The sequence below is a fragment of the Macrotis lagotis genome, chromosome 2 (genome assembly GCF_037893015.1).
Source record: "Macrotis lagotis isolate mMagLag1 chromosome 2, bilby.v1.9.chrom.fasta, whole genome shotgun sequence".
Taxonomy (NCBI): domain Eukaryota; kingdom Metazoa; phylum Chordata; class Mammalia; order Peramelemorphia; family Peramelidae; genus Macrotis; species Macrotis lagotis.
The window spans coordinates 64,199,548-64,271,636 of record NC_133659.1 but is presented as its reverse complement, the minus strand read 5'-3'; the positions used below and the strand labels follow the sequence as shown (position 1 = coordinate 64,271,636).

Below are 72,089 nucleotides of genomic sequence, written 5' to 3'. Positions count from 1 at the left end.
ACTTTGTACACATGAGATATGAACAGGGCAAAGTAGAGAGGTAATCTCAAAGGGAAGAGACTGGGAGTAGGTGTTGAGTGGTGGTGGTGATGGTAGAGTCAGAAAAGGTCTCTTGCTAAAGGTACAATTTGAACTAATCATGATGGAAGCTAGGGAAGCCAGGAGACAGAGAGGAGGTGGGAGAACATGGAAGACAGTGAGAAGACATAAAATTTGGAAATGAAGTATGAGAAAAGCAGCAAGGAAGTCAAGGCTGGATTATAAAACATGTGGAGGAAGATACAGTCTAATCCTATGATAGGATCCAACAAATATTTATTAAATATTTATTTTGACAAGTGTATGTTGAGTGGCAAAGAATAAATAAGAGAACTTCTGAGATTCATTTCTGTCTTCCTTCTTTTGATGATGAATTTTCTGACTGATGAGTTTATCTGGTGAGAAACTAAGCAGAGCAGTTGGTGGCAAATGAAGAGTATAAGAAAATGGAAAAGCTTATGAGAATTAGAATATTTGCTTTTATATTTCTATTCCTGAAATTTTCTTCTGGGTCTAATGGAATCAGATTAACTTCATATAACTTTAAAATTTGACTAAATTTACAAGGCAAATTGGGTTAAGTGGCTTGCCCCAGGCCACACAGCTAGGTAATTATTAAGTGTCTTAGGCTGGATTGAACTCAGGTTCTCCTGACTCCAGGGTCGGTGCTCTATCCACTGCGCCACCTAGCCGCCCCAATAAAAAACTATTTGAATAGAATAATTTATTTTAGTGAGTTTCCTCCTTCATATGGTTTATATCCATTGATATATAATACTTTGATAACCTGAGGGATGTAGAATATCATTAAAGCACCTAGGTGGCACAGTGGATAGAGAGCCAGGCCAAAAAATCTGGAAGATTTATCTTCATGAGTTCAAACCTGACCTCATTCACTTAATAGATACTTGATCCTGGGCAAGTCCCTTAGCCCTTTTTGTTTCATTTTCCTCCTATGCAAAATGAACTAGAGAAGGAAATGACAAACCACTCTAACATCTTTGCCAAAAAAAAAAGCCCAAATGGAGGTCATGACTGAACAACTATAATAATGGTTTCATTAATATTTGGCCTTTTGATGATCTTCATGAAATGTTAGGGTTGACAAAGTTCATTAATTAGTGGTTAGCCTTCTGAAGATGAAACTCTGAATTTAGAATTTCAGACCACAGATATATAATGCATTTCTAGGTCTGTGCTCAAAATCTTTTTTGTTTGGAATGGCCTATCAATGCTATTGCTTCTCAATCTTAATATTTTACTTTGCTTTTGTCTTCTCTAGGGAGAATTAATTTTGATTTAGAAGATATCTCATGTGGAGCTGAAACCCAGGTAAAATGCTAGTAAGAGACCCCTCGATTGCCTTTATAAATTCAAGTCAGTGAACTTACTAATGGGAATCTAAAAGAACAGAAGATTCTGTCAATGATCTTGGAAATATTGTAGAGAATGGGAGAAATTACACAGAATTAAAAAAAAGGATGAATATCCCCATTTTAAAAAAAATCAGGGGCAGCTAGGTGGCATAGTGGATAGAGCACTGGCCTTGGGGTCAGGAGTATCTGGGTTCAAATCCGGTCTCAGACACTTAATAATTACCTAGCTGTGTGGCCTTGGGCAAGCCACTTAACCCCGTTTGCCTTGCAAAAACCTAAAAAAAAAAATCAGAGAGAATGGAATCTGCCCATTCTAGACCAGTGAAATTGATTTCAGTTCCAGGCAAAATTCTAATATGCATTATTTAGAGGGATGTTAAGTGAGCATTTAGAATATGAAATAGTGATCACAAAGAGGGAACAAGCTTTTATTAAGTGCCTAATATATTCTAGGAACTGTGCAAAGCATTTAAAAAGTATTAGCTTAAAGATTAACATCATTTTTGGTCAAGGATAGATCACTTTGGATTCACCTCTTTTCTTAAATAAGATAATAATGTATATTGTGAAATATTCACTATAGAATTCTTCTTTCTCCTCCTCTTCCTCTTTCTATTCCTCTTTTTTCTTCCTCTTCCTCCTCCTCTTCTTTTTTCCTTCTTTTACTTCTCCTCTTTCTCCTTTTCCTCCTCCTCCTCCTCCTCCTCCTCCTCCTCCTCCTCCTTCTCCTCCTTTTCTTTTTCTTTTTCTTGTTCCTGCTCTTTTCTTTGAACAGGGTAACTAGAATTGTAGATCAGGGAAAAGTTGGTAGGCATAGTTTCTTCAGATTTCAGCAAAACATATGACAATGTTGTTTATTATCCCTCTGAGGGATAATACAGAGTCCAAGTGATTTGCAGATGACCTTGTGATGTCAGCAGAAAGTGAGAAAGGCTTCTAGTGCATCATTTGGACCCTTTGTAACAAAATTGTGGGAGCAATAAATAAGAGCTGCATGAAATGGGCAACTAGAAAAGAGATGAAATCTGTATCTCAGAAAAGAACATTCAAATTGGTGAGACCACAAATCCATTTGAATATTTGAATGTTCAAGACTAGGGAGGTGACAATCTCTATTTTGGGGAGATCACACTTGGCATATTTTTTTTGTGTCTGGACAGATACTACATTTTAAGAAGGATATTGATAAATGAAAGAGCATCCAGAGCAAAACGTCCAGGAGAGTGGATGATCCTGAAATTATGCCCCTGGAAGATTGGGAGGGATAGTGATACCAAGCAGAACAAATTTCATTTGTCTTCCACATGACTGTCCTTTAAATACTTCTAGACAGATAATATATTCTAGCCTCCTCTCCACTTTCATACCCCAGGTTTCTCTTTTCAGGTTTATCATTTTTAGTTCATTCATGTAATTAAGCAGAAATCTTTCTCATCGCAATTTTCATTTATGGCTTCTATTTTTGCTAAGGGAAAGCCACAAGAACTACCCCAAAGATCTGCCTTTTATATATATTACTTCTTAGAGTCCTACAAACAAAGGTTGTTCAAGCTCTTTTGGAGTAATTGCAGAGGGGATTCTTCCTTAGGTACTCTGGGGGGGGGGTGGTTCAAGCTCAGATTTTGTGAAATCTTCATGCCAGGAGAATATTCATGCCAACTTGAGACATCAAGGAAGACTTTAGTGGAGGAATCATTCCAATTTATTAATATAATGTTTCCTTATTCCTGCACATGACTTTTTATTTCTTTTATGCAAGTTAGAAAATTTTGTCTTACCCTGAAATTGTTATTTGTACCCTTGCCTTATCCTCTCTGCCAGACTGGGCAAGTTTATAAAGAGCAGGACCGGTGCCTTTTTCATCTTTGTATTCTCCTGATGCCTTGCACAATCCAACTATTACCCAATTGAATTGGTGGAAGAGAATATGCCTCATGATTACAGACAAACTTTTCCAGACTAAAGGTTTTATCAGATGGAAATTTATCTGAGTTTAAATTTTCCCATGTATCTTACACTCAAGCCACAATATTACAGTTCTTCTATCAACAGAGCCAACAATTGATAAGTAAATGTGGGACAATTCCAAGGGCTAATTTTAAGGGAACTGTTTTGGTTCTCTTGAAACCATACTTGTCATTACAGAAGATAAAAGAGAGTTGCAGGAAGAAAGAAGACTGAAGCTTCTTTAGGTTCCAAAGGATGCCCATTTAAAGCATTTTGATGTTAGTATAGTTTGCCATTTTTTGTTTAATTTTATTTTTTCCAATCCATGAAAATTTGCTTTCTCTGCTGTGTCTCACTGTAAAAGAAAAATAAAATTCCTTATTATAAACATGTGTAGGGGCGGCTAGGTGGCGCAGTGGATAAAGCACCAGCCCTGGAGTCAGGAGTACTTGGGTTCAAATCTGGTCTCAGACAACATGACTGAAAACATCCATAAACTATGGATGTTTTCAAATTAGATGAGATCTTAAGTGTCTACCATAGTGTCTGGCACAGAATAGGGACTAAATAAATGCCAGCTATTATTATTATTATTATCATTATTATTATTATATTTTCAAGGAATGTAGGAAGGATTATTGCCTATCTCATGCTGTTTCTGAAAAATAATACTGTTAGGGTTTCATTCCTTTAGCATAACTTTGTTCCCCTTTAGAAATGCCTGTCCCTTGTTAAAAATTGTTTTTATATGTAACTATTATACCTTAGCATAAGTCAATTTCAGGTTCTTTCTTGAAAGTATGAGATATACTTGATAGATATTTAGGATGGAGAGGATTTTTTTTTACAATAATAATTGTATTTTAGCATAATTTGTATTTCTCTGGCTTTTATGCATTTAAAAACATGATTCTTAGTTTAGCTTCACCAAACTGTCACAGATCTTTTTAATGAAAAAGGTTATAAAATTTTTGTTTTAAGATCTTTAATGAGGGCAAATCTTTTAGCATTCATTTTTTTATTTTGAGTTCAAATTTTTCTCTCTCCTTCCTTTATAGGCAATTTGATATGCTTGTGCAATCATGCAAATCATATTTCCATATTACTCATGTTGTGAAAGAAGATATAGACTAAAAGGAAAAAACTTAAAAAAGTTAAAGGGTATGTTTCAATCTGCATTCAGACTCATATCTTTTCTGGATGTAGATAGCATTTTTCATCATGAATCTTTTGCAATTGCCATGGATTGCTGGTTATGGAAAGTTGTATAAAATTGATCATTATACAGTATTGCTATTACTGCGTACAATTGCTGTTACTGTGGTTCTGTTCACCTCATTTTGTATAAATTTGGGTAGGTCTTTCCAGGTTATTTTTTAAATCAACCTGCTCATCACTTCTTATAGCACAATAGTATTCCATTAGAATCATATACCATAGCTTGTTTAGTTATTCCCCAACTGATGGGCATTCTTTTGCTTCCAGTTCTTTGCCACCACAAAAAGAACTGCTATAAATATTTTGTATAAACAGATCTTCCCTCCTTCCCTCCCTTCACCCCTCCTTAAAAAATTCACACACGCAAATATATATACATATATATTTGCGTGTGTGAATGTATATGTACACACACACACACATATTTGGAATACAGACAAAGTATTGGCATTGTTAGATCAAAGGGTATGCATAGTTCTATAATTATTTGGCCATAGTATCAAATGGTTGGATCAGTTCACAACTCAACAAATGGTACATTAGTGTTCCAATTTTCCCACATCCCATGGAGCGGATTCTTTATGAGGAAGGGAAAGAAAGGGGAATTTGAGGGTCCATAAAAACCCACTTCAGTGAATTTGCCTGGACTAAGGAACAACATTAAGCTTTCTACAGGTAGGTTATCTGATCTCAAAGCAGTCAGGTTGGAAGTCTGCGTAATCATCAGAAACACAGTACAATTGAACAATACAAGTATGGTACTATGCATTTTCACTTGGGGTATCATGTGAAAACTTAATCCTTGGTAATGTGAGATATGCAATTATATCATCTGATTTAGGTGTTCACCTTAAACCCTTCATTGTCAAGGTATCAGTCATCATTAAAACTGGTGAATGATCTCTTGAAAGGCTTATACATAGAGTAGGGGCAAAGACTTAGAGAGTAAGAATAGAGGATATATGGCAGATATTTTAGCACTTTTGCTATTTGTATATCATTGCCTTATTATAGGAAATGCCATTATCTTTTTGCCACATGACAAATTCTGTCAAACTTTTATCAAGCAGGGAATTAACTGAATTATTAAAAGTAGTGTACAGGGTGGCTAGGTGGTGCAGTGGACAGAGCACTGGCCCTGGAGTCAGGAGTACCTGAGTTCAAATCCGGCCTCAGACACTTAATAATTACCTAGCTGTGTGGCCTTGGGCAAACCACTTAACCCCATTTGCCTTGCAAAATCCTAAAAATAAAATAAAATAAAATAAAAGTAGTATAGTACAGCGGAAAAAGCTAATTAGCTCTTGATTCAAATTCTGTCTTTTGTAACATACACAGTAAATAGAACACCAGACCTCATGTTCTTGAGTTCAGATCCAGTCTCAGACTTACTAGCTTTGTAAGTGACTTTTGGACAAGTCACTTAACCCTGTTTATCTCAGTTTTCTCATCTGTAAAATGAATTAGAGAAGGAAATGACAAAATCAATTACTCCAGTATCTCTGCCAAGAAAACCCCAAATGGGATCACAAATAATCAGACGTAATAGAAATGACTCACCAGTAACAAGAAACTCATGATCTTGGGCAAATTCTTAAGCTTCTTAAGCCTCAGTTTCCTCATCTATAAAATGGGGGGGGTTGAGTTGGGCTAGATGGCCTGAGATCCTTTCCAACTCTATGCCTATCATTTCATGAGCTATAAAAGATGTTATAATATAGGTTCTAACATGTCTTATAACCAGTTATAAGACTAGGGAGAACAATTGGAATTATGGGATCTTGGTTTTACTCTTTTTTAGCCATAAACTTGGTTGTGTAATATTGGGGAAATTATTAAACCTCTTAGGGATTCTGTAAAATAGGGATATAGACTTCCTTAGAAATTTCATGAAGATTTTTCTAAGGATAGAAATGAGATCACAAAAAGAATCACTTTGAAGGAACAAAGTTGCTAATGATTCTTCACTTGTCTGCTAGATGGTAAAGGAATAACTTTCATTGTATACTGAGCTCTCACTATTGTAGTATTAAGTGAAATATGTTCCAGGACACTAATAAAATGATGCTTTCTCTCTAAGGGGGCAGCTTCTTCCCAAAGCGACCACCAACTTCAAGGTTCTGTGTCAACATAAAAGATCACATTATTGAAATAATAAAATAAATTATACTTTTCACAGTTTTAGTTAGGGAGAGAGAATTCTTTAGTAAATCAGTGATCGAGATCACTAGAGATAATGTTTTCAGGAACAAAAGTATGTAACAGAAATAAGATAAATAGTGAATTTGGGGGAAAAGAAAGTTTCATTCCTCCACTGTTAAATGGTCAAAGGATATGAACAAACAGTTATCAAAAATTGTCTTCTTTCAGGCCGGCTAGATGGTATAGTGGATAGAGCATTGGCCCTGGAGTCAGGAGTACCTGAGTTCAACTCTGACCTCAGACGCTTAATAACTGCCTAGCTGTGTGACCTCCGGCAAATCACTTAACCCTATTGCCTTGTAAAAAAAAATTGTCTTCTTTCTCTTAAAAATCTTTTCTACATGGAATGACTTGCTGAGTAGGGGAAGGAGGAAGGATGAATTTCAAAACTGGTGTATTATAAAAAAATACCAGTAAAGATGAAACTTTAAAAAAAATGTCAAAGGTAAAATGGGTTCAGGTTAACAATATAAACTCCAGAGTCTAAATAAGTCTTATTCATCAAAGTATTTTCAAAAATGATTTCTTACCAAATTAATTTTTCTACTAATGCATATATGAGAAAGAATAATTGTGACTTATAATCAATCAAATAAAGTTTACTCCAAGTTGCTAATAATAAGAGAAATCTAAATAAAAAAATTGAGGTATCACCTGATGCTCAGAAAATTGGCAAAGATGACAAAAGATCAACATAGTTAATACTTGAGGAGGTTATAGGAAAGACAAACTAATATACGGTTGGTAGAAATGTGAATTGTTCTAATCATTCTTTATGGCAATTTGGAGTTAAGTGAAGAAAATGACTAAAATGTCATAGATTTTGACCTGGAGATCTCTGCCCCAAGGGTGTCAAAAACAGAAAGAATAATACAATATACACCAAATTATTGATAGCAATACTTTTTGTGATAGCAAGGTACCAGAGACAAAATAAATGCCCATCAATATGGGGATGGAAGAACTAATTATAGTCTTTGACTGTAATGGAATATTGCTGCCCTGAAAAAATAAATAAATATAAAGAATTCAGAGAAGCACAATAAATGTACCTGAATTAAAGTGAACATAGATGGGAAACACAATCTATGCAATAATTTTCTGATTTTGGAATAGATCTATTATTTCATCAGTATGTAGAATGTTATATGTAACTCTCTTTTTTGATGCAGATCAATACTTGGTCAGCAATTTAAAGAATTAATAGTTTAGGGGATTCGTCCAGGATCTTAGAGTCAAGATGTATCATGAGCATCTCTGTTCTAAGCTTTCACTTATCCAATCACTATAGCAATGTAAATAGAAATAATGACAAGATTGGAAGATCATATAATTGTGTTGGTTAAATGTGGAGATATGAGAAAATGGATTCCTCTCTCTTGTTTCTTCATCCCTGATATTGGAGGTAGAAGATTTTTTTTTATGGTAATAGGTAATTGCTTCCAAAATATATTTACCACAATTCAGAAGTTATAGAGGTAAAAACTTAGGATTTTGTTATTTTATGCTTAATTATAGATTTAGGCCTCAGAAGAAACCTGAACCCCCAGTAATATTCGGACAAGGCTTCTTATAGTTGAAATTGTTAGAATGACAGAAATAATTCTTTATATATATATTGCAACCTTGTACATTTCTTTTAGGTCATAAAAGTTAAAGAGAATAAAAATCCGTAGTCCCACACTAAAAGTTGAATAAATTTAAACAAAGTCATAGTCTCATATTCCATAAAGAAACAAATTCCCTCAAACAAACTCTAAAGATAAACTTTATATAATCAGATATGGTTGATGAGTAGGCTAATTTTACTGAATTTCTTTTCTTCCCTCTCTTTATAATCTTTATTACAAGGGATGACTTGCTGGATAGGAGAAGGAAAAAGAATGAATTTATATCACAAATTAATGTGATATAAGTTTATATAAAAATTAATGTAATATAAAATTTTAAAAAACATCAGTAAAGATAAAACTTTTAAAGCTATGTCAAAGATAAGATGGGTCCAGGTTAGCAATAGAAATTCCATGAGGTCTGACTAGGTCTTATTCTTCACTGAATTTTTAAGAATGAATTTTGACAATGTGCCATAAACTTATTTTTACCAATGCATAGTTTGAGAGAGAGACAGAGAGATAGACAGATAGATAAAGTAAATAGAAAAAAGAAATGAAGAAAAAAATTGACTCAGTAGAATCTGTGAGAATATGATCACTCATTCTGAAGAATTTTTATAGCCAGAAGATCAAATCTGGGCCATTGTCCCAGAGGGTTATGTTAAGCCTTCACTTCACTGATTTTGGGAAGTAGTCCAGTTTTACCTCTTTGGATTTGCTACTGTTTGGGTAGCATTCCTCTCATTGCAGAGTTTTTAAAAAATGAGTTTTATCTTGTTTATTTTCAATCTTTTGTTAATTGCTTAGTTTCTTTCTTGGCTCTCTCTACTTTAGGCTGATAAAATTTAGTTTTATACAGTTATGTAATATTTATCTGGCAAGCAAGTTATGTACAGAAGCCAAGATTTAGGGAAGTGTTGATTTGAAAATGCAGTGTGGAAAATAATGAAGATAAAACTCCAATGTCAAGCTCCTTCTTGGTGACTTATCTATTCTTTTTTGTTTTTTTAAAGTCAATTAGGGTTAAAGGATTTGACCAGAGTCACCTAGTTAGAAATTGCCAAATTTGTACTCAGGGCTTCTTGACTTTAGGGCTTGCCTCTATCCACTCTGCTACCTCCCTGCCCCTATTCCACAGAATTCTTAAGCAAGGTACTCTGACTTAAGAGCAATTTTTATTTTTAACTTAAGTCTTTAAGTCTTTTACTTGAATGAGCCATTCTTACCTAATTAAGGTAACAGAACTAAAATTTGGGTGGAGTGCCTTTGATATGCCTTTCTATCATTTTACTTGTCTTCTACAGAGGGTACCTGAGTAAACCCTAACAGAAGAAGCACTAGACTCATTTTAGTCAGAGGACCCTGGTGATGTGAATAAGAGAAATTGATAGCTTTTTTTACCTCTACCTTTCTTATCTACAGGCTCTTCTTTCTGTCTTATACTCTCAATTTTTCAGTGCCTCCAGGAAGAAGGGTGTGTGTGTGTGTATGTGTGTGTGTGTGTGTGTGTGTGTGTGTATGTGTGTGTGTTTGTGTGTGTAAGGGATCCCATTTCTTTTTTTTCTATCCTCTTGTTGCTCAGGTTCCTCCAATATTCACTATACATTATTTAGATTTTCACACCTGGAAACAGAAAATTGCATCTATATAAATAAATAATAATAAATTACAAGTTTATGACACATGATTAAGGATATGTGATTTCATTGATGAGAACTCTAGAGGAAGGCAATAGAATACATAAAATGTTCTGGAAGATCTTGATTCAAATACCACCTCACAAAGTCATTAGCTATAAAAACCTGAGCCAATTATGTAACCATCTCTGGAGATCTCTATTTGCTCATGTATAAAAAATGAGATGTACAAAAAACTCAAACAAAAACATATTTAAAGAAAGCAAAAAAGTAAAAAAATAAGAAAGTTTATTTCAATCAGTATTCAGACAATATCAATTCTTTCTCTGCAGGCAGAGAGAGCATATTTCATCATGAGTCCTTTGAGAGTGTTTTGGATCATTGTATTGCTGAAAATGGCTAGGTCCTTCACAGTTCTTCACTATACAAGAATGTCTTTGGCATTCTCCTGGTTCTGCTCATCAGTTTGTGTTACTCTTTCTAGGTTTTTCTGAAATCATTCTGCTTGTCATTTCTTATAGCATTATATAAAAAATCACATAACACAATTCATTCATGAGTCCAATTCTCAGACACCACAAAGAGCTGCTAGAGTAGTTTTTGAACAAAACATATACAGATATCATCATTATCATTACAATAATAGTAAATAAATAGGTAATATGATTATATTTCCTTTAAGATTTATAAAATGCTTTGCATTACTGGTCACTCTAGAAAAGTTTTAGGTTGATGTCCCTTTCTTGAAAGTTTTGTCTGCAAAATTAATGTTCTGGTAGGTTCTACCAAATATAATTTAAGAAAGATTTTATTATGTTCAACAGATTAAGTACTAGCCTTAGGATAAATAAAAAAAAGCATATTTGATTTAAACCTGTAGAATCCTTGGGCTATATAGGACCTCTTGAAATAATTAAGTTTCCCTTTCCTAAAAGGGAATTAATTAAAGGATCCTATTCAGAAAGGTCTGTCTTAGATTCAAAGATCTCTAGGGAAGGGAACTACAATTTCCCATAGTAACTTATTTCTGCGACTGTAATTAACTTTAATTAATACAATATGTGATACTCTAATAAAATATTGAACAAGGAGGAGCAGTTTTATGTCTAGACTATTGAAGAGATGTATAAAACTGAGGAAAAGAAGTGTACAGAACACTTAATAAATGCATATTGACTCTTTCACTAATAATAAAGTTTACTATTCCTAGCCAGATTTTATTGCTCCTATCTATGGGCTTCCCTTGGCTACATTTCTTTTTCTGCCACCTTCACAGATAGATAGAATGTGGGGCAGGGAATCCAGAAGTCTTGAGTTCAAATCCATCGTCAGATACTTAGTGATATAAAATGAGGATTATAATAGTGCCTACTTCATAGGGCTATTGTGAAGATCAATAATAGAAGCTATATAAATTTCTCTCCCAAGCCCTGTCCCTTTCAGAAACACTGATTTTTCCATCAGTTTTAGCTTTTCTGACTTCTTTACAGAGCTATGGGTGTTCCCTGATCCTCCTTTCCCCTACTGATAACCCTCAACTCTGATGATTACATTTTTTGCTCCTTGTGCCTGAATGACTAGTTGTGGAAGTAAAGAATATTCTTGTGAAAAATATTTGAATTCCATAGAATATACTGAATATATTTTGATTAATAACATGCTTTTATTAGAGTTCTTTATTTTACTAATTTCTAGCCAAGCAGTGTCGCTCTTTGTCCTTCTTAAAGAGAACCATGACATCAGGGAGGTGATGCCATGACCAGTAAATGAACTGGATTTGAGAGAGGGAGTGCTGTGCCAAGTCACCAGCCTCACTTTTCTTTCCAATGGCCAGATATGGATCAGTATCCCTATGTGACAAGAGACTTTGACTGATATAAAATCCTTATTACCCAAATAAGCAAGCATATAAGAATAGTCTGTTAAGGTCCATTGGTTGAGGCAATATCATTTACCAGAGTCTTACAGTGATTACAGTGATTATAATTTCCCACATTTACTAGGATCCTATTGTTACCAGAATTGGTTTTGTGACTATATCAACAAGAGACAAAGAAATACAGTTCAGTATAGTTAAGCTTTATTACTTCAGATGCTTCCCTGTACAATGCTCCATCTTAAAATATTCCTGCACCTTTCAACCGCAATCACCCAAATGATTACTTATAAGAAAGACTATCACACTGTACCATAGTGAAAAGTTCAAACAAAGAAGGAATTCTGAGTACAGGAACAGGTGTGAAAAGGAAAATCTCCTTTTCTGGAGATTATTTAAATTTATAACTCAATTCTCTGGTATGTCTGAGACAGAGTCCTCCTAAGACAGGAGAAGGTCCCCTTGTGACTTTTTATTTGATGATTATTTATTTAAAGGTGTAGAAATGGCTTATTTTATGCTATTTTACCAGGAGAGCTGATTTATAATAATTTGGCACTTTTGTAGAATGCTGAATAAGAAAGAAAAAAATAAGAAATTCTCTTTATTTTTAAAATAGCAATTCTCTAATCCCAGGCATAGTCATGATTCTGAGTTAGACATCCTCCAGACATTTATTATTAGTTCAAAGTGAGAAAAACATCAATGGGTATAATAAGAATTGCAAATAGTGTGAGCCATTCAAAGAGGAGTAAGTTTCTGTGGATGACCAAGGCTGCATGGGTTTCAAGGTCAGTCCCATTGGTTCAGGATGGCATTTCTGACTCCCTATCATTTTCCTGGTCTTGTCCATCAAAACTAGTATAGTGTGGACCAAAGTAAACCTTTGTAATCAGCTTGGGGTCTGTGAGGAACAGTCAAATATGCTGATCTTGGTGCCAAGGAAGGAGGCAATTTCATCTATGTACGTGATATAATCTATCTGTATCATCTATTATCAAACCTTAAAAGAGGAAAAGACATACTGCCATGGATGTCTAGATTCAGCAAAGAAATAAAATGTGAAAGTACCATGTTTTTAAATTACAGGTCACCCATGAATATAGGCCATATTTCTAAAACAGAGTTATGAGCCTCCCTGACAAATGACTGATTTAACATCAATACCTTTTCCCCCCTTAAGGAGAAAAATAAACTCTTGCTATGTGCATATATGTGCTTCGATTTTGATTTTCCTTCTTCCTCCATCTCAATTGTCTATTCCTAATGATGAAATAAACTTTATTATAGATATTATATTGTGAAATCTTTTGAGTATGATTTAAAAATTCTAGGTTTTTCCCAAGAAATCATATTTTCTAACATCACCACAATATAGTTTGGGGAATTTCTGTTGATTTAAATAGCCAAAAATTACTGAGTTTTGTATATAATACAAGCTCTTTTGAAGTTTCCTTTAATTTTCTGAAGATGTCTTCTCCAGACATCAAAATTCGCAATCCTTACATCCCTGATATAATTCCAATTTGATTATAGTCACTATAATTAGTTATGTTTTATATTCTTGTAGTATTTTGGTTAGGATTTTATCTACATATTTTGCATCACTATTTGCCAACAATATTAGTCTGTGGTTTCCTATTTTACTTTATCTTTCCTTGGTATGGGTATTAGGGCTGTTTCATAAAAAGACTTGGAAAAATATCTCTTAATTTTTGTTAATAATTTGTGTAAAATAGGTGAAAATTCCTTACCAAATTCCTGTAAATAAATTCGAACTTGTTTGTTGGTTTTTAATGATGCAATATCTCATTTAATCTCTAAATTGAAGAGAACCTTAGAAGTCATCCAATCTGATAAGTGATCATTCAAGTTCCACTTGAAGTTATCCTGCAATGAGAAACATAATTCCTGGGTACCTCAATGATCACCAGCAATTGTAAGAGATTTTTCCTGATCACTGACTGAAACCTGCCTCTATAACTTATACTCATTGCTACTCCTTCCAATATTTTGGTAAGCCAATATAAACCTTTTTCAACATGATATTCCTTCAAATACTATTACATACTATCACATCTCTTTTAAACATTCTATACTACAAATAAAATGTTCTCAATTCTCTTAATCAGTCCATAGAAGTTATAGTTTTCATTCTTCTTATCACTTTGGTCACCCTTCTTTGACTCTGCTCCATTACAGTCCTAATGAAATGTTTTAATATTAGATAGAAATCAGCATTAATATCTTTTTACTGGAATTGGAAACTAAACAAAATATAACTTTTTTTTAAAAGAGGAATTGACAAAATGTATTACTTTAAATATTGATGTTAACAACAGTATTTATTACTTACTGCCTTTGTAACTGATCTTCAAGAAGCCTGCTTTCCACAAGGGAAGAAGACAAGAAAGAAGCAAGGAAGTATTCTTACCATTTGAAGATTTTCCTCATTTTTATCAATGACATGCATCCTATCAGTCACAGAGAGTCTCTAGGAAAAAATCATAATAATATCTTGGGTGACAAAATGCCATCTCATCCTATGGATAGACTGTGTTGGAATCTACTCAGAAATAGTTGAGAGTCTAGATTTAACCTAAAGCATTGTGTTTTAATTATGAAGTCTAGTGAGAACTTTAGCTTTAATTAACTAATAAAATATGATCTCAAATACTACAAGTAACAAAATATTAGCAATTATTTTGATATACCCAGAAAATTTTATTCATTCTTCTAATACATTATATTGCCAGAGTGATTAAAGTAACTATCCAGTGAGGGTAATAATCAAGACAGCTAGGTGTCACAGTAGATAGAGTGAACCTAGAGTCAAGAAGACCCAAGTTCAAATCTGATCTCTGACATATATTAGCTATATGAGATAATATTTGTAAAATGCTTTTATTTTTATTTTTTTTTTAGGATTTTGCAAGGCAAATGGGGGTTAAGTGGCTTGCCCAAGGCCACACAGCTAGGTAATTATTAAGTATCTGAGGCTGGATTTGAACTCATGTACTCCTGACTCCAGGGCTGGTGCTCTCTCTATCCACTGTGTCACCCAGCCGCCCTGTAAAATGCTTTTAAATGGAAAGTAACCTGTAAATTTCAATTGTGCTTCCTCCAACAAACTCTGAAGTTAAAATCTCAAGAAAATACATTATGTATATCTCTTGTCAAGACATTTTTCTTCAGTATTTGTATATAAAAAGAAATTCAACTTTATTTTGTTAACTAAAATATGGATTTTTTTCTAAAAATATTAAGGGAAACTGAAATCATTTACAGAAAATTCACAAAAATAGTTTGCAAAAAAATTGATTGATCTATTTACCTATATCTGACTTATTTCTCTAGTTCATCTTGCTGAATAATCTTCTTTACTTCCTGGTTTGCTCATGTCATTCTGCTGTTCAAAATTTGTCAGTGATTCCTCATTACTTAGAGTAAAATTCACTTTTAGACAAGCAAAGATATTCAAAGCTTCCCATAATCTAATCTCCATTTCCATTTCCAATATCATCGTTCACTTTCTGATAACAAATATTTTGGCTTAATCAAACTAAATTTCCCAACTATACAAAACACACTTCAGCCTCTATGTCTTATTCCATCTATTATGCCCTTTCTTCCTTAATTTCTTTCCATTTTAAGGGTCAATTCCAGACCCTTTTCTTTTGCGAGTCTTTGCTCTACTCTTCCAGTTCTCATCAATCACTCAACACTAAGCTCACAGCATTAAATCCTAATTTTGGGGGGGTGCATAATAATTTACTGCCTTCTGACATCTCTGATTTGCTATTTTGATTTTCAAATATCTATGTCCTCAGCTAGGTTTCAAATTCTTTGACAGGAAGAATTCTTGGTTGCATTTTTGTTGGCTCCCCCACAGTGCCTTGTATGTAATATTTTTTTTCATAAATATTCATTTATTATTGTTAATTGGTTTGACTTGGCCACCTGCTTTTTTTTACATTGTCAATACATGAGAGAGTCAGAACTAGATCAGTATGGGTTGCAACTATCTCTCTGTTTTGACAAATGTTCTCTATGAATTGCTGTGGTTAAAAATAAGGAGAACATTTCCTAACAATTAGAAATTTTCAAAAGTGGAATGGGCTTCCTTGTAGGCAGTAAGTCTCCACAGTTCTCATGCTTTAGAAGGAAGGGTAAAATGGAAAGCCCGCTGACTCTTAAAACAGAAGGTCTGGGGTCATTTCCCACTTCTTACTCTGCCCATATGACTTGCCTCTGAACCTTGTTTTCCTTTATGTAAAATGAGGGGGTTTAGACTTTTGGCTCCCTTCTAGCTCAAGGCTTATGATTCTCAATGAATTTTTTTAGGTATGGATTAGATGAGATAACCATTGAGACTTCATCCACCTTTGAAATTCTTTGATTCTGTGATTCAAAGTCTCTTATTTGTATCAGCTGATAGTGTTTTTAGACTGTGAATTTTTTTTTTTTTAGGTTTTTGCAAGGCAAACGGGGTTAAGTGGCTTACCCAAGGCCACACAGCTAGGTAATTATTGTCTGAGACCTGATTTGAACCCAGGTAGTCCTGACTCCAGGGCCGGTGCTTTATCCACTACGCCACCTAGCTGCCCCTTATACTACGAATTTTTAATAGCATTAGATTAACCTCACCTTTGATTCACTGACAGTTTTGGAAATAAGATTCTTGTTCAGATATGGGGTTGATCCAGGTGATTTCTATGAGGCATGCTAGCTATGAGGCTTGATGAGCCTGTGATTAGAAGTATGGTAGGAGACCTCCAGTCTAGCAGTTTTTTACTAAACTTCGAGAGATAACATCCCTATTACTTGAGGCATTGGAACTGGGGAATAACTAAGGAATATGACTTTGATGGATTTTACCTAAAATTCTAAAACCAAGATAGGGTAAGAATGGTTAGAACCTGATGTCCTGAAACAGATTTTTCCTATAATAGTACTTTCTTAGACATATTCTGACTTCACCAATCAGTTCCAAGTCAACAGTCCCAAGCCATCATAAGTTCCTTATTATAGTACTTTTCTAATATGAGAATAATGCTTAAAGCAAGGATAAGGCACAAGGCAGCCTGGAAAAATTATACCTGTGTGACTTAGGTCTGTAGCAATATCATAGTCTGGATTTTCCAGATCAGTCACAAGCATCCACTTCTCCTTATTCTTCTGGTCCCTTATACTCCTGATTGTGGTAGGACTTGCCTGTAAACTCTTCCAGCCCTGAGGGGGAAAGTGGAGAATAAATGAATATGCTAAAGAATATCAGGAAAGATTTTTTTCCTTTAAATCTTGATTTGTGTTTTACATCTGTTTGTTATGACAAGTTGTAGACAAACTCTCAAAGTAGCATTTTCTTTTTTATTGTCAAACTGGACAATTTTAAGAAATAGAAGCACTAAGGGACTGTGGATGAAAGACTTACTGTATCAGAAGGGCTATTGTTCAAGACCTGTCTCTGTGTGACCATGGGTAAGTTAGTCTCTTTGCACTTCCCTGGTGACTCTTTAAGAGTAAATCCAAGTTATCTATCTGCATTAGTGGAGTGAGTTTCCATACAAGGAGTTCCCCACACTGATAAACTCATAGGTTTGGTTCAAAGTAGTGTGGGGAAGGTATAGATTTGTTTTTAACCAATTCTGAGTTTAAAAAACAAACAAAATGATAACTACCCTCCAAAATTAAGCAATCAAAGTTTTGACTTTGTCAGCTTTGTCAAGTATTCAGTGCAGGTCATATTTAAACTCACAGCAAAAAGTCATCTTTTGGCAGATTGGGGTACACATGATGTCCTGAACATATCAGAACACCATCATAGCTGATTCCTGCTTCCTTTTCAATTGCAGAATGTTCTACAGGCCAGTGACACAAATTAGGGTGTTTCTTTATCTTGGAGATAAAGTTTTAAGAAAAACAAACAAAAACATTCTGCTCAGTAACAGCATGCATGAATGGATAGAGAAAACAAGCGAGGACATGGAATTTGCCTGAGCCTGGAGGTGGAGAGGCATGTGCTTAATAGGTGGAAGGATCAGTAATTCAATCCATAATCATTGATTAAGCACCAACTATGCACCAGGAGCTGCCCCAAATACTGGGGATACAAAGAAAGGCAAAAAACACTTTCTAATTCCAAAAAATGTCACCATCTCATTGGAGAGACAACATGCAAATAACTACATAAGACCAAGTTAGCTACAGGATAAATAGAAAATAGTCAACAAAAGGAAGACTCTTGCTTTAAGAAGGCTTGGGGATAGCTTCTTCTGAAGGCAGAATTTTAGTAGTCATATCTAGGTGAACATTAACTTTATGTTGAAAACTTTAATGACCCAACATTCTCTAAAACTAAATCTTATCCTGAAAAGGATCTCTTTCTTAAAAAGTAATTAAATGTTTTATTAAAAATGGAATGTTGAAAATAAATTGAAATAAATGCTTAATAATTATTTACATATAAATAAGGCTCTTGCTAGCTGTGTGACCCTGTGAAGTTATAGCCTCAGTTTTCAGCTGAGGTTCAAAAAGGCTATTTAATTGCCCCTGTTCACATGGTGCATGAGTTTTAAGATTATAGGATACTGGATTTTATTTAGAGCTGAAAGAAACCTTAGAGGTTATCTGGTCTAATCTCCTCATTTTATAAATCAGGAAACTATTCTCAGTGGCAAAGTGGTTTGCTCATGGTCATGCAGGTAATAAATAGCAGAAGTGGAATTTGAGCCCAGGACTTATTTGGGTTCCCCCATCCCTACTCCCTCACATTGTATGAAACGTCGGTAATTTTCAGTTACTATCTCTATTTCTCCATCAGAAATCTTTGTTTTCCATACAGTTCAACCTCAGAAAAAATTTTGCTTTATTGATTAAAAATTAGATTAAAGAAGATACACTATTATTTTTCACTTTTTGAATTTTTTTTTTGTTTTTTCTTTCTCATGGGTACCTCCTCAGTGATTCTTATTTCACAATATGACTAATATGGATACATATCCATATATCTATATCTATACATCTATATAAAGATGTACGTGTATAACATATTAGATGTCTTGAGGAAGGGGAAGGGAGAGGAAAAGGGAGAAGATTTTTAGAGATGAATATTGAGGGCTATCTCTACATGTAACTGGAAAAAGAGTAAAATATTAATAAGATTTAAAAAAAGAAGATGCATTTCCATCTCTCTTGCTTCTGTATCCTAAGGACCACTTGTCCTTGTCATCTGACTTACATCTCAAATCATCTATATGCATTTTCTCCCTCTATTAGAATGTGATCTTCATGAGAGTGGGAACTGTCTTTTCTTTATGTATGCTTAGCTTTTAGTACAGCACTTTATACATAGTAAACAGTATATTTCCATTCATTCTCTCACTCATTTTTCCCTTTCAGCTCTGAGTCTTTGAACCCATTCATTATTCTTCTTATGGGGCTACAGGTAATAGATGCTATTCTTTTGGTTCTATTTATCTTATTTTTGTCTTTCCTTATTTGTATTTCTATTTACCAGTCTTGATGGCTTTGGGCATTCCATATCAGTCATGAAACACATTCTATTTAATCATTCCCCTATTCTTGAACACAGGGTATTCTCAGGGTTTTTTTCCTTCAATTCCATAGAATACTGCCTTGACTGAATTATTTTCAGAATCAGTCACCTCTTTTAGAGAATTAAAATCTGGTCTTTGAGTGCCTTTTATGGCTACAATTTACCACATTTATACACAGGACTGATCTGACACATAGATATGATTGATGAACATGAGAAGACCATCTTTTCTTCTTTCTCTCGCCTACTCAGTCCCTTCATATCTTGCTGTGGTAACTGAAATTTCATAAATGGAAATTCAGTCTTTAGATTCAAGAGGAGTTTTTAAGTGTCTTGGGGAAACAGAACACATGAATTTAGTAATCAAATCAATAAACAACAAGCATTTATTAAGCCCCTGCTACTAAGGTTCAGGATATATGTTGAATTCTGGGGATACGAAGTCAGAAGTGAGATAGTTCCTGTCCTTTACGAGATTGCATTCTAATAGAGGATTATAACATATTCTGAATAAATAAAAACAGGAAATAAAGCTATTGCTATACCTATAGAAACACACATAGATGAGATATATGTCACAGGTGTGCATAGATCAATATATAGGAATACAAATACAAACACACATACATGTACATATAATGTGTATGCATACATGCACATATCTTTACATACACATGATATAAAAATATTATATGTATATACACATATAAATTTTTTGTATATTATATATACACATATATACACAGAAAACATAGATATAGATGGAGTTGTGATATAAAAGGACACTAACAATTGGGGAAATAAGACTTCTTGAATAAGGCTTCTTGAATAAGTTAGTACCTTCATTAGGTAATGACTAGCTAGTTATTTCGCAGAGATTTTTTTCAGCTGAACCAAAAGGTCAGATGGGACCAAGGTAGACATTGTAATGTAGTGAAAGGGGTTTGAAGTAGCCTTGGAGAACCAGAATGGTACAATAGAAGGAATTCTGGCTATGAAGTCAAAGAACTTTCTTTCAATTTTGGCTCTGCCCATTATCTCCTATGTAACCTTGGGCAAATCACTTTTCTTATCTGTTAAATGAGGAAAAGGGACAGACTAAATGATGACCCCTACCCCCACCAAGTCTCTTCCAACTTGAAATCTATAATCTAAAGAGCCCTAGTCTTTTAGTTAAAATTGTATCCTCATATCCAGATATTTTATGGTAAATGTCTAATGGCTGTTTCTCTGAAGAAAAATTATACATTCAATATACTTTTAGGCTTAATTTGCATTAGTAACATTTTCAAAATCTAGACTATAAATAAAATAACAAATCAAACTTTGATTTGTAGCATGTTTTGATTTCCAAGCTGCAAATGTTTACACTGAAAAATTAACAATTTTCAGAGAGCTGATATAAGCTGGTTCCAGTTTACTATTGCTGTTATCTATCCACTGACTTAGTTTGTAACTTTTCTGAGACAGTTTTCTCCATAGCAAAATAAAGGTGTTTGATCACTAAGCTCCCTTTCATTGTTAATATTTTTAGGGGGATAGATAGGAAGGAGAGCATAGAGAGGTAGATCACTGGACTACTTTGAGAAGGCAGGCTTTATTGGGATATTCTAGTGGGAGGAGTCCCCAGTATTAGGAGTTGTCATTAATGAAGGAATTATGCTGAAAGTGAAGATGAAGGAGGGGGCCAGAGGGAAAAGGCTCCAAAGAAATTGTGTAGGACCAGTTCTGTTTGTAAGAGGCTACCTTATACCTTCTATATCTTAAGAAGATCTTCTTTTGGGCAAATGAAATAATATACTCCTGGAGCTGGCCCCAATGGATGAAAATAGGGTGGTTATGGAATGGGATGCACATTATTTCCTTTGAGGAGTTGGTGAACACAGATTGGTAAAAGCTCCCCCTCCATTCTTCAACATGGTTATGAAAAAACCCCACAAAACAGAATATTTGAGCAAGTCTGTGAAACTCGAGGCAAATTTCTAATTTAATTCGCCAGTACAAAGGACACATTGCCTCCAAGTCAAGTCAAAAGACATGGGAAAAGTAGAGATGGAAAGAAAGGAGACCAGTTAAGAATGTACTGAAATAATCCAGACAATTAAGGAGAGCTAATAGAGCCAGCATGATAGCTGTCTTCAAATACAATAAAGGATATCATGAAGAATTGGGAACAGACTTCTCTTTTGTTTGAGGGTAGAGCTGCAATATATTTCCCCATGTATAAGATGCACCCTTTTTTCAAAAAATTGGGGTCTAAAAACTGGGAGCATCTTATACAGTGGTTGTAGATTTTTTTCTTGCATTTGCTGTAATTAAAAATTATTTACTTTGCATTTTCATGCTTGTTGTCTTTGTGCTCATTGTTTCACATTTTTTACTGGTATATTAGATTATGTCTTGCCACATTCTGTCCAGAAATGACTCAGAAAATATTTTTTCCAGTGCTGAATTCAAGTTCAATGTGATCCTGTTTGCAAAAATGAATGGAAATTGTGCTGCTGAACATCAGTCTGGTCCTCTTGCAACCCAGAAAACAATTCAAGACTGGCTCTGGGAAGAAGAAATCCTCCTGAAAAACACCCTGGCAGTAGAAGGCCATGAGAGGCAAGGCAGCCAAATGGCCTGAGTTAGGAAATTGAAGAGAGGGATTGAAGAGCAAATGGCTATTGGAATTCCTGTGTCCACAAATATGGTTCAGGATGAAGCAAGAAGAATTGCTGATGAAGAAATGACTGATTTCAAAGAAAGACTCAATTGGTGCTTTAGGTTCATGAAACAGAATGGACTAAGCATGTGTCCATGCACCAGATTTTCCCAAAAGGTACCTGAAATCTATGAGCTATGAATTTCATGATGAATAAAACTGGAGTTCAATAACTTTATGTAATATTTATTTTTTCAAATTTCAGGCCCCAAAATTAAGATATATCAAATACATGCAGTGGATAGAGATTTTGGGGGGAGGGCAGAGTTCTGAATAAAGGAAAATTTTCTAATAATTAGAACATTTCAGCAATGGAATAATTTACACTTTTGAATTCCATTTAGAACAAACATTGCTAGTGTCTAATACTGTTCTAGAAATGGGGGGGGCAGATTTTAGATAGGACATACTTCCCTTACTTGCCCCTACTTCAGAGCTTATGCTCTAATAATAGAATAAAGCACATATACAGTAGACAAACAAAAAAAACACTTACTATATTGAGGTAGATATTATTTGTGATCCTAGACAAGTCATTAACCTCTTATTGCTCTAGGAAAATCTCAAGGTTACAAGTTGTACAAGGTGCCAATCTTCTTGGTGGGGAAGTCTGCTCATCTAGCAATTCCCTATCCCAGTAGTCCAATCTCTCTCCCTATATACGTTAAGTGCATTAGATAGTTATAAAACAGATTTCCACTTTTAGTCTTAGAGAGATGACACAGGGTACTGGCAGTGTAAGTGAAGGAAAGAAATTAAATAAGTATTTATATAGCTCTAGTTACTGTTGTGAGCACTTTGCATAAATAACCTCTTTCAATTGGGAACCAGGATCTCCATGAACATCTACAATCACAACAGCTATTTCTCTATACTCTAAGGCAGCCTCTTTCTTACAGCTTAATGTGGCAATGCTACAATTAACCACTGATATTCCAAAGTTAGCTGATAAGAAGGGACTTAAAAAGAAAATATGTCACTATCTACTTATTTCTTGAATCTATAAGACGTATTTACCTATCAGTGAACATGTATTCCCTTCCCTTCTTATGTCCTCCCAGGATAATGTAAACTTTTTTGAGAGCAGGAACTGTTTCTCTTTTGTATTTGTATTCCCAGGCTCTAGGTTAATACCTGGCAATTACTAAATTCTTAATGAAGGATGATGAATTGAAGAATTAAAACAAGACTTTGACTTTGACTCAGAGTCATTATTTAAAAGCTTTGGTTGAACCAGGAATGTGAGATTTGGAAAACTCATGAATCAATTGATTCAGTTTATTAAGCACTCACTACAAAAAAGATAAAGGAATGGCAAATAAAAAAAAATAGTCCCTTTCTTCAAGAAACATAATCTATGTGGAGATGACAGCATATACAAATGTAATGCCCTGATCTAAGATTGTTGAAATTTTGAGATTTCTTTCATTTTCCATAGGAAAAAGAAAGAAATATCATATGAGTTTGGACTATCATATGAATTTGAGAGAGTTCAGGGAGAAAGAAGAGGAAAAAGAGAAAAACGGAGAAGAGCGCTATCTAATTTTCCAGTTTTTCACTATAGGTTTGACCTTCACTCTCACTCTTGCTCTTGCTCTAGCATGTACACATTCACAGATATATCAAAGATACATGAAACACACCCAAGACCCTATCATCTCTATGCCAAGCTCCTCAATTTCTTTTTCTGAAATATGGTTATTTAGGTATGTTATTTCCTCTTCTGTTAATCTGAGCAGTTTGTATTTTTGCAAATATTCATCCATTTCATTCAGATTAACAAACTTATTGACATACAGTTCAGCAAAGTAGCTCCAAATTATCTCTTTAATTACCTCCTCATTGGTGGTTCTTTAACCCTTTTAATTTTGGCTACCTTCTTTCTTTTTTTTTAAGTCAGATTAACCAAAAGTTTATCTATTTTATTGTTTTTTTATACTATCAGTTCTTAGTTTTACTTATTAGATCAATGGTTTTCTTGCTTTCAGTTTTATTAATCTCTCCCTTGATTTTCAGAATTTCTATTTTGGTACATAATGGGGATCTTTATTTTGTTCTTTTTCTAGCATTTTCAGTTGCATATCCAATTCATTGATCTCTTTCTTTATTTTATTCATATATAAACATTTATATGCTTATATGTTCAAAACTACCTTGGTTGCATCCCATAAATTTTGTTATGATGTCTTATTATTATCATTTTCTTGGATATAATTAGTGATTATTTCTATGATTTGTTGTTTGATTCACTCAGTTTTTAAAATTAAGTTATTTAGTTTCCAATTCGCTTTTGGTTTCTCTTTCTGTGATCTCTTATTACATGTAATTTTTATTGCATTATGGTCTGAGAAGGATGCATTTATTATTTCTGCCTTTCTGCATTTGATTATAATGCCCTAGTACATGGTCAATTTTGGTATAGATGCCACTTACTGTCAAGAAAAAGGTATATTCTTTTCTATCTCCATTAAATTTTCTCTAGATGTCTATCATATCTAAGTTTTTAAAGATTTCATTCACCTTTTTAACTTCCTGAGGTCCTCCATTATAAAAGTTTTGCTGTCTATGGCTATTTGTAATTCACTCAACATTTCCTCTAGGAATTTGGATGTTATACCACTAGGTGCATACATATTTAATAATGATATAGCTTCATTACCTATGGTGCCTTTTAAGGAGATGTAGTTTCCTTCCTTATCCCTTTTTTTTAAGGTTTTTGCAAGGCAAATGGGATTAAGTGGCTTGTCCAAGGCCACACAGCTAGGTAATTATTAAGTGTCTGAGACCAGATTTGAACCCAGGTACTCCTGACTCCAGGGCTGGTGCTTTATCCACTATGCCACCTAGCCGCCCCTCTTTATCCCTTTTAATATAATCTATTTTTGCTTTTGCTTTATCTGAGATCAGGATTGCTAGCCCTGATAAATTTTGCTCTCTCTCTCCCCCTCATTTTATATATATATATATGTATACAAGTAAAAGGTGTTTCTTGTAAACAACATATTATAGATATTATAGGATTCTGGTTTTTAATCCATTCTGCTTTCTGCTTCTGTTTTATGGGACCATTCATCCCATTCACATTTACAGTTAAGATTACTAATTCTGTACTTTCCTCCATACTATCTTTCCCCATTTATATTTATCTCTTTCCTTTCCTCTTATTTCTCCTCACCAAAGTTTTCTCCCTTTTTTTCTTTAACTTTTCTTTTAAAATTTAGCTTTCAGTCAATTTTCACTTATACCTTTGTCTTTCCTTTTATCAGTCCCTTCTTCCCTTATCTTTGTCATCCCTGTACAGTAGGATAGATTTTTAAACCCAAGTGGGAATGCATCTTATTCCCTCCCTGGGCCAAATCTATTGGATAGAATTTACTCAGTGTTTACACTCTCCCTTCTTTCTCTCTAAAATTATAAATCTTTGTGCCTCTTCACCTTGTGTTATTTATCACTCAAGTACTATTAATCAGGTATCATCAATCACAACTTGATTAATAGATTGATAAGCTCAAAGTGTTATCAAAGTATCATCACAGATTGTTTGATTACTTGATTGATAAACAGCATTACCTCATAGTTGCTAAGTACCTTACCTCCTTCTGTCTCATTAAAATTATACTTTTCAAGAGTCTTGAATTACATCAAATTATAATCATTTCTTCCTTTACCCTCTTTTCAAGTACCCTCCAAGGATACATAATCCTCATGAATCAAAGTATCACCCAAAGCCAAATCATTTCATGAACTATTTGTTACCTTTCCCCCAAGCATACTTTTCCCCACATTTTCCACCCCCACTCCCCACCCCAGGATACTTAGCCCTTTGTTAAGTAAAGTATGGATTAAGTCCCACCCTGATTTAATTATCGATAAGAATCTCAAAAGGTTCTAAGAACTGGGACACTTTCAATGTTTCACTTAAGAATTTATAATTGAATGTAAGTTATGGGAGATACTGACTCTGGATTGCCCAGTTTATAATGCCATCATCAAAGAAAATGCTAAACTTTGTGAGCACAGCAGATTAGAGTATATCAAAGGAAACTGAAACACTTAAGTTTAGAGTAAATACCCTAGCTTTTCATCAGGGCTCTTTGTCTCAAATAGTGATGTCATCTTGGACATCTTTAATGGAGAGACAAGATCCAGTCCAATCTCTTCAATTATATTTAATCCTTTAGTTATCCTAAGAGAAGTACAATTCTCAAGAGTTTTAAATGTTACATCTTCCCTTTTAGGGTTGTATACAATTTGATGGTCTTGACTAACATTTGTTTTGCTTTGTCCTTCCCCTTTCATATAACTTTTTATGCATCTCTTAAGTCATGCACTTGGTGATTGAATTCTCTGTTCAGTTCTGGTCTTTTTTGTCAGGAAATTTTGGAAGTCCTCTATTTTGTTGAACATCCATCTCTTCCCCTGACAATATATACTAAATTTTGCATAGTTAAGTTTTGGTTGTAATCCCAGGGTCTTTGTTCTCAGATTCCAGGTCCTCCCATCTTCAATGTTGAGATTAATAAGTCCTATGTGAGTCTGATTGTATTTCCTTTGTATTTAAATTGTTTCTTTTTTGCTGCCTGCAAAATTTTCTCCTTTATTTGAGAGTTCTGATATTTGGCTACAACAGTCCTTGGAGTTTTTATCCTGGGGTCTTTTTCTGGAGTTCTGTTTATTCTTCCAATGATTATATTGTCTTCTTGTTCTGGCAGATTTGGACAGTTTTCTCTGATAATTTCCTGCAAGGTGTTTTCCAGGTTCTTTTTTTGACCTAGGCTTTCTGTTAGTCTGATGATTCATAAAGTATCTCTCCTGAATCTAATTTCCAGGTTGTTTCTTTTACCTAAAAGATCCTTCACATTTTCTTCAATTTTTTTCAACCTTTTTATTTTGTTTGATGGAATCTTTTAGTCTTGTAGATTCATTGGTTTCTATTTGTCAGTTATAATTTTTTAGGCTTTTATTTTCTTCAAGTAGCTTTTGCATTTTCCTTTTCAGTTGGTTGTTTTTACTTTTAATGGCGTTTATTTCATTGGTCAATTTTTCATAATTTTCCTGCATGACTCTCATTTCTTTTTTCCATTTTTCTTCTTCCTCTTTTCTTTGTTTTTAAAATTCTTCCTTAAGTTCTTCTGTGAGCTTTTGGATTTGAGTCTAATGCATAGACTCTTTTGAGATTTCCCCTGTGAGCAATTTTTCATTGATTTCTTCTGGCATGGCATTGTTATCATCTTTAACTGCAAAGTATTTTTCTATAGTTAGCATTCTTTTAGCTTTTTTTTGTTAATCTTTGTTGTTTAGTTCTGCTCCTGGGATATAGGGAATATAGATCCAAGCTTTTGATGTTGGGGTTGGTTTCTGATCTCTGGCTTGTCGTTTGCCAAGATGTTGCCTATGTAGTCTAGGCCTTGCCTTTGTAGAGGTTTGTTTCCTCCTTTATATACAGTGGTGGTTTGTTCTCAACCCAGTCCTGTCTTTTGCTTTGGTGTTCCCAGACTTTGTTCTAGCTTGGGACCCTCCCTGCTGGCTTGCTATCTAGCTGCCAGACCCATGCTGTTGTCAAACTGTCGGAACCTGGACTGCACTGTGGCTAAGAGCCTCCCATTGGCTTTCCTCCTCTTCAACTTTGCTTGGCTTTGCTTTCCCTTTCCCCTGAAAGAGAAAGACCTTCACTGAAGACCTTCTAAGATGTCTACTGTTGAAAACTTCTTTGGATCTTCTCTTCTTCTTGGTAGGAACTGTAGCTTAAATGTCAGAGCAGAGGCTTCATTTTCTTTGGTAGGGAAAAGATACAAGGGCATGCTAGTTTCATGCCACCATCTTGGCTCTGCCCTGGAAGTTCCAAGGGCATGGGCAAGGCTAAAATATTTCTTCACAGGATTCTAGGTATATCTGTGAAGAATAATGGTAATGTTCTACAGGAATGAAGGAATCAATAGCAGGGGAGGGTTTCTCTATCACTATTGGAGTGAGTCTGACTGGTGTGATTCCCCTTAAGTTTATCAGTTGAGAATAAATTTAGTTGAACAGCCTTAGGTGTTTTTTTTTGTTGTTGTTGTTGTTTAGTTGATTTGTCATGTCTGACTTTTTCTTGGCAGAGATACTGGTGTTGTTTGCCATTATTTCTTTCTTCAGCTCATGTTATAAATGAGGAAATTGAGGCAAACAGGATTGAATGACTTGATCAGGGTCACATAGTTAGTAAATGTCTGAGACAAGATTTGAACTCATGTTCTTCTGACTCAAGGATTGGTGACCCATCTAGCAGGGATCTTTCCTAAGAAAAACCACTTCCTCCCAATATGTGACACACTCACCTCTAAATACTACATAACCCAGGGCAAAGTGGTACTTAAGCTTAAGGAGCACATGTGACTCATGTGCTGATAGTTCTTGATTATTGGGAGTCCTTTTTCTTCCAGTCATTAAGTGCCTAAGGAGCTCCCCTTAAGCATGTTATAAGTTTGTTTTTTTTCTTCTTGAGCTCCTTGTAGAATTGTGATTCTATGTCTAATCTTTTTTTTTTTTTTTGGTTTTTAATACAGATACTGCTTTCAGCTGCTACAGAGATAAAACTGGACAATAATGGGTAAATGAGAAATTCAACATTGCCCAGCTCCTTCAAAGTTTCCAAGTTTTCTGACAGTCAAAGGGTAAGAGGAGAAGGATATCTAGGTTGAAGGCTTAATGAAGCCCAGGCATCCTTTCCTTTGTTTTCTTTCCTAGATGGTTCTTCAGGGATTTAAGCTAGCACATCTTAACTAATTTATAGACAAACCTGGGACATGGCCAAGTTTCTTTGACTCATCTGAACACAATTCTTGATCATTGCTCCAGTTCAAAGAATTTTTCATGCTAAATTTTATGATGCATTGATTGATTAAGATATACTCTCAGTTAAGATAGCGAAGGTAAAATAGGACTCTGTTTTAAATTCTATTTTATAAAAATACCATTTACATGCCCATGTGCATATGTCCTCATCAAATCAGAAAATAATTGTAAACTTTTTAGCACGTCTGTAACACATAAATATGCTTATTTTTTCTTATTATTTGTGAAACACTGACACCTAGTGTTGTATAAAAGTAAATAAAAATAAGGTAATTTGAAGATAAGAAAAACAGTTCAGGAAGTAAGAAGATGGACATATAGGTATTGTAATAACACTAAGAAACAAACTACCTGCAGTAGACTTTGGGTATCTCACCTATATTTTTAGTTAGTCACTGGTTAATTAAATCTCTTCTTCTAAGGAGGAAACTGGAAACATGTTTATAGTATGTTTATCTTTTGATACAGAGCATTTCCTCCTCAAATATATAGGGAACTGAACTAAATTTATAAAGATAAGAACCATTTCCCAATTCATATCAAAAGATATTAACAGGCAGTTTTTCAGAAGAATAAATCAAAGCTTTCAAAAGTTATTATGAGAAAATTGCTCCAACTCATTATCAAATAGAGAAATGCAGATTAAAACAATTGAGATACCCCCCTAACATTTATTGGACTGCCTGACATGACAGAAAAGGAAACTGATAAATTCTGGATGGGGTGTGGCAAAATAGGTATACTAATGCATAATCATGGAGTTGTGAAATGATCCAGCCATTCTGGAGAACAATTTGGAACTATACCCAAAGGGCTATAAAACAATGCATACACTGTGACCCAGCAATACCACTACTAGCTCTGTATCCCAAAGACATCAAAGAAAAGGGGGAAAGACCTATATGTATAAGAATATCTGTAGCAGCTCTTTTTTTTATAGTGGCAAAGAATTGGAAATCGAGGGAATGTCAATGAATTGGAGAATAGCTAAACAAGTTGTGATGTAGGATTTTGATGAAGGGTTATTGTGCTAAGAAATGGTGAAGGGAATGATTTTCAAAAAAATCTAGGAACATTTATATGTTCTGATGTAAAGTGAAGTAAGCAGAATGAGAAAATTATACATGATAAAAGCAATAATGTAAAAAGAATCAACATGAAAGATCTCTTTATTCTAATCAATACAGTCCAAGACAATTTCAGAGGACCCCTGAAAAAAATACTATCCACTTCCAGATAGAGATCTGATGAACATTGAGTACAAATCAAAGTATATTTTTTCACTTTCTTTTTGTTTCTTTTTTTCCTTCCATATTGAAAAGAGTATAGATCTTTCTTAGACTAGGGTATAAAGCAAAGTTGCTCTAAGAAGAGGAATCAGGAACAACTCTAAAAGTTGTTCTTTATTCTTACTTTAATGGAGATAGTTTCTCATTTCTTTTAATAGCTTGAGTGCTCCAAATGACTGCCTGAACATATTTTACTAAATTGGACATTGATCCATTGGGTAACACTGTTGGGAGTATAAAAGAAAAGACAGACTCATAGACTTAGCCCTGGGAGCAGAATTGCGTGTTTGTGTGTGTGTGTGTGTGTGTGTGTGTGTGTGTGTGTGTGTGTGATTTCAGGTGGGACCCCAGACATACTTCACTTGACTTCTTGGTCATTGTCTCACTAGTCAACTTGCTGATCTACCCACCTCCTTCCTCCATTTCCAGTTCTTAAATTATAATTGTGGGGTGGCTAGGTGGTGTAGTGGATAAAGCACCAGCCTTGGAGTCAGGAGTACATGGGTTCAAATCTGGTCTCAGACACTTAATAATTACCTAGCTGTGTGACCTTGGGCAAGCCACTTAACCCCATTTGCCTTGCAAAAAAAAAACCCTAAAAAAAATTATAATTGAATCATTAGTTTTCTAGTTCTTCTCAAATACTCTAAATACCCTTTCCTAATTCCCACTCCCTTTGGTGTATCTTTGCTTTTGTATTTCTATTCTCAGGGCTTAGAATTCTTATGGAAGTTTTAGTTCTTCGATTGTTACTTTGGAATGAAATAAATTCCCCTCAGCTTTCAAAATATGTTAATTTTCTCCATTAACTGCAAATCAGAACTCCAAATGATTCCTGACTTGGTCAATAAGCCCTTTGTATCCATATGGTGCTGTTTAAGTATCTTTAGTCCATGGGTTTTCCTTACTTTTAGAATTATTGGAGTCCACAGCAAAGAACCTAGGGTGGAGTAAGCACTTACTCATTTGCACATTCATTGGTGTCCTCTCAGAAAAAAAGTGTCTTCTCTCTGCTATTCCCTTTAATTCTTCATATTTCCTGAATGCTCTCCAAAGGGAATGAGAAATTATATAAAAGGGGAATGGCTTGCATTATCTTTCCTCTAGGGGCAATAATTGAAATAGGAGAAGCTTCTCAAAAGAAAAATACCTTTTTACTTAGTGATCTAATGATTCCCCTTGCCCCCCCCCCAAAAAAAAAGTCTTATGATAACTTTATGGTTTAGAATTTGTAACTCATATTCAGAGTATCATGGAACTGTAGGAGGAGATGAATGTGAAAATAACCATTATAACTCTTGTAAAACTGTTATAAAAGACCCTTATTACCTCATAGATTTTTTGATACAATTTCAATCATTATGGTATGTAATTACCCAAGTAATTTTCTGCTTTCTTCTTGCCTCCCTCAAGATAAGCTAAAATCTGATGAATCTAATTGACTCAATTGTTGATGATCAGTAGGGTGGAGTATTAGCCCCTCCCAAAGTCTTCCTTTGTAGAGGTTTTTGAACATTCAGGTAACTCTATTTTACATCTGCAGCTCTATTTAGTATTACACCATACCATATCACCTCTTCCAATTCTCCTATCCAAATCCCTTTTTTGTATTGTCTTCCCCCATTACATTGTAAACTCCTTAAAGTCAGAGAAGTCTTTTTTGCTTATTTGTATCACTGGGCCTTAGCATGTTGCCTGATACACTAAATAAATAAATATTGATTAAATTAAATTCTGAGAGCATTATCTTGGTCTCACTGGCAAATAAGAAGGGGTAAAGCCACTAGCTTGACCTAGCTGAGCATTGCACGATGGGATGTTGTTAAAGAAAAGCAGTTCTAGGCTTCCAAAAGCACAATCTCTACCTTTCTTGATTCTGCAAGTAGTTGGCTCCTTCCAATGATCATGTATCTGTTCTCTTTTACTGGTTTACATGTTGTCTGACTCCAGGAAAATTTAGATTCCTAGAGTCAGAGTTTGTTTCATTTTATCTTTATATCCCAAGCATCTAGCAAAGGGTCCTACATAACAGTTGGCACTTAAATTATTGCTGTCTTGGAATAGATATAATTGAACACAAACAGGAGATTTCATAAGAAAAATGGAGAAAGCAAGCTATAATTCAAATTAGAATCATATACATGAAATAATAAAGGTTTTCCTTTTTTTAAATAAAAAGAGCTAGGCAGTGGATAAAGTACTGGTCTTAGAATAGGAAAATCTAGCCTTGATACTTGTAAATTGGGATACTGCCTCAGTTTCCTCAACTGTAAAAAAGCAAGGATGCAATATATGTTCTACCTCCTGATTTTGTTGTGAAAATTAAAAGAGATAATGTTTGTAAAAGTGCTTAATAGTGCCGGCACATAGTTAGCAGTTAATAAATACTTGTTTCCTTTCCCCTTTAAAAAAAAATCCCTTAAGAAGCAGGAATTAAAGACTGGATCTAGAAGTTAGGTAACCAAAAGGGTATCTTTGACATCTGAAATTTTTGGTATGAAAAATGCTACTGGTTATTAGTATTTCAATTTTTTAGAACTTTCCAGCTAATAAGAATCACACATACTATGGCCAGACAATGATTGGTTCTGAATGAGAGAATTAGAATACAGCACTTAGGACATATTGCCTTGCACTGTAGTTTTCTGTGAATGTGTCTGGTCCTTCCTATTAGATTGCAAATTCTTAGAGAAAAAAGATTCTGCATTTTAGCATTTCCAGAAGATATCATAATGCTTTGCACATAGTTGGCAATGAATTAATTTGCTAGTTGGGTGAATAGTGGAATTTTAAAATCATAATTATAATAGGCTTCACTCCCACTTTGTGAGTTTGACTCTCATTCTTATAGTAATTGCCCTTTGGTTTGGAAGTAGATCATGACATCAGGAAAACCAAGTCATTCTTTTCACATAAGATTGATTAAAACAAGGGAGACAAAATGCAAAGACATCATTCTTACTATTTCATGAGAGTCCAATGTTCTCACAAAGTAAGATCAGGATGGTTGGTGATCAATGGGAGACGTTTTAGAATCAGATCTTTTCCATATCTCCAAGGCTCTTTGGCAATATAGTATTGTCAAGCCACAAATTTATGACAGTAGGGTAAAGCTATCCTGTCTCTCAGTAATCACCATAAAGTTTGACACCACTTACTTTACACCTCTTGGACAGAAGGCTTCGAATACTGAAATCCTGGTTTTCTTGGTGATTGCAGAAGAGTAGTAGTTAACATATATGGGCACACCTCTGACATATCACAGATCATTGCATTAAAATGAATATTGTAATACAGAAAATTACATGTATTTTTTGGTTTCCCCCGTGTGTGTGTGTGTGTGTGTGTGTGTATGTGTGTGTGTGTGTATATATATATGAAAGTTAAGCTTATACTACATTTCAGTCTATATATAAAAGCTTATACTACATTTCAGTCTAAGTATGACATAATAGGATTATGTCTAAATCTGTACATATCTTTTTAAAAAATACTTTATTGCTAAAAAATGTTAATCAACATCTGAACTTTCTGTGAATCATAATCTTTTTTGATGGTGGGAGGTCTTGCCTCAGTGTTGATGACTCATCTGGATGGGAGATGATAAAGGATGGGATGTCTGCAACAAATTTCTTAAAATAGGCCAACAATGAAGTTTTTGCCATTAGTTGATTCTTCCTTTCTTGAAAGATTCCTCTTTTGCATATGATAGCATCTTATCCATGGTAGAACTTCTTTCAAAGTTAGAATCCAACCTCTCAAACCCTTATGCTGCTTCATCAATTAACTTTATGTTATATTTTTCAATATTGTTGTGTTTCAAGGGAGGCATGAGGAGAGGATAGAAACAGGGGGGATAACTGGTTGCCAGAATAGACAGGACATACACAACATTTATCAATTAATTTTGCTGTCTTATATGGGCACAGTTTGTGGTGTTTCAAAACATTTATAACAGTTTAATCAAAGATCACTTATCACAGATCATCATAATGATATGAAGTATCATTTACCTCCTATCTCACATAATGAAAAAAAAATGAGAATCGCCAAACTATGACAAAGAGATACAATGTAAGCATGTGCTGTTGGAAAAAAGTTGCACTGATTGGAAAATGATGCCAATCGATTTGTTCAAACCAGGGTTGTGAGACAGACCTCCCACCTTCAAAATGTAAAATAATAATAAAAAAAAGAACAACATAATATCTGTGAAACTCAATAAAGGAAAGCACAATAAAAGGGGATATGCCTTCAGTGAATATTTAAATGTTCACTACAAGCAAAAGGCAGAAGTTTTCCAACAACATTCTCAAATAGGACAGGTAAACCCATAATAACTCTGCTTTCCCTCCTTTCCCCACCTATCCCAATAATTCCAGGAGGCTTCCATCAAACAGGAATTTGCTTTTCATTCGATGCTAAGGTATCTTCTTTATTTTTTTAAAAATTTTTGAAGTTCAAAGAAGAACACAGGGTCAGTCATACAACTTCATAAATCCACTTCCTTTAGAGCTGAGAGATGCTGCACTGTGATATGTAATCCCTTGACCTCTCAATTCTCTTTCTCTTCTTTTCTCCATCTTGACTCCTTGGAGAATTTATTCAAATCTACACTGTCCTCCTCTCCTGAAACTCTAGTCCCCTTAACATTTCATTGATTATGATCTGCCAAGACACAGCCTTGGCTCACTCCCATCATTTGCCATGTGTTGCTTAATGAAAGTAGAGAAAATCATGATTATTCTGTCTAGGTCACCTACAAATTTATGTTCCACAGCAACATTTGGACCATCACTGCTGTTTGTCAATCCTTTTCTACTTGCCTTATTAATTACTATCCCATTCTCCACAGCAGTTCTTTCAAACCCTTTCATCTCCCCTTACTCACCTTCTCAGATGAAAAATTTGCCACATTTTTTTTTTCAGAAAAAATTAAGGCCATTAGCCTCTTTTCCTTTCTTCTTCATATCAAGTCACTCATTGCTTTCTACAACTCTCTCTTCCTTTACCTATCTCACATGATGAAATGTCTTTATTCTGTAACAAGGTTAAACCATCTATCTGTTCAAATGATCTCATTCCATTTTCCATCTTTTTGTTCCCTTTGACACCCCAATTCTATACTTATTTTGAGTCTTTCCCTGTCTACCTGGCTCATTCCTTCTTGTTTGCAAATATGCCCATGCAAGCCACCCCCCCACCCCCCCCGCCCAAAAGCAAAAAAATCAAACCCAAAACAAAAACCTTCTGCCATCCACGGCTAAACTTGAACAAGGCATTTGACTTTAATTTCTTTCCCATCATTCTCTTCTTGACCCCTTACAATCCAACTTTTAACCTTATTCTAATAAAACTGCTCTCTCCAATGATCTCTAAGTTGCCAAACCCAACTTTTTCTCATTCTCCACAATCTCTTTGAACCATGTTGAGAACTTCTCCTTGATACTATTTTCTTAATGTTTTCAAAATACCTAGTTCTTCTCCTAGTTATTTGAAAACTCCTTAGTATCCTTTGCTGACTCCTCATCTGATCATGCCCTTTAATCAGGTGTCCACAGGGTTCTGTTCTGCCTCTTCTCTTTTCCCCTCTATTCTACTTCATTTGGTGATCTAAATCAACTCCCATGAATTTAATGACTACCTCCATGCTGATGATGCTAAAAGATCCCTACCTTGTCTTAACCTCTTTGCTGGTCCCTAGTCTTGCATTACTATTGCTTTACAAACATTTCTAACTGAAATCTTATACCCAATATCTTATATTCAACATATATCCATAGAATCAAACATATCCAAAATCTTATACTCAACATTTTCAAAATGGAAATCTTATATCTACATATCCAAAATAGACTTCATTATCTTTCCCCTTAAACTTTCACCTCCTCCTATTTTTCCTACTTCAGCGGGCAGCATGATCCTCCCAGTCCATTGGTCTTACAAACTAGGAATCATCTTCGACTCCTATCTCTTACTCCCCATATGTGAGCTGTTGCCAACACCTGTAAGTTTCACCTTTTCAGCATTTCTCAAATATGCTCCCTTTTCCTCTGTCCCTGTTACTGTTCTGGTGGCACCTAATGTCTCTACTATTGCAGTAGCTACTGGTAATCTGCCTGCTTCTCCACTGGAATTCTCCATTCAGCCACCATGGTGATTTTTCTAAAGTTCAAGTTCAACCACATCATCCCCCTACTCAATAAAGTCCTCCCTATCACCTCTGCAATCAAATATTCTGTTTGGCATTCAAAGTCTTGAATAATCTAGAATTTTCCTCCCCCTTTTCTAGTCTGCCATGGTCTCTGATCCTGTGACACTGGTCTCCTTGCTGTTGCCCCAACAGGTCTATCAGTTCTAGGCATTTTCCCTGGTGTTCCTCAGGCTAGAATGATCTCCTTCCTAATCTGTGCCTTCTGTCTTCCCTTGTTTCCTTTAAGCACCAACTAAATCTCATCTTCTATAGGAAGCTTTCCCCATTTCCTCTATTATTTTCTACTTATCCTGTATATAGCTTTTTTTGGTAACAAAACCCTAAGAACCACTAGCTCTTGTTTTCTGCCCTGCAACTGAATCCTTGTTCATATATTGTCTCTTATTATAATGTATGCTGTATCTTCAGCAATTAGGACAGGACTTGTCACATCTTTAATACTTGATAAATGTATTTTCATTAATTCAGATAAAAATGCTCTCAGAAACAGACTATACCCAGATTGCTAATGGGCTATTAAAATGCATCCAGGTTCTGGATGAGGATTGAGATGAGAAGGACCTGGTATGTGCTCATCAGAGGATTAGGGAAGTAAATCACCTGAGTCCTGGCCCTAGCAGGATTTCCATCCAGAGGGGAAGAAGAAGGGAGAGAGAGGAAAGAGAATATACTCTGCACTAGAGACTGTGCTAAGCGCTTCACAAACATCTCAGTTGATCCCAGAGGTAACCACTGTTTTGTTTCATATTGTAGTTGTTGAGTCTCTTAGGGAACAAAGGGCTTCCTAAGAGCTTGCTGAAAACCCCAGTAAGTTTAGATCTTCAACAGTGTGAATACTGGGACTCTAGATCAATAAACCCAAGAATGTTGCTAGTCAACCTGTGTCACTCACAAGCTCAGGGTACAGTGGAAGAACTAGGACTATTGGTCAGTGACCGAGCTAATATGATTTCTATTAAATAATAGAAATTCAGTGTATTTGACTCCTATTGCTAAATTGCAAAAATATATGATATTTATGTACCAATAATGTGTTTCATGTGACACATGCTTACTATGCCTCTATTTTTGCACATGATGATAATATGTTATTCCTTTGTTATTTTTGTTAAATCCATGGATATCTTTAGTCATCCTTATCTATATCTGGTCTCTGGATCCAGGAGGCTCTAAAGGAGAAAGTGAGGCTGATGACTTTGCACTGCCCTGCCCTCTGTTATCGAAATCCAATTCCTTTCATGTCATGTCATCACCCTGATGTCATGATCCTCTTTGATAACAAAGAAAGAACAACAACCTTTGTGAGTAGTCAGTTCAGGTGTGAATACCTGGAAAATTGAAGACCAATTGTTTTGAGATCCTTACAGAAATTCAGGAATTTTGATCTGACTATATAGTGCCCTCTGGTGTTAGATTATGTTGTTTTAACATTATTATGCAGAAATGGAAACCTATTTGAGCAACTTTAGTCTAAATTCAGTTTCTCACTTAAAGGACTGAGAGAAGGCAATGGTAATTAAGATGGCAATTAAGAGATCATTGGTAATTTTGACAGAGGTTTCAGTTGACTGAACAGAAGACAGAGATGTAGAGTTTTTAAAAAGCAAAAAGAGAGGAAGTAGAGGCACAAATTATAGGAGAAGAGGCACAAAAGTTTAACCATGAAAAGAAGCAGAGATCTAGAAAAATAACTAATGGGGATGGATGGAGCCAGTGGAGATTTTTTTAGATGATGGAGGAGACATGGGCATGTCTGTAGGCAGCAGGGAAGTAACTGATAGAGATCAAAAGGTAGATGATAGAGGAGGAAATCTGCCATAGAAGACAGAATGAACTTTTGCATGTAGAGAGGTCTGCCTTGACAAGGAGAAGGGCTACTTTTTCATTTGAAACAGAGGTGAGTGGGGAGGGAGTAGAGGATGCTTCTCAATAATGTGAACTGAGGAGGAAGAGAGATGCAGGTACTCTCAGTAAAGGGCTTTCAGTTTTTCACTGAAGTAAGAGGCAAGGTTTTCAGTTAAGATAATGAAAGGAGGATTCATAGGAGATTTGAAAAACCCCTGTGATGAATGGGATAGGTGTAAACAATTTTGTCTTTCTTCAGTGAAGGCCAAGTTAAGATTATGTAACATAAATTTGTAGGTGACAGCTAAATGGCACAACATTTATCATATGAAGTCTTCCATCAGTTCCATTAGGTGGTTGGGGATCTTTCTTCAGACTCCTTCCCATGGTAAAATGACTGAGAGGAGTGCTCCTACAGGATGTAGGAACTTTACTGTGAACTCCTCCACTATGTGACTTAGAATGAATTTCTTTCTGAACTTATGTGTTTTTATTATGGAACCTTCCATGAACCTGGCATCTACATGTTGTTTTCAGAAGGGTGAGGTTTTAATATGCTAATCTTCTTTAATTTTCTTGTTTAATCTCCAGGATGATGTCCATTCACTATGCTATTATCATAGCTACCAAGGCAGGAGACATTTATATACATACATACATATATATATATATATATATATATACATATATATACATATATACATATATATGCATATATATATATACATACATACATATATATATGTGTGTGTGTGTGTGTGTGTGTGTGTGTGTGTGTGTGTGTGTGCGCATGTATTAAATACTATGGGTCCTCAGACTTCAAAAATCTCTTTCAATTGAGAGATTTCTCTGATAAATACTAAATACTAGAGTCCAGTTAGTTGCACTCCCAGAGTTTTGCTGAGAGAGAAAGTGAGATTTGTATCTGAAATAGTGTTTGTTTCAGAAAAACAAACTGCTATCTTTTTGTTGTCTTGTTGCCAGATGTTAATTTTCTCTTGCAAAGGTTTAATTTTCTCTTGAGTTTCTTTTCTCAATTTTTCCAATTTATTTTTAAACTCCTTCCTGATCTCTTATAAGAAGTCTTTCTGGGCTGGAGATCAATTCATATTCTCCTCAGAAGTTCTAGATTTCTCTGGGTTAGAATCTTTGTCTTTGAGGTAGCTTTTCTCTGGCCTTTCTTCATTTTCCTAGGATCTTGTGTTTGGGGAAGGGCTGGTTCACAGACCTTTGGTGTTGAAATCTCTAGAGTCTTTGTTCACTAGGCTTAGTAACTCCAAGTGGGCTGGTTTAGGGGTGCTAAAGGCTTACTCTGGAGTGTCTGTGACCTTGATTTGTAGCCCAATCCCTAGGCCTGGAGGGGATAGGGGTGGGGGGCACAGCAGTATCCTGGTTATCTTTGAATAATGTGGACTAGACCCTTGAGCTAGATAGTTAATCTCTTTATTCTACTGAGAGAGATCTGCTGCCCACACCTGAGTGGGGGGGGGGTTGGGGAGGCTGTTACTGTGCTAGTTCTGGGAAGAGGCACTTTCTCCCATAGGAATGGGGGGAGGGGACTCAACTGGAAACACTGGGACCCCTGCTGAAAATATGGGGCTTGTGGCCCTGGTCTTCCCAACCAGCCGAGCTAAGTAGACCTATGTCTAGCTACACTCCGTAATTCTCTTGCCCACTGTGTCAGAATTCTCCCTCTAGTCTGATGAAACTCTCCTGGCCACTCACAATGCCAAAGTTTCTGTGGTGGTTCTCAGGTTATTCCTGGGCCTCCCCCCCCCCCCCCCCACTGCCCCTGTGCTGGCTCTCTGCTCTCTGCCCCTGGCTCACTCATGCTCCCCTGAGACAGACTTTGTTGGTAGATATATTCTTCTCCTAGGTTCTTTTTCTGGGTTTTTTGACAGTTGAAATTCTGTTAAGAGGCATGATTCATGCTAGTTCTGAGGGAAAGCCAGGAGACCTTAACACAGTGCCTGACTTCTCTCTGCCATCTTGGCTGGAAGTCAAGTTATTATTTTTTTAACTGAGTTAATATTTACAAAGATGCTTATGCAGAAAGTCACTGAAGAGAATTTAAGAGATGGGTGAAGTTATTCATTCATTCATTCATTCATTCTTTTGCTTAAAAATATTGAATGTCTTCCATAAGTGGGGAATTTTGCTAAATTAATATTAAAGACTTTTCCTTTATGGAGCTTACTGTCCATTATGAAATTAGGTAATACAAGGAAAAAACTTTGTAATAATACAATATACAAATTTAAATTATTAGCATAATTTCTTTGTTGATTATGATTATGATATCCCTGAATGCTAACAAATTGTGACTTAGAATTTAACTTGATTTGGAAACTGAGATAACAACTCTATTAGCTTGAAGGAAGGGTTGATTGAAGATGCAATTGGTAAAAGATGAGTAGGCCTATTTAAAGTCTTATGTATATATGAAAGTAGAATGATCCCCTTATTAATTTATAAGTACACCCCCCCCACCATGGCTTTAAAGGGACTGCTTTCCTCCACAGCAAGTAGAATATTGCAGAAGTAAAATGTAGGACTGATTAAAAATTCTTTATTATACCAAGTATAAGATACTTTTTAAAAAGAAGAATGCCAAACTCTTCCATTCAAATGAGCATTATGTCTCTTGAAGTCATAACATAATATTGGATTCATATCTAAATGAAGCTACCATGGCCAAGAACATTTGGAGGGAACTTCTTTTTTGGAATTATATTTCAGTCATTCAGGAGGCAAGTCTATATACTAAGGTGGATCGAAGGTAGCATGATAAAGTGGAAAGTGGAAAGAATATTGAATCAACTTTGTTCTTAGTTTTTCATCTAGTTAGCTATGTGCCTCTGGATAAAGCATTTAATCTCGGTGCTTCAGTTCCCTCAACTATCCAATGAAGGAATACTAAATAATCACTTTGACACTGCTTTCTCTGATCAAGCTGAGTAAGAGTGGATTTAGTTTAAAACAACAACAAACATCATGGTGTTAATATTATTAAGCAGTGAGAAAGGTTTACATATGTGATTGGTAAATGGACTTTGAAGGAAACTCCAAAAGAAAAATTTCAAAAGGTTTTTGAACGATAGCAACATTGTGAGAATATTACCTCAGAAAGGTCCCTACACTGATAAGACATACAGGTTTTAGTAAATTTATAATAACTACAAATCAAAGCCAGCCCCAGCCCAAGTTAGTCACATTTGAGTCCAGTTGTGAATTTGGATGATACAGTAAGGGACAGATGTAGAAAAGGTGAGAAGTCTTCAGAGGAGAACTAGAGAGATGATCAAACAGTGGGAAAGGAGGCCTTGGGGAATCAGTTTTAAAAATAATGGTGATTCCATAGCCTGCAAAAGAGAAGAGTTAGGGAGAGTGTATCTAATCATTTAAAAAAAAATAATGTCATTTAACTCTAAGAAAAAGGACTAACCTCTATATCCTTGTTTTTTAACATAAGAAGTTTCAAATGATGTCTTGAAGGACCAGAGAAAGAAATGAGGAAGAATTTCCTGTCAGTAGTTTTTCAGATGGTGAGAATGCAGTAGAATGGTTTTCAGTTCTTTGAACCTAGAAAAATTTGATTTTGCTTCCCTGGCAGTCTTTTTTTTTTTTTAAACACAACACAAACTGCTTCAGTGAGCTCCACATGCTATTTTTTTTATATTTCATTTAAGTTCGGATCCTGATCTAGGATTTGAACTTCTGGTCAGTGGGTATCTAAAAAGATGATAAGTGCTAAACATTGATTTAACTATGAATTTCTTGAATTGGAGACCAGTGACTTCCAAAGAGGAAGAATATTTGTCTGGCATGAGGATTGCATCCACATGAAGTTATTTGGGTTCAGAAGAGGTTCCAGGAATAAAAGAAGAAGGTGATGGAAAGGAGTTTCAGGCATACTGGACATCTAAGACTTTGAAATCTCAGCTTGGGAACTTTCTAGGAAAGACCACTCAAATTACAGATATGCAAAAATTGCCATGAAAAATGCCAAGAACCACAGAGTTTTCAAAAGCAGAAAGCCCAAAGAACAAGGGTCTTCCTCATTTTTGTTGGGGGGATCCCTGGTCTTTGTTGCCTTGATGATCCTTTTTCTCTGGGATAGAATAGCTTCCCGGGCTCCATCCCATTTCCCTGGCCCCATGAGACGGAATTGGATTGGTGTACATGGACCAAAGAAAACTTCCCAAGCCAGTTTTGGATCTCTGAGGAATAGGGACAGAATATTTGGCTTGACTCCAGAGAAGCTGGAAATTTCATCCATGTACTCAATATATTGCACTTGCAAGTTGATGTGTTGACTAGGTACATACCTAAAGACAAAAGATAGAAAATAAGAAACCTGTCAGTGGTTAAATTTGATACTAGCTTCTGAGTTTTGCTTTGAAAATGAGTATCTTCACCTAGTATTTTAGCTGGAAGCAACTAGAGATAGTCTTCCCCAATCCTTTCATTTTATGGAATTATAGACAGAAATACAGAGAAGTGAAAATCACACAGTTCAACAATGGCAGAGCTGACATTAGCATTTAGATTTCCTGCCGCCAAATCTAGAACTTTTTCTGCTGCACTGCACCTTTTGGTGTATCAAAATTTATGGCAAGGAGGACAAAATGAGAAAATAGCCCTTTGTTTCCCTTTGTAAATTCACCATGTCTCTTTTGTGTTCTTGAGTGGTTTTAGTTGTATTTGACTTTTCATGACCCCATTTGAATTTTTCTTGGCAAGGATACCAGAGCAGTTTGCTATTTCCCTCCTTTAGCTCATTTTTTCAAATGAAGGATTATGACTCTATTTTACAAACAGGTAATCCCTCTCAATTCTCAGCTTTTGAAGGGTAGGTTCTTAAAGTCATTTAGGTTATAGTTGTGAAGAAAATAAGGCAATAAATAGATTTCAAAGTAATATAAAATGTTTAAATGGTATACTATCATTGTGATATTTTGATGATTGACAATAGCCTATTTTTAGTGGGTTTTTTATTTTCCAATAAACTCCAAGTCCAGCGCACTCTATCCTTCAAAGTAGTCCTCACTGAACACTTATTCCAACAATTTTGCCACTGAGCCAAATATTTCAGAATTTCCTTTGAAATTCCCTTTAGAACCATATTATGAGTCACTTAGACTTATAACAGGGTCCCACTTTTCTTTTTCTTTCGGACAGAAATGCTAATACCCAGTTTGGCCACTTATTTATACAACTGATTTCTAAATGACTTTGGACTTTTTCTCAAACCACATGCTCAAAGAACCAAGGCTTTAGTTACCATTGGTGATATTCAAAATACTGAGCTTCAGGCAATTCCAAAAAAAGAGACTCCTTAAAAAAAAGATCAGAGTCAATGGAAGTGCCATTGTAAGACTAAGTTCTTAGGTTCGTGAAGACCCATGTGGCTTTATAAGTTCCAATGTATTTGGTTTTTTTAGGTTTTTTTTCAATTTATTTGTTTTGTAAATACAGTAGCTATGACACAGCTCATGAATAAGTTCCTGAAGTAATAGAATAGAAGTAGTTGATTTAGGGTCAGAGAAACTAACTTCAAATTCAGTTATGCGTATTACCACCTATCTATCCTTGGACAAGTCACTAAACCTTTCTGACCCTCAGTTTCCCCATCTGTTAAATTAGATCATTGGAAAGATAATTGAGTTTCCATAATCCCAAAGTGAATTAGTCAAATAGTACTACCTTATCTATATATCTAATCATAACGTGGCTTTTATTTTTTTCACTTTAAGTAGATTGTTTTATTACAGGAGGTAATGATGAAACTGATACAAAGCTCATATTGATATGTGCTTTACAATTTTCAAGGTGTTTTCCTCAGTCATATGAGGCAGGTAGCTTGGATGTTATCATTCTCATTTTACAGATGAAGACATTGAGGTATTAAGTGGTTACATAAAATAAAGGAGTGGGGTTTGCATCCTATATTCTTTCCATTTGTATTGTGAACACACAGGAGAGCATAGATATTTATATATATACACACAAACACACACATTAGTGTATGTGTGTGTGTGTGTGTGTGTGTGTGCATGTATAAATGTATATTTTATAGTGATAAAGTGGATAAAGCACTGGACTTGGAATCCAGAAGACCTGAATTCAAATCCCTTTCCTCTAGGAGCTTACATGAACTGCTGGGCAGCTTCTGGGAAACCAGTCTTTGGGTTTCAGGGAAATTATGGGTATGGAACTGAGTAGCATAGATCATCAAGTGATAGGTTATTAGCTGTGTGATCCTGCACAAGTAACTTAATCTATTTACTTCTGTTTCATAATCTATAAAATCAGGACAATTATAACCTCTTCATCCCAGGGCTATTGTGAGGATCAAATGAAATAGTAATTGTAAAGCACTTATGATAGTATTTGCCTTGTAGTAAGTCCTATATAGATATTAACTGTTATTGTAGAAGATATCAGTTCCAATAAACTCTTGGGTATTTGACTTTTGTTGTAGTTTGTGGTATGGATGAAGAGTAATGATTCAAATTTTTCCTGAGGTCCTTTCTAGTTCTAAATTTATGATCACTTATCCCTATATAGCTTTCCCTTTGACTCACATAAATGCCTATTGGCAACTTGCAGTCTAATAAAACATTCAATTTTTTTTTTTTAGGTTTTTTGCAAGGCAATGGGGTTAAGTAGCTTGCCCAAGGCCACACAGCTAGGTAATTATTAAGTGTCTGAGGTGGGATTTGAACTCAGGTACTCCTGATTCATTCCAGGGTCAGTGCTCTATCCACTGCACTACCTAGCTAGCTGCCCCTTCAATATTTTTTTTAAATCACTTGAATTCTTTTTCCATCATCCAAAGTGAATGCCTAAGTTGAAAGAAGGTTCTCATTTGCAAAATAATCATTTGTCTAATTTGACAAATGAAGAAATTGATGCTCAATAGTTATTTATTTATTTATTTACACAGCTAAGGTATATCAGAGCAAGGACTTGAACCCAGATTCCCTGACTACAAAAACAATACCTTTTCCTCCACCATATTTCTTGTTTAGCAATCCCAAATAATAAAAGAGTTTAAAATAAAAATTCACCAGCACCTACAAGGATCTCTTTTCCTTATCTCCTCTGGCCCTTACTATCTGTATTCCCTTAAGTTTCTTATCTTTTTAGATATATATGTCTTATCTGTTTATCTAGCTTGATTGAGTATTGTCCTTTGTAATCAAAGAAAATTATGACATCAAGTGAATGATGACACTACATGCATATTATGTTGATTAAAATGAGGGGAAATGTATAAAGGTTCCTCTCACTGCCTCTTCCAGAACTGTCTTAACTCAGTAGCCTGATAGTATAGGAAATAGGACTTATGGTGTTTGTCTGGGTGCAGTGGAAGACATTGATCTTTTCGGATATAGGTCTTTCCTATGTCATCCAGGTACCTTGACATCACAGTAATGTTGGACAGAGAGTTAGTATGATAATTTTATGGCTATAATCTTTCAACAATAGGTTAAAGCTAATTTGTCTCCTAATGGTCTAATCATCAGTATATTAATATTTGGTGACAATCTTTCATAAGGAGGGCAAAGTCAACCTGTTACTTGATTGTCTTTGCTACTCAGTTTTGCAACCATACTCTGCCCTCAACTCAAAGACTTTGGGACATGGATTATGTAAACTCCAAGAAGGAAGGGAAGTTTTATTCTTTTTTTGTATGCTTTAATGATTAACACTATGCCTTACACATTAAGAAAGGTCAAAATATGTTAATTGGCTGTTGTCAGATTAATTACTCATTAGGATCCAGTTTTTAGGAATTCAAGTGTAATACATGAAAAGAGAATTTAAAATCAGTGAAAAAAATCTCCCTAAATTAAAATATATGATTGGATGCACTGAGCCTTGAATGATTGGGTTATACCTTTTCTCATTTTTCTTTATCTTTTGGATAACATCAGCCATCATAACTTCTTCTGGAGGGAGCTTGATAAGACCTGAAAAAGAGTCAATGGAGGGATCTTCACTTTTCAAATGGAAATAATATAATCCTTGTGAATGGACCTGATGGGTCCTTTACCATATGCCAATATCAGAGCAAATTGATAAGATTCAACAGAAAAGACTAGACTAGAATTGTGCCTAGTTCCCATAATGGAGTCTGAAGTTACTGGGGGAATAAGAGAAAAACAAAACAAACAGACAAACAACAAAAGCTTTTAAATGCTGTATGAGAGACATGTCAGTGAGTTACCCATAGACTCAGATCTATACTGAATTGATTTAAAGGTTGAGTTTAGCAATATCCTTCTTTTGGGGGAGTTTATCAAATTAGACTCAGTTATATCTGAAAGGGTACATTAACAAAACTGGGGGATCTTTGTAACCTGACAGGTAGAGCTGTCAGGAATGGACTTCAGAGTTCATCTGCTTCAGGGACTATCATTCTTCAAGCCAAGGACTAAATCTGGCTGGACACTTGTTTTTGTGGATCTGCAAGTCACCCATTCTTAGTTTGCTGGCCGTACAAAATAGTTTACCACAGGGAGATGTTATATTTGACCTTCAGGTCATAGCTTATCTTCTCCTGATTCTAATTTAATATCTTAATTTTATAACCTAACAAGTTGAGGATCCTAGAAATTAAATACCTTGCCAAAGAGCATTTACTAACAGTGAAGAGCAAAGCCAGGATTTGCAATGACATGTAATTTCTGTGCCTTTACTAATATATATGTATATGTAAAATCTGCCACTGTATGGTTATTGTATTGTTTAGTCATGTCTTAGCAAAGATACTAGAGTGGTTTGCCATTTCCTTCTTCAATTCTTTTTACATTTGAGGAAACTGAGGCACAAGGTTAAGTGACTTGCCTAGAGTCACACAGCTAGTAAGTATCTGAGGCTGGATTTGAACTCACAAAGATGAATCTTCCTGATTTCAGACCCAGAACTCATTTTATAGATGGGGAAAATTGAACCCTAAAGACTCAGAGGTATAAGCAGCAATGCTAAACTGTGAGCACAGATTCAAGTTGACTCCTCAATCCTGTCATCCTCAGCTATAACCCATTCTCTTCACCACCACATTGAAACTCAACTATCCATCAAACTGAGTTATATTAAGTTGAATGTTATTAATAGACATGGGAAGCAGGAAGGGGCCATTATCTGAATTCCAGTGTCATCAGCTCAGAGAGTAATGTCTAAATGTTTGGAGCTGGTAGCACTGACCAGAGGTCCCTCTTCCATTAATCACATTTTCCCTCTTACCTTTAAAGACTCGGGTAGCCCCTCGGACCTGCAGCTCTGCAATTGGCATGATGGCCCCCAGAGGCTGGAGAAGGCCAATTATGGCCAGTGTTGGCTTTTCCAGAAATGGAGGGAAGACATATTTGTAAAGGGAGACATGGTTGTTCTTCATTTTGAGAATAGATTCCTCAAGAAAGGGGAAAGAGAAGGAATAACCTGTCGCAAAGATAACAGCATCAATATTATCTTCCTTGGTACCATCTTCAAAAATCACAGCAGTTTCAGTAAACTCCTTCACATTTGGTTTTATGCAGATCCGGCCAGAGATGATAGCATTGGGGAGGTCATCACCCACAATAGGATACTTGCTGAGGAACCTGTTAGGGGAAGTTCGAGAAAGCAGGGGTGAAGGCAAAGAGCTTAAATATTTGGTTTATGCAGGTTCTCCAATAAAATGCTAATAGTGATTCAATCATTCAGATAATGATTGATCTATCAGAAGCTACTGGAATAAATACCCTTTGGTCTCTGGAGCAAATGAGAATATAGTGCTAATGAGAGAAAGTTGGAGGAAGACCTTCAAAGAATTTCTTCTTGGACTAGGCATTTTATGACTCAAGTTGTTTAGCCAGATTCATGGTATTCAGAAGCCAAGAGGGATATATAATTTTCTCCAGACCTCTGGAAATTCAGGGGCCATAGCATCATTCTAGAATAAGCCTTGACTTATGGACAACTGATTCTCTCTTGACTATATCTAGTTCTGTGAGGAGAGCTAGGGGTGGGAGATATGTCTGTTGATGTGCATGAATATTCTACATATGTGACCTAAAATAGTCCATCATTAGGTATTTAAAGGATTACCTAGAACTTCTTTATAATTGCTTGTGCCTCTTCCCTAGAATTCTTTCAGAGTGTGTCTGATGATTTTATCTCTTCTCTTTCTTCTACACTGAGTAGAAATCATCACATTTCTCTTCCTAACTTCTAAATGTTGATTTTCCCCAAGATTTATGCCTTTCTTAACTCTATATTTTTTCTCTCTTCTCTAATAGAACTCTCATCTGCTCTCTTGTGCTCAATTTCTGCATGGATCACCATGCTGCCTGCTCTCCATGGAATGGTCACTCATCATCTAGGTAAACTAGGTGGGTCACAATGGATAGAGCACATGAGTTGGAATCCCAAAGTCTTGAGTTCAAATCTTGCCTTGGACACTTAATACATGCCACTTGGCAAGTCACTTTTTTGCTAAAATGGGAATGATATTAATGTAGTAATATTAATATTAATATCTTCTACTCAGTAATTGTGCAGATAAAATGACATGACATTTATAATGTGTTTTGAACATCTTAAAGCATTGTGTAAATGCTAGATATAATATTTATCATCGCCATCATTATTATTTGTGGATTTTTCCTCCATTGATGTAGACAATAACTCACTTCACATTGTGTGGCTCTCATCCACACTCTTCCACAATTCTTCCAGCTCACTTGATATTTTGTGGCTATCAAGGGAGGACACAAGCTACTCATCAGTTATCCTTTCTTCCTCAATGACCTGCCTATCTTGTTTTTCACCTCCATGATGCCTTCCTGTCATATGACTATTTTCATTGCTATTTATAAACATATGAGAAGAAATGTTGCCAAATGGTTGGAGATTTATTCTTGCAGAGAAGGAAGACTTCTGACAAGTTTCAATCCTACCAATCTTTTTTTTGCTAGTTATGTAACTCTGGACAAATCATGCAACCTCTTAGTGACCCAGGTGCTTCTCTAAGACTATTCATTGTAGAATATTTGCCAATTGTTTGTGGTACAAAAACTCAAAGTTGGGGCCCTAATCACAGATCTCTCAGTCACCACTAAAGAATTTGTACCTTTATGCATAATGAGATGAATTTCTTTCCCTATGGACATTCCTGGCTAGTACTTCCTATTTCTAGAGCCTGGAAGCTATTAGTTTCATTTTTTCCCCCTTTCTCATATTTAGTTATTTGGAAACTTTCCACTTTTGTGATGATTTAAGTTTTTAAATTATAATTGAAAAATTATTTGAACAAAAATATCATAATTTTGAGAAAAATGCAGTTTTTAATTCTTAAATGTGGTTCACATATCTACCCATCTCCATCAACTAAAGTAAAGTTTAGAATTGGAAGGAACTTATGTATCCTCCAGTACAATTTCTCATTCAATAAGGATTGTTATCAATAGCCTTCATGACTAGAGATGCAATTAGGCCTGGCACCCAGTGTCAAATCAGTTTTTTTTGTGGGGGGAGTCCATTAGGGGCCAAATAGAATAGCAATTTAGACAAGCCCCAGGGAAGGCAGTTCAACTATGGATGTAATTTTGTCAGGAGACTGGGTCCCACCATCCTTTCCCCTTCCTTGGTTTTTACTGTTCACAATAACACACTATTTCCCTTGTATGCCTCCTCCAACCATCATTACCAACAAATTCTCTATAGGTATAGGCTAGCATAAGGCAGAGAAGTGCAGGGATGGTGGTGGTGAGGTGTTGAGATAGTGATCTTCAGGTGGCTATGTTGGAAAAAATAATAATTCCCTGATCAATGTTGATACCTGGAAAAAATTCTCAGTTGCTCTTCCCTACTCATGGCCCTGTCCTTCACAAAATGGAAACTTCTGAATTGAATATTGGGTCTCTAAAAGCAAGACTTACAAGAAATTCAGAAAATTTAAAAAATCTGGAAAGTGATTTGGACCATATACCATCTCTCAAGACTTTAGGTTACTATTCTATTACTACATTTCTGTATAAAACATCTTTTCTGAGAAATAACATTTTAGAATGACAGTCAATACCTGTGGGCAGGCTTCAAGCCATAGTTTCTGTGATTGAATCTCGAATTCAGTTTGTTTTCTCCCCACATATTCAGTATACACAGAGGAGTAATATTGCGGATGATGTTTCTGAAGCGAGTAAAGTATGTAGCATCCAATGGGTAGCCATTGTCCGAAACACGATTGACCACCCATGATCCTGATCTGGTGCTGAGGAAAATCTTTTTCAAAAGGCAAAAAACTTCAGATTAGATCAATGAGCTTTCAATTAAATTATTTCTGTAAATAGGAATAGAAACATGGGATAAGAGGGTTTCATTTTGGGTCAAGCTACCTTCTTGTCCTTCAGAGGAGGACAGAATGGGGAAAGGAGTGGAGATAGAGAAGAAGGGAAAATTAGGCAGACTTCAAGAAATACCATCAAGTGGACTTTGGGACTGATAATGTGCAATGTTTCACTACATCTTTACTATGATGAGGGGAGGTGGGATGGAGGAGGACTAAAACTGGAATGTAAAATGTGGCATAAAAATGACAGGATAGAAATTCCCAATAATCCCTCATTTAGAGAGCCTGGAGTAGGTCTTCAAAAGAGCAAGCCTAGTAGCAGGTTGGAATAATTTGAACCTTTTTCACGGCATGGCTGAGATCCACAGTGATATCTGCTCCAGAGTTCCCCAGGCCAATCATAACCACTCTTTTATCTCTGAAATTTTCAGGTTGTTTGTATTTCCAGCTATGCAAGATTTGCCCTTTAAATTTTCTTATACCTGTAAGGGTGAAAACCAACAATAAAAAACTTAAAGATCCTATCTCATTCCAAAGTAAAAAAGCATTATATATATATATACTATACACACACACACACACACACACACACACACACACACACACACACACACATATATAATGAAAAATTATTTGAACAAAAATATCATAATTTTGAGAAAAATGAAGTTCTTTCTTCTAACTCATTTATATATATGTATACATACATATATATATATATATGTGTGTGTGTATATGTATTCTTTATAAATGTTTCTGCTATTTTCAGAATAAAGTTTGAGGGAGTAGATGAGGCCTGAACTCAAGACTCATCTTCACCACTAAAATAGACATGTCACCTTGAGTAAGACATATATTACTATCCCACACTTTCTTCCAGGAATTAGGTTCAGTCTACAAATGAGCATTATTAAACACTTAATAAGAACCAGGGGGAGATGGGAAATGAAGAAAGATACCATATAAATAATAAAGTACATACCAGATATTTACTGAGAGATCTAAAATAAAGTACTAGGGATATAAGACCATATAAGGTCAGCTAGGTAGTGCAATAGAGTTCTGGGATTGAAGTCAGGAAGATCTGAGTTCAAATTCTGCCTCATACATTCAACTCTGGGTAAGTCATTTATCCTCTGCTTCGGTGAAATGGGGATAAGAAAAGCACCTGCTTCCCAGAGTTGTGTGGTTCAAATGAGTTAAAAAATTATAAAATGTTTAGTACAAAATCTGATACATAATAACTGTTATATAAATGATTATTTTTATAATTATTATTGCTATTATTATGTATTATATATCTAGTAGAACCTCTGAAGTCCAACCATATTAGGTAATTTGAAAAGGAAAGGCATTCAGGGCTGACTGGGAAAGATTCTTGCAGAAAGTGAGATTTGAGCTGAATCTTAAAAGAAGCAAAAGAGGGGCAGCTAGGTGGCGCAGGGGATAAAGCACTGGCCACGGTGTCAGGAATATCTGAATTCAAATCCATCTCAGACACTTAATAATTACCTAGCTGTGTGGCCTTGGACAAGCAAAAGAAACTCAGGTAAAGGAAAGGTTAAATTCTGCCTTTAATTAACTTGTCCTGGGAGAATTTATGCAAGTCAGTTCCAATTTTCTTGTCTAAAATTAGGGGATCAGACCAGGTAACTAATGAGGTTCCTCTAGATCCAAGATCCATAATCCTTACCTTTTAATTTAATTTAAGACCTCTTTAAAGTGTGCATCCTATATTATTGCTATCAACTCTCTCTCTCTCTCTCTCTCTCTCTCTCTCTCTCTCTCTCTCTCTCTCTCTCCTCTTTCTCGCCCTACTTACCTACCTATTTACTTACCTTTCTTTCTTTTTCTTTCATCTTTCTTCTCTTCCTTTTCTTCTTCCCTCCCTCCCTTCCTTCCTTCCTTCCTTCCTTCCTTCCTTCCTTCCTTCCTTCCTTCCTTCCTTCCTTCCTTCCTTCCTTCCTTCCTTCCTTCCTTCCTTCTTTCCTTCCTTCCTTCCTCTCTTTCTCTCTCTCTCTTCTTTCTTTCTTTCTTTCTTTCTTTCTTTCTTTCTTTCTTTCTTTCTTTCTTTCTTTCTTTCTTTCTTTCTTCTAACTCTCATTTATTTATCTCCATCATTTCTAGCTCTTTTTTCTCTATCTTTTATACCTCTATCATATATCTACCTATGTCTATACTACTACATCTTATCTCTCTTTATCTCTGTCTCTCTCTTCCTCCCTCTCTCTCTGTCTCTCTTTCTCCCTCTCCCTCTCCCTCTCCCTCTCCCTCTCTCTCTCTCTCTCTCTCTCTCTCTCTACATTATCTTCTTATGTGTCATATACCAATTGGATTTAAGCTCCTATAAACTCTAGTAAGACAGAATGTCCATAGACCACTTTTGCTCAGTGCTTGTTAATTAAACAATTTGTTTAAGTACCTATTATATGCAGTATTTGGGAGGCTCAAAAAAAGTATGGGAGAGAAGAGGCATTAGAGTGACTGTCATCTGAAGGTCTACAGAGCCGTTGTGCTGACCTCATTGCTGTATGATTGTGAAACCTGAACAGTCTACCAGAGAACCATGTTAGAAAACTGACTTGCTTCTATTTCAAGTCTTAGGAAGATTCTGAAGATCACCTTGCAAGAGAAGATACCAGACACTGAGGTCCTTTCTTGAGCTAAACTACCTAACATTCCAATATTACTACAAAGAGTGCAACTACGATTGTTTGGACATGTTAGAATGCCAAATGTATGCTTGCCAAAAAACCTATTTTATGGGGAATTCACATAGGCCAAGCGCTACAGGTGGATCAAAAGAAATGATACCGAGACACTGTGAAAGTCTCAATGAAGAACTTTAGAATTGATTGTACAGCATTGGAGACCCTGGCACAGACCGCCTAGCATGGCGTGTCCTCATCAGTGAGGGTCCTGTGTTATATGAGCAAGGCAGAATTGAAGCAACTCAAAGGAAATGTGATATACAGAAATTTGGAGGGGGCACCTCAGGTGTTCACATGGATTATCTGTGCCCAACCTGTGGTAAAGCATTCTGAGCTCATATTGAGCTGATCAGTCACAATCAGACATACTGTAATTTGTCTCAAATATAATGATGTCACGTTTGTCTTCTTTGATAACAGAGGACGAGAACCAATGGACCAAACAATCAACTGAACCAACCAATCAATTATGTGCAGAACATTGTGCTAGCCATAATGGAGGGAAACTAATTAGACAAAACTTTGGTTAAAAAAAGAAGTCATTCAGGAAAGTCATGTCATCCTTCAGGAAAGGGTTGAGAGAAGTAGATAATATGGAAAATAGATGAATTTTCCTCTAGTGCCCTTGGAATGTGAAAAGTCTTAAAGAATGGTCTTTAATACAATATGAGATGCATGAGGGGGTTTCCTGGGAAGCCTGTTGGAAGGAATTGAATAGAAGGAGGCACAGAGGGCTCTGAATTTGAACCATTTCAGATAGCATCCTAGAGGGATGATGTCAGATATCCACTGGGATACTGGAGGAAATAGGGTATTGGGGGAGCTCTCAGTTCTGATTCAGGCCTGAAGGTCTTCATAGTGGAGGTGACATTTGGACTGACTTTTAAGAATGGATAGCATCTCAACACTTTTGAGAGTAGAGAATAAGAAGCCTAAGCAAATTTAACAGTATGAAGAACAATCTAGAACTGAGAAAATACAGTGTGAAAATGAGGTGGAGGTGAGAAGCTCTGACTTAATGGGAGGATATAGAGTAGATGAAGGGATTAATGTGAAATGGGGTCCAGATTTGTAAGGTGTTGCCAGATGGTAGAGACCCTTGAATATTAGGTTATAGTATTAGGCAACCATTGAAGAACTTTGAAAAGGAGTCATATACAGTTTGGCATAATGAATAGAGAGGCAGCCTTGAAGTCAGGAAGACATATACTCAAAGGTCATATCTTGATTGTGTGCCATTTGCAAGGAAGGTACCAATCTGCATTGGTGAAGGATTTTTCATTACTGGAAGTTCTCCATATTACTATAACTGATATCTATTATTTATCTAGATTAAATCCATGTGTAGGGAAGTTTTATTTAGCAGTGGTACAAATGGAATGGAGTCACAGACAATTTAATCATAAATTAAAACCATACCATTCTGTACAATATTCACATCTAGACCTCTCATACTGCATTTTTCCTTCTGTGTTTCCTTTTATCTTGGAAACCAGGGTTAAGTGACTTGCCTAGGGTCACATAGGATCTGAGGCTGGATTTGAACTCAGTTTCTCCAGACTTCAGTGCATTATCCACGATGCCACTTAGCTGCCCTAATACAGTACATTTCCAACCAAAAGAAACCAAAAGTATGGATGAGCTGTATCAGCTTTGCATTTGTTACCCTAAAAATTAATAATTCAAATTTTTTTTTCTCCCAAGACAAATCTGAGAATTTATCCTATAGTTTTAATGACCTTTTTTTCCTTTTTTATTTGAAATTTCAAACATGCAGTCATATGAGAGATGACACTCCCCCAAAATAAAAGTCACCTGGAAAAAGTGATAGTGGTAGGTAAGGTTCAACATGATGACCAGTGCAAACCAGAACAGCATCAAAGATAGTTGATTCCTTTATCCCAGAAGACTCAGTGATGACATTCCATTGACCAGTGGTAGAGAAATCTGGTTGCTTTGATACACTGAGGACAGTGGTCTAAATAAAAAGCAGAAATATCATAAGTGATGAAGATTAATTGATTTTGGCATAGGAAGATAACTGTTGCCAGTAACCCTGATAAGGAGACTAGCCTTTATCTCTTTCAAAGATTATATGTAGCCAGCCCTTAAAATGAAAGACTACCCTGGTCTTCTGGACCTTAAAACTAGCCTTCAAATTAGAGAATTTGTATTGTCAGAAAGAAGTCCATAACCAGGTGAGATTTCTTTTCGGTAGAACAATTTAGCCTTCCTGAAGACAAAAATTCTATTTCTGAGTCTCATCCTAATTGGTGGAGTCCCTGCTATGGGTGGAGTCCCTGTTACCAAGTTTCTACTTATAAGCATCTGACTTCCTGGATTGCCAACTTCAATAACATAGTAGTACCACATGTCATATATCACCCAACTTTACTGTCCACCATTGGACCCTTCGGATACAACCATTGATCTATCTTGACTTCTAGTCACCATCTGCCAGATTGACATGACAATGGTAACTTTTATAAATGTTTTTCTGTTGGATTGTCCCAGTTCATTCCAATACACTATTTTTTTCTTCCTCTGCACCTAATTCTCATTTTCCATGAGATAAATCTAGTTTCTGAATATTAGCATTCTTTCGCTGACTTTATCTACTCCCAATCAAATTCTAGTAACTGGAATATATGTAAATAATCTTAAATCTTTCTCAAAATGTGAATTCTATAATTACTAATATTGAATTAAATTGTTTCTTTAAGAATTTGTATAATTCCACTAAAGTATATTATATAATAATAATAATATTATATCACATATATTATGTATTATAATCTATTTATTATTGTATTTTTGTAATAGAAATACATTATGTATATTATACAGTATATATTATATATGATATATTATAAACTGATCCAACAGCTGCTCAGTTGGGTCCCATTCTACATGAAGTTGGGTCCCATTCTACATGACCCTATTTGGGTTTTTTTTGGACAAAGATACCACAATGGCTTGACACCTCTTTCTCTAGCATCTTTATAGATAAGGAGTCTGAGGTGATCAGGGGATCAGGGTTAAGTGACTTGCCTGGGATTACACAGCAAGTAAGTGTCTGAGGCTGGATTTGAACTCAGATCTTTCTGACCCCAGGACTAGCACTTACCAGCTAAAAAAGTGTGCAGCACTAATTCTTTGCAAGGCACCCTGATAGGACCAGGGAAATAAAAAAGACAAAAATGTGAAAAATACACAGACACACAAAATCCCTTTGAACAGTCCATACCTTCAAGAGACTTGTTCTACTAGGGAATTACTCCTGGTCACTTGAAGAAGTGGAAGAGATGATTGACAATTGTATGATGTGGAAAGCCCTTCCTATAGCACACAAACTGAGCTTTAAATGAGGCAAAAGAGGCATAAATGACTTTGCAAGAACATAGAATCCATGTCAAGGGGAACAATAGGCAAAAGGCTTGAGGTAAGCATGAGCCAAATTATGAAGAACTTTAAATGTGATGGTACTGTTTTCTCTACACAATACAGTGTTCCCCTTGCCTTACCTTAAAACATATATATGGCAGTAGTCCAAAGTGTTTGGCATATAAACGGAAGTAATCCATGACTTGGCTATTGTGCATGTAGTTGGGATAATCTTCTGGGATAGGAAAATCACTAAAGGTCATCATCTCCTTAGATGTATTAATCGTCAGGGATTTATAAATGCTGGCTCTTCCCTCGGCAGTTTCATCCTTCAGGAAACAAGCAAGTCAACATAGTTTAATTTTGTCATTCAAGATTAAATCCATAAATCTCACAAACCCCTGGTTTCTTACATCACATTGACAAACGACCACCCTCAGTCCTTGGAGCCTCAAAGAAGCATCAAATTCTCTTGAAAAGAGTCTTCCTAGACCATTCTTGTTTCTGTCTGTACAATATTTGCTCTATAACCAATTCAATGGAATATAACTACTTAGATCTTTCTAGCATAACTATATGAATTACCACAAGAGTCTAAGTGCAGAAAAGTAAGTACTTCTCTGCAACTGGCATTGGTTTAGTTTAAAATTAGCAGCAAGGGGTAGAAAGGTTTTGACATTTTTTTCCTTGAGAATCCTTGATTAAAAATTATGTTTCTGCTCTCTGGTCAATAGTTTGACAAATGAAAATCATTGAAAAATAAAATATATTATCTTAATATAATTTAGTTATTTAATATACTATTCAATTATATCACTAATAAATACTGCCACACTTTATACTACTGCCTCTTTATAATTCAAAATTAATTTATGATGGTTAATGTTTGTTTAGAGAAGAGAATTTTGCATTGAGAATCAAGACATCTAGGTGCTAACCAACTGTATGACAATGGATGTCACATAACAGCACTTTATCTGTAAAATAGGGTTAAAATACCAATCCAATTTACTTCACAAGGTTTTGCAGAAGATAAAGTGAAATAAGAATTACGGTCCTTCTGAAAATTGAAATAACTTTTTAAAGTACTTTTATTGGCCTAAGAACTTCCAAGTCAATTTCTGACACTTCTGTAGAAAATGGGGAAAAGGAATTTTTTTAAAATTATATTTCTGCCATGATTTCTATCTCTTTATTGAATGTAGTCAGTAGTCATAAAAATGAACAATGATTCACTCTACAAAGAGATGAAGGGTAAATTGGGGAGTGAAAAAGTGATGGGAAAGTGGATATATGGGTATTACAGAAGCACATTTATGAGGATAGTCTGGGTGAGGGACTAGAGGCTAAGATGCATAAACTTTGAAAGAAGTAAATCATACATTTGTCATAGTAGTGCTGGTGGTCATAGTAGAACGTAAGAACTGACACTAAATATTTTAAGGACTGTCACTTGTGATGGGGATTGAATATGTTCTGTTTGACCTCAGAAGACAGAAATAATAGCAATGATAAAAAGAAAAGAGGCAGATTTAGGTGTGGTATAAAAACAAAAACCAAAGGGACGGCTAGGTGGCGTAATGGATAAAGCACCGGCCCTGGAGTCAGGAGTACTTGGGTTCAAATCCAGTCTCAGACACTTAATAATTACCTAGCTGTGTGGCCTTGGGCAAGCCACTTAACCCCATTTGCCTTGCAAAAACTTAAAAAAAAAGACTTCTAAAAACAAAACCCAAATGGAATGAGCTGTAGAGTCTTCTAAGCTAATGAATAAAGGTCTTTCGGGAGCTGACTTGTTGAATGTTGTTGAAGAGATGTTTATTCAAGTACAAGTGGGACTAAGGGATTTCAGTGGTCTCTCCCAATTCTGAGGTTCTAATTATCCTTAGGAAATTGTGGAAGGGATCACATGACCAGCAAGTTAGAATAATGGTTTTTAAGCAAACTCCTTCAATCCTACAATTTTAAAAGAAAGAAAATATGGTGAGATATAAAATAATTACTATAGATCCAACAAAATTAGAAGAAAAAACACCTGCAGCAAGGTAAGCTACCCATGAATGAATGTCCAGGAACTTTAATAGTCAGGTGGCTCACACAATTAGCCTTCACACCTAACCAAGGAACATTTACAGACAAATTTGCAGTCTTGTGCCTGGGGTCTTAGAATTAGGTAGGGGATTTACAACAAGATCATAAATTCCAGAAAAATATTCCAGAGCCTGAAAGATTTGGTATTTTTTTTAAGACTGGAAAATCTTGAAGCATAATCTGATTTTTATCATTTATTGTATTTTCAAGATTTGTTACAAAATGTTCTGCTATGCAGTTCAGTTTATTTGGGCACCAAGGATAGAATTCTGGTCTCATTATCTTTTTTTTTTCCTTTATCAGTCTTAAATTCTATTTCAAGAAGGAAGGGAAGGCAGGGAGACAAAGTGGAAGGATATGAAGACAAAATGCCTGAGTCTTAATATTGGCTACTTAAGTGGTTGTGGGTAAGTCCATTCCCTTCTCTGAAACTCAGTTTTCTCATCTATAAAATGAAGATGTTGTAACTGATGAACTTTGAAGTCAGTTCTATATTCTATAAATAGAAGGTAAATTCTTTAGGAATGGAAAAAAATAGAGATAACACGATTCAAAATTATAAGGACTTTGGAGATTTTCTAGATGAAGAAACGGAGATTTATAGAGGTTAAATGATTTGCCCAAGATCACACAGGAAACAAGCAGATTAGAATTCAGGTCTTCTTACCTCAAATCTAATATCATTATCCTAGAATGTCCCTTCTAGTTCTTCATTTCGTTAAAAAAATAGATTTTTAATCAGATTCCATTAGTTGTATTGCCAGTACTTCTTAGCCTGAACAAACAAACAAATAAAAACCCAGACCTAGCTAGGAAATATTCCTTACTTGAAATTTCCAGAGTCCTCCGATATCATCATTTTGCTCAAAGCAGGTGGGCTTAAGCCCCTCATCCAGACAACACTTGAGGGCTGGGAGGCCACAGGAGCCAGCACCAATGATGGCAACTCTCTTTACCATGGTCTCCTGTATCAGAGGGGAAAAAAAAGAAGACAAGTCTTCTGATACTTACTTTTTCAATGATAGGGGTGTAGGGGTCAATGTAGGGTTACTACAACTGTACTTTCTGGTGAGAAGGAATGAAACAACTCCAGGCAAGAAGAAATGATCATTTCTATCTTTGCTTTTCACTCAGAAGATTCTAATTTAGTTATCATATGTTGTAGACTATTGGTGTCATATATGGACTTTGTATCTCCCCCAGGACACCAAAGTCAGTTCTTAATAAATGACTAGAATACAAATTCCCAATGATATATAAGCTCCTTAAAGGTAAGAACTATTTAATTATTGTCTTCACATTTCAAGTGCTTAACTGGAGTTAATAGTGAATTTAATATTATTGATAGTTAAGAATTATATTCTGAGTTGTTTGGATAACCAATTTTCAAAGAAAAAAATTGCAAGAAAATTAGAGTAGACATAATTTAATATTTTATAGCAATTCAGAAAAAAATGATTCAAGATCTCCTACTGCCTTGGCCTTATCAGTTCTCACTGATAGTAATTGAATTGATATTGACTTGAATTGAAAATGCGTATTGAATGAATTAAGTTGGCAGTCATCCATTTTTGTGTCCATTTGCAAGTTGCAAATCAAAGAAAATTGCCCTTTACTAGTAAAATATACTGACTCACCTAACTTCTAATTCAATCATATAATGAGAAATCTCACATCAAGCATCCTTCACTATCTTTCTCATCTCATTTCCTTTCTCCTTTCCTCATATTTTTTCTTTTATTGATATTCCCTAGAACTGTATCTAGCACAGAGAAAACAGTTATTAAATGATTGGTGGCTTGACTTGATCACATTGCAGTAAGTGGAGAATATCTGAAAAAAATTCCTTGCACTGAATTTTTCTTTTCTGTTGCCTAGCAGATTGGGTCAAGAAAGACTTTGTAATACTACAGAAAATCTTTCCCTTTTCAATGTACTTTGATATAATAGATTTGGACCAACTAAGTAGCTGTGGGTTCAAATTTTGTTCTTCCATTTTTAGAATATAGAAACTAGACTGTGTTACTCTAGTGTGTAACTCTGACAATGATATAAGAACCCTATCACAACTATATAGTTATAAACTATGTAAAGCACAAGAACCTTACAGTTTTAACAACAATTGGACCATTTTATCATTCTATGGTACTTAGAAGAAATGATCATTTCCCTCTTTGCTAGGGCATCAGTTGATGTACTAGCCAGGGGAAGATTTCTATATTATCATTTTGGAAACTGGATGATGGGAATTGTTCCTCTGACTACTATCTTCCATTTTATCAAAGTAGCACATACCTCTGGGCTTTGCTAATCCTAATGCTGGGACATATTCCTTTGATTACTATCTTGTATTATATCAAACTGAAATTTCTTAATAGCATGCACTTTTGTGCTTTGCTAATCCTAGTGTTGGGAAATGTTCCTTTGACTACTATTTTCTCTTCTATCCAACTGAAATTTCTTAATAGCATGAACTTCTGTGCTTTACCAGCACAGTGATAATGCTTGAATCATGCTTCTGAATCGCTAAAACATTCAATTTTGCTTTAATTTTAATGTAATTTTTCCTTTGAAAATTGACAACTTTATCATTCAGATTATAGCTATCAAATCTTTATTAAATAACTATGTACCAAACATAATGGTAAATGCCAGAGATAAATAAAAAAACCATTCCCATTTTCAATAGCTTTTCTCTAAAAATCAGACCATAAACCTGACCAAGAGTCTCTAGATTTATTGTACTTTTCCATTTTGTTTCTTGTCAAGATCTAATTAGAAAGTCCACAAGGTCATCAGTGGAGTAATGATTGTCAGTTTGATAAATATGATACTGATTTGATATGTTATTTAGATCAAATTGCTCTCTTCTACCCAACAACAGTGTCCCTCAGTATGCAGAACAATACCACATCCCAATTAACTGAGTAGCTCAAATTGTAGCCTTTATAGAGATTAAAATTGTGGTTGTTTTTGTTTTCAAAAGAAATAATAACCAATGAAGAACCAGTAATTGAGCCAGATATTAATCTATATCTATTAAATGATTTCTTCTGGTAATAACTAGGTAATTTAATAAAAGTATCATTTCGTTCATAAGAAATCAGAAGTGCAGTGAGGATGTCATCTTATTCCATGCCTTGAATACAATTTTTTGGGAGGGGGAAGGAAGAAACTAAGTTTAAAGAATTTTTTTTGAGCAGCAAATAATGACTCATAATTTTCTTTCTTAGATTATTACACATTCATCCTAGGGCTAGACATCAGACTCATAGATTTTAAAGCTGGAAGGGACTTTAATGGTCATCAAATCTATCCAACTCCTTCATTTTCCAGATAAAGAAACTGAGGCTCAGAGACATCAAGTGATTTGTTCACTTCTTATAGCTAGCCAAATATCTGAAGCACAGTTTGAATTCTAGTCCAGTGAGACCCTTGAAAGCAAGTCAGGGGCTCATTTGTCTTGTTCTAATGATTAATCTTTGTATCCCTAGTTCTTAGCATAGTATTTAGCATATAGCTGGCAATTAATGAACATTTGTTGGCTTGACTTGCCCCTCTGCCATCTAAATTTCTCAGTCACACCCGTATAAAACACTAGACATGGAGTCAGGAAGAACTCAGTTCAAATCTTGCCTCCCACATTTGTGAATTATGTGATCATATCCAATTCATTTAACCTTGGACACCGAATTTCTTCATCCATCTTGAAAATGACCTAATAGTGCCTCCTTCATAGTATTATTATAACATATAGAAGAGATAATATTAAGTTTGCTTTGCATACTTAAAGCACCATGTAAAGCACTAGGTTATGATATCATCAATAACGCAGGAAATATAGAACAATAACATTAGCTCTTCCATTCCTTAACCGTGTAACTGTGGGCAAATCACTTTACTTCTTGAACTCTGACTTTCTTCATCTGTAGAATTAGAATAATCATAGTTGTACTACTTACCATGGTGCTTGATTATACTCACAGCAGTGCATAAAATGGAACAGTTCAGATTTTTATAGAACTTCTCGATTATGATGTGTTTTATGAATTTTATTTCACAACTACCCTATGAATACTATAATGATGGTAATCATTCATATTTATAATAATAACTAATGCACAATGCTTTAAGGTTTATAAAGTGCTTGACCCATTTTATCTTATTTGATCCTCACAACATTCCTGTGAAGCAGAGACTAGTGTCAATCCCATTTTACAAACTCAGAAAATGAGATATTTAGTGACTTGCACATGGTCACACAGCTACCAAATGTTGGAGGCAGGATTCAGACATGGATCTTTCTGATTCCAAATTCAGGACTCTGACCAGGCACCTCCTAGCTGACTAGAGTTTGGTAATACTTTAAATGTTATAAGCTATTTTGTTCAACCCATCCCAATAAAATATTATCCTTATCTTGAGGTGTAGGGACTAGAAATTGAATCTCAGACTCTGGACTAATGTCCATCCAGAAAGTGGTGAAATTTGCCTTATACCTTTGTGCCTTTCTAAAACAATAATTAAAGTACTGACAATAATAAATAATAAAAGCAACAACATTAATAAACCAATGAAAAGATTTCAGTGGAATTTAGTAAAACAATCTAGATAAATATATCTTGGTCAACCAAAGAAAACAGGAAGAATGTGTAACACAATTGCACATATATGCCTCTATTAGATTACTTGCCATCCTAGAGTGGCAAGAGGGAAAGGTAGAAGGGAGAAAATTTTACAAAAATAAATATTTAAAATTATTTTAAAATTTAATTGGAGGGGGTGGCTAGGTGGTACAGTGGATAGAGCACTGGCCCTGGAGTCAGGAGTACTGAGTTCAAATGCGGCCTCAGACACTGAATAATTACCTAGCTGTGTGGCCTTGGGCAAGCCACTTAACCCCATTGCCTTGCAAAAAATAAAAAAAAAACATTTAATTGGAAAAATAAAATGGGAGGAAAGAGGGGATATAAAAGGGAAAGAGGGAAGTGTTTTTTTAAAGTAATTGAAAAGAGGACGGAAAAATTTATCCTATTTCCTTTGAACCCCTATTGGACCATTACTTAACTCACCAGGGATCTGGGAGCATTTTTAAATACAGTATTGGGGAAGAAGGAAACACTCACCAAAAGTTTTCAGAGAGGAGCTTTCACGTTACAGCAATCACTGTAAAATAGATATGAATTGAGGATCTTGTAAGTGCTTTCGACTCAGATTTTGTCTAACAACAGGCAGGCTTCCCTTTAAATATCATAATCTTGTGTTGAGAAGTGTCAGCCCCCACCCCTGCATTTCAGGAAGATTTATGAATGTAGTTCTGTTTTTCTCAAGATGTTTGAAAGAACCCTCCTTATCTTTTATTTTTCCAAGCAAACCCCATAGATTATCTCCTCCTTTTCCTAAAGTGTACTAATACCAATTCATTTTATTATCTCCCTAGAGAATTCCAGGTAATGGGATCTGTTCCATTTCATTTTAAATTATCATTGAAATTTGGAAAGTCAGGGAGTTTCTTGCTCAACAAAGAAGGGGGAAAAAGAACACACTGCATCTTTTCTTTCAACCCACCAAAGAGAATGTTGTTCAGTCATTTTCAGTCATGTCCGACTCTTGGTGACCCCATTTGGGTTTTCTTAACAAAGTTACTGGAATGGTTTGCCATTTCCCTCTCTAGTACATTTTATAGATGAGGAAACTGAGGGAAACAGGATTAAATGACTTGCCCAGGGTAACACAGCTGGTAAGTATCTAGAATCAAATTTGAACTCACAAAGATGAGTGTTTCTGACTTCAGGTCTGGCTTTCTGTCTGCTGCAACACCTAGCTGCTCTAAAAGTTAATGTAAAAACAACTTTGTAAAGAATGAGACCAGTGGTTCAGAAAGGTCAGAACCAGGCTTAGGGAGTGATGGTTAAAGACAGACCAAGGATTTCTAGCACCTGAAGACTTAGCAGAGCCACCAGGGTCAGACAGATTGCTCAAAGTAGATTCCTCCCAAAATATGTATACTTCATAAATTATCTTTCCAGAGAAATTGATCTAATAACTATTCCCTAGAACAAGATATTTCAACTTCCATAATAGTCAAAATGACAGTTGTTTTTAAAACAAAGTTGTAGTTACTGTATACAATGTTCTTTTGGTTCTGCTCACTTTGCTTTTCATCATTTCTGGTAAGTCTTCCTATGTCTTTCTTAGAACAATGAACTCATCATTTTTATACTACAGTAGTTTTCTATCACAACCACACACCACAACCTATTCAATCTGCTTCTAATTGATGGGGATCCCTGTAATTCCCAGTTCTTCTCCATCACAAAGAGAATTGCTATAAAGATGTCACCCACATTAAAAGTTATAATTGCTATCTGTGAACTTTCTTCTATTTATTTTTACTCACTATTTTTCTTCTCAGCCTCTCTTTTTACTCTATCCTATTACTTTATCTTCTACCGCTACCCTACACTTCACCCCCCTTCTTGCCCCAGGACCAATATTAATCTTAATCTACACAATCCTCCCAAAATCTCCCACCCTCTCCCCTATCTTCTTAAATCCCAATCCATATACCCCTCTAAATGTCTCCCACCCTATCCCCCAGTTTTTCTCACCTCTTTAGAAGTTTAAGGGACTTCTAAACCTCTCCACATATCTACCTTGCTTCCTCTTCAACCCGAATGAGAGTAATATTTCATTATTACCAGTCCTCCTCCCCAACCTGCTTCCTTTGTATTAGTTCTTTCATTCATACTATGTTTATGAAATAATTTCTTCTTTTAGTTTTTTTCCTACCCAATTTTGTCTTTTAGAATCGCCTCATCATACATAACTCAGCTCTAACCTTCCTTTCAAATTATCTTAGGAATGATAAATTTTAAGAATACTATTACTAATAATAACTAATACTAGTTACATTTTTTTAGGTTTTTGCAAGGCAAATGGGGTTAAGTGGCTTGCCCAAGGCCACACAGCTAGGTAATTATTAAGTGTCTGAGACTGGATTTGAACCCAGGTACTCCTGACTCCAAGGCCGGTGCTTTATCCATTACGCCACCTAGCCGCCCCTAGTTACATTTTCATCAAACAAAAGTAAACATTTTGAATTTAATCAGTGCTTTATAATTAGTCACTAATGATTTCCTTATATTTCTTCTGATTTTTTTTGTTATAAATACTTGAAAGTCTTTTGGGTCATCAAATATTCCCTTTTTCCCCATTCAGTATTATACTTAGCTTTGCCATATAAGTTATTCTTGCATGAAGCCCCAGTTCTTTTGCTTTTTGAAATGTAATATCCCAAGTCCTATGGTCTTTCAGTTTAGAAGCTGCGGGGTCTGATGAAATCCTGATTGTTTTCCCACAGTAGTTATACTGTTTTTTTTCCTTGTTCCTTGCAATTCCCTTTAATTTGGGAATTTTGAAACTTGTCTATGACATTCCTCTAAGTTGTCTTCTTTGGCTGTCTCAGGTGATGATCACAGGATTCTCTTTGGGGCAATTTTCCTTTACAATTTCTTGCAGTGTTGTATCCAGATATTATTTTTGACTAAAATTTTCAAATAGACTGATAATTCTCATATTATCTCTCCTTGATGGTCCCTAGATCAGTTGTTTTTCTAAGAAGATGCTTTAGATTCTCTTCTATTTTTTCAAGTTTTATTATAGTTTGGAGTCTCATGACATCATTTAATCATTCAATTCTACTTGCTCAATTCTAGTTTTGTTTTTTTTTTTAGGTTTTTTGCAAGGCAAATGGGGGTTAAGTGGCTTGCCCGAGGCCACACAGCTAGGTAATTATTAAGTGTCTGAGGTCAGATTTGAACTTAGGTACTCCTGACTCCAGGGCCAGTGTTCTATCCACTGCACCACCTAGCCACCCCCAATTCTAGTTTTCAAAGAGATATTTTCTTCCTTAAGTTTTTCTTTTCTTTTTTCTAACTGGCTATCTTTTTCTTTTATAATTTTCTTGGATTGGTTTTCCCTTAATTTTTCCTTGTTTTTTTATTTGACTTGGATTCCATTTATTTTCTTCCTTAAGATACTGTATGTCAATTTCTAATTGGTTAACTAACTTTTCATAATTTTCTTGAATTACTTTTATTTTTTTTACTAATTTTTCTTTATCCTTTCTTATTTGATTTTTGAATTTTTTAAAGTTCTTCTAAGATTTATTTTTGGTTTGTCACCATGTGTCATTCATAACTTCTTAAATTCATAGCTTTTTAAAATCCCACTATTTTCTTCTAGGGTTTTTTTTTTTTGCAAGGCATTGGGGTTAAGTGGCTTGCTCAAGGCCACACAGCTAGGTAATTATTAAGTGTCTGAGACTGGCTTTCAACTCAGGACCTCTTGACTCGAGGGCCAGTGCTCTATTCATTGTGCCACCTAGCTGCCCCCTTATAACTATGAACCACAAAAGTAACTATCGAATGCACAATTAGGTGGTGCAGTAGATAGAGCATGGGCTTTGGAATCAGAAGGAATCAAATTCAAATCCAACCTGACAATTAATAATTATCTAGCTATGTGACTTTAGGCAAGTCACTTAATCCATTGCCTTGCCAAAAAAAAACACCCCCCGAAAAGTAGCTATCAGTGGTCAAGTTCCTTTTCCTTTGCTTACTCATTTTTATTTTTAATTCATTCTATTTTTAGCAACTTATTATCAAACTTTTATCTTGAGTTGTGAGTAATGTTGCCCTAAACCTCAGGCACTTCTTACTTTTGTTTTCTGAATTTTGTCTGATAGCTCAACCTCAGGATTCTTCTCTTCTCCTAAGGATGGGAATTTCTGACCTACTTCAACATCTTCCCAGAATTCTTTTACCCTCACTAATATTTTTATGAATAGTTATTTCTTATAAATGTTATTTGTTAACATATAAAATAGGTTTAATTTTATTTTAAATGTACTGCTAAATGCTTTAAATATATATGTGTTAGTATCTATGGTAAATATTAATAGATATGAGCAAAAGCATTTTAGAGTTATCTATAATTTTCAAAAAATGTGAAAGCCTCTGAGACTAAAATGTTTCAGAAATACTGACCTAATATAAGACTGTACTTGGGAATGATTATAAATGGCCTCATTTACAGTATGACAGATTAGAGGAATGCAGGGTGGGGTATAGAAAAGGAAGGTCATTTATTATAGGAAAGGTAGATATTATGCAATTACTGTTATAAACCCCATGGATGGGAAATTTTAGTCACCCAGGCTAAAATGTTAGCTTATGAAAAACTGAGTCTGGATATCTAAAATCATAGGAAACAGGTTTGTAATAGAAAATCAATTTAATAATTTTGAATCCTAGTACGTCTGACAGGGGCCCAAGTGATCACTGAGTTTATTTCCCTCATTTTACAGGTAAAGCAACTGAAAAATATGAGGCATACTGCTTTTGTCTTCTGAGGAAAGGTGAGTTATACCTTTGAGACCTCCTGGATATCTCCCTTTCTACCTACCTATTTACTTGCCCTTAGAATCCACGCGTGAACTCCTTGCCTACCAAATTATTTTTTAAAAAGTTTTTCCCTAAAATATGTCAAGACAATTTTTAACATTTATTTTTACAAGATTTTTGTTTCGAATTTTTCTCTCTTCCTCTATTCCTTCTAAAGTGGTAGACAATTTTATATAATATATATATATATATATATGCAATCATATAAAACATATTTCCATATTAGTCACAGTAGTGAAAGAAGAAACAGATCAAAAGGGGGGAAACATGAAAAAAGCATAAAGTAAGGGAAAAAATTTGATCTGCATTCGGAATCCACTAATTCTTTAAATGAATATGGATAGTATTTTCTTTTGTTCTTGTTTTGGATCACTGTAGAGCTAAGTCTATCATTATCATAGTTGATCATCACACATTGTTGCTTTTCTGTGTACAATGTTTTCCTGGTTTTGCTCATTTCACTTTGCATCAGCTTGTACAAGTCTTCCTGCTTTTACTGAAATCTTCCTGTTTAATCATTTCTTATTACACAATAGTATTCCATTATAGTCATATGCCATAGCTTGTTCTTCACTTGATGGACATACCCTTAATTTATAAAATTTTGCCAGAGATGTATTTATATAAATTTATATAAATATAAATATTTATGTGTATATAAAGGATACCTTTATGTGTATACATATTCATATGTTATAGATAATGTATATTATATATACATATATACATACACACTCATATAAAGGTTACCTTTCCTTTTTTTTATGATCTCTTTGGGATACAGACCTAGTAGTAGTATTGCTAGATTCAAAGAGTATACACTATTTTATAGCCCTTTGTAAATAGTTCCAAATTGCTTTCCAGAATGTTTGAATCAGTTCAAAAACTCTAGCAAGAATTTATTAATGTCCCAATTTTCCCACATTTTCTCCAACTTTTTTCATTTTTCACTTTTGTCATTATTAGCCAATCTGATAGATATGTAGCCATACCTCAGAGTTGTTTTAATTTGCATTTCTTTAATCAAAAGTGACTTAGAGCACTTCCTTGTATGTTTATAGTAGCTTTGATTTCTTTCTCTGAAAACTGCCTGTTTTTATCTTTGACCATATACTAATTGGGAAATGGCTTGTATTCTTATAAATTTGATGCAGTTCTCTATATAGTTTGAGAAATGAGACCTTTATTGGAAAAGGTTGCTGTAAAGATTGTTTTTCAGTTTTCTGCTTTCCTTCTAATCTTGATTGCATTGGTTTTGTTTATGTAAAAGCTCTTTAATTTAATATAATCAAAATTATCTATTTTACATTTTGTAATTCTCTTTATCTTGTTTAGTCATGAACCTACAACTCACTTAACTTCTTTAAGAATTTGGATGCTATGCCACTTGGGCATATATGTTTATTACTGATATAACTTCATTGCCTATGCAACCTTATTACAAGATATAGTATTCTTCCTTACCTCTTTTAATGAGATCTATTTGCCTTTGCTTTGTCTAAGATCATGATTGCCACCCTGTTTTTTTTTTACCTCAGCTGAAGCATCATAGATTCTGCTCCAGTCCCTTACCTTTACTCAATGTGTGTCTCTCTGCTTCAAGTTTTTTTGTAAACAATATTTTGCAGAATTTTAAAATTGTTTCTACTATCTGCTTCTGTTTTATGGGAAAGCATATTCCATTCATATTCACAGTATGATTACTAAATGTTTTGGATAAGAAAGATTTCTATATTCAACTGATTGCTTACTCTTTGAATCAATATTGATGAGATTAAGGTTCAAGCAATGACCTTTGCCCACTCTCTCTTCTTTCCCTCTACTATAATGGGTTTTCCATGCCTCTTTATGTCAAATAATTAACCCTATTCTATTTCTCCCTTCCTTTTGTACCCAGTGTACTGTTCTTTCTCATTCTTTACATTTTTTATGTCATTCCCTCAAATTCACCATAGACTTGTACCATCTATGTATATTACTTCTAGCTATCCTTTTTAGTGGTGAAATTTTTAAGAATTACAAGTATCCTCTTCCATGTAGTGATGTAAACAGTTCAGCTTCATTGAATACTTTTTTCTTTTCCCTTTTTAAGATTATCTTAGATATTGATATTACAGATCAATTTTTTTGTTCAGTTCTGGTCTTTTTATGAAAACTTGAAATTCTATTTCATTGAAAGATCATTTTTTTTCTTTGAAGTGTTATGCTTAATTTAATTGAGTAGGTGATTCTTGGTTGTAGTCTTAGTAGTTTGCCTTCTAGAATATCATGTGTCATCACCTCTGATCCTTTAATGTTGTAGGGCCTAAATATTGTGTATTCCTGATCATGGCTTCCCCAATATTTTAATTGTTTCTTTTTGGTCACTTGCAGTATTATTTCCTTGACTTGATAGTTCTGAAACTCAGCTATAAGGTTCCTTGTAGTTTTATTTTGTTTTCTCTTTCCTTGAGATGATAGGTAGATTCTTTCAAAGTCTATTTTTGCCTTCTGATTCCAGCATATTGGGCAGTTTTCCTTGATAATTTCTTGAAAGATACTGTTCAGGTTCTCCTTTAATTATGGCTTTCAGGTAGCTAAATGATTTGAGAATCCCACAGATTTGTTTTCCAGGTCAGTTGCTTTTTTAATAAGGTATTTTATATTTTATTCTATTTTTTCTTCTTTTGAAGTTGCTTAATTGATTCTTGGTGTCTCCAGTCACCCAATTCTAAGTTTTAAGGAGTGGTTTTCCTCAGTTAGTATTTTCATTTCTTTTCCTATTTGACCAATTCTACTTTTTTTCTTTTTCCAAACTGTTGACTCTTCCCCCTCCCATAATTCTCTTGTATTACTTTCATTTCTTTTCCTAATTTTTGTTCTACCTATCTTATATGGTTTTTAAACTCTTTTTTGAGCTCTCTATGAGTTCTCTCTGGGTTTAGACACTTTCTATTTTTCTTTGGTGATTTGTCCATAGGTATTTTGACATTGTTGTCCTCTTTTAAGTTTGTGTCTTGATTTTCCCTGTCATCATAACTTTCTAAGGTCAGATTTATATTGCTTTTTTCCTCATCTTTTCCATTTCTTTTAGATTTGAGCTCTGCTCCTGGAGTTAAAGGAACACTTATTCAGGCTTCTTGTGCCAGGGTTTGCAGACCCTGACTGTTGCCTTTGTGCTTTCAAGGGACCCTTCTATCTGGTGCTGCGCTGAGGGAGTGTGTGATGGAAGTCTGACTGTCATTTCTGAGACCATAGGGGTCTGGCAGCTAACCTGGTGCTGAGTCAGGGTTCTAATGGTGATGTCTGGCATGTGCTGAGGCTGGTGGGGTGTTTCTGTGGAGGCCTGGTCACTGGAGGCTGCCTGTTTGCCCAGGGTTATGCTAAAGTCTATGGTGGTTCTTGGAGTTGGATTCTGGTCATGCCAGTAGTTATACGTGCTCAATCACACTGGAGCTCAGGATCTCCCATTGCTTTGCTGAAGTGTAGCTTGCTAGGGCAATTCCTAGACTACTTTCCACTTTTTCCCAGATGAGACAGATCTCCTCTGCAGAGATGGAATATGAAACACTGCTTATATTTTCAGACAATATATTGGTCAGGTTTGCTGATTTTTTTCCCCTTTCTTCAAAATAAAGTTTTTAATCATAATAGATTCCTCTTTGGAAAGGGTTGGGGAAATCGGATGGTTTTTGTTCAGTCTAATTCTTTGTGATCCCCCCAGTTGGGGTTTTCCTGGCAAAGATACTGGAAATGGCTTGC

At 35.2% G+C, this 72,089-nt stretch overlaps 1 protein-coding gene across 1 annotated transcript; it reads right to left on the bottom strand.

Annotated features, from left to right (window-relative positions):
* Positions 1-40,750: 40,750 nt before the first annotated feature.
* Positions 40,751-64,091, bottom strand: LOC141512780 (flavin-containing monooxygenase 5-like). The gene is made up of 9 exons (XM_074221989.1): positions 64,008-64,091; positions 59,709-59,846; positions 56,931-57,119; positions 55,222-55,384; positions 51,035-51,177; positions 50,429-50,628; positions 47,611-47,966; positions 46,262-46,334; positions 40,751-42,683 (listed from the first exon to the last, which is right to left on the bottom strand). Exons 2-9 carry the CDS (start codon positions 59,838-59,840, stop codon positions 42,329-42,331), a joined length of 1,611 nt encoding a protein of 536 aa, XP_074078090.1. The 5' UTR covers positions 59,841-59,846; positions 64,008-64,091; the 3' UTR covers positions 40,751-42,328.
* Between the last annotated feature and the right edge of the window lie 7,998 nt (positions 64,092-72,089).

Bases quoted from the DNA above. Each gene is read 5' to 3' on its own strand.
- LOC141512780 (XM_074221989.1), bottom strand. From the start codon at position 59,840: ATGGTAAAGAGAGTTGCCATCATTGGTGCTGGCTCCTGTGGCCTCCCA. The intron at 57,120-59,708 runs GTAAGGAATATT...TGTTTCCTGAAG, and splicing joins GAGGACTCTGGAAATTTCAA to GATGAAACTGCCGAGGGAAG. The intron at 46,335-47,610 runs GTAAGAGGGAAA...ACTCTTTTTCAG, and splicing joins GGCTACCCGAGTCTTTAAAG to GTCTTATCAAGCTCCCTCCA.